Genomic DNA, 72,089 nt, shown 5'->3' on the forward strand with positions numbered 1-72,089 from the left:
GTGATACGGTCAGCCTGGTCGAATAGACCGTTGCGACCCTTATCCCCCAGCTACCATACAGACCTTTGAATGACGCCCTTCTTGCGTGTCTTTTGATGACTTCTAAGGAGAAAGAGACTGCAACCGGCAGTGAGAAAGATCACAGTTGAGGACCTTTCAATGACATTAAAATGAGTGTTGTGGGGCTTAAATGAGGGTGAAAAAGAGTTATCAGCATTGACATTTCAATGAAAACTACCAAATTGCATTTGGTTGACCAAAAGACTTGCTCTTCTTTCATGATAATTTGGACCCATGCCAGTACATATTAAAAATTGAACTATAAATAGTTCACCATTCGAGCATTTGCAAAAACCCTAAGAGAAAGAGAAAGGACAGAGAATTGAAACAATAGTTTCAAGCATTTTCCAAAACCCAATCACAAAGAGAGGGAGAGAGAAAGAGGATGTTGTTTAAGTGGGGTTTGTTGATTGCAGCACTGGCCTTTTCTCTAAGTCTTTCTCTCTTGCCTAAAGTGGACTCCAGGCTTATTTATGAACTTCATCCTGGTAAGACAATTTTCCCCTTTATATTGAATCTTGCAACATTTTAGTAAGTAAATAGATCACTTTTTTTAAGGTCTCGGACCATATGAACTTCCTCCTCATCTTGGTAAGACAACTTTGCCCTTTATATTGAATCTTGCAACATTTTAGGAAGTAGATAGGTCACCTTTTTAAGGGATTTTATACACTGTGATTCAAGGAGATCACATTTAATTACAACCGTCCAATGTGAAATTTGATAGCTTGGGTCTGTCACAATGTTTGAGAAAATTTCTTTTAAAGTTTGAGCTTGGTCCACGGAATAAATGTAGCTATTGAATTTCTTATCCAATGGTCATGATCAATTGTGCCCACTTTGTACCAAAGATAAATGATCTCATCATATACTTTTTCAATTTTTTTTGTTTCTAGTGGGCCACTCAACACTACGAATGATCTGCCTCTTATGTTTATTTTGCTTGAGATTATATTTATAGTGGAGCGCCTATAATATATACTCCCTTAGGAGCACACTGTACACTTACTCCCTCAGGAAAGAGTTCCCAAGGAGTTGTTCTATCTTGAATTTTGGTAACATACTGTCGAATCATTAGATGAGCAATTTCCAACAGAAAAAAAGGAATAAGAATCTAAGCTTATAAATAATTAGATATGGCACGCCACAAATTGCATTATCCATGTTCAATCATAAGGCCATTATTTGTTTCAAGTAAATGTAAAATACATATATTTCTCTTTTCTTTTTTTTTGAGGTCGGTTGCAAGGTTGTAAGGAATATCCCAAAAGTTGATGTCCAGGTAATACTCCTCCAAATTGGACTTTTCTTGAGGGAGTGAATAGACAACATGCTCATGTTGGAGCATATAATTATTTTGCCTTATAATTTTTTCAACCAATGCACAAGTCACTGCCAAAACTATAAATCATGTTCATATCTTACTCCTATGGTGGAGTTGTTGGGACATCCAAATAATGCCTAAAAATTTGGATGCCTTTGGAGTTCGGATTGCAAATTCCACAAGTGGAGTAAGTGCCTATAATTTTATTTGGTCTCTCTCTCTCTCACACACACACGTAGACACATAGAGAGAGAACACAAACCATATACAAGTCAAGCACAACTTTATAAACGACAAAATCTACTATACATATTCTACATTTTGTAATATAATATTTCTTTAAGTTGAGATTCCTATTGGATTGATACTAATAAAAATCTCATTTTTATACCTCCTTATGTTGTACAAGTAGTTTCAATGTCAAAATTCTTATGATTGCTTGAAAACATATTTCCATCCTTAGTTCTGAAATTTAAGACTAGTACAAATCAAGTAAATCTATAAACACTTGAAAATATTAAAAATGGATGGTCGAGATAACTTGTTGTAAGACTTGAAATTCTTTTTCTCTTCGTATCCGTACCTCTCGAGGTCGAGATGATCAATTAAAGAGCTTTCCAATATCACAAACACTCTTTTTTAGAGGATTTTTGAGCTGCCCCTTACTTTGATAGTATAAGGTTGATATAAAATCTTTCAAAGAAGAATATATTGTATATTCTTTATATTCTATATACACAAAATGGTAGGCCCAATAGGACATAGTTAAAAGTAGTGAGAAAAAAATTTGGAACATATAACTGCTAGTGGGGTCAGCTTGGCTTGGCTTATCGAATTGGGCTCATGGCGAGCTGCCCCAAGCCGGCTTGCCCTAAGATGGCTTGGCTTGTTCACACCTTGACATATTAAGGCCCCATTTCATCCTCCATATATTTTAAGACTAGTCTACTCTTTGTTAAACCCCTTATTAAAAATAAAAAACTGGTTTTTCACTGGATTCTAAATAAATAGGTAGAGTTGTTCTATCGTACAAACGGGGCCTAAGACTGAATAGCCATCTGTTCGATTAAGATTGAATAGCCATCGTTCGATATTTGCATTCATCTTTTGTCACAGCTCTATTATTATGCTTCTTACTTTGACCTATTCTTTCTTGCCGCTCAATGACAGTAAATGTACCGCATGGATATTTCACTGAGAGTAAACAGAAAAGAGATTCCCTTCTTAATCCTCCTCCTCCCCAACCGAATAGGAACCGCAGAAGGGATGTTCCTCCGCTGCCTCCACCACCACCACCTCAGTCGATCGAGCAACCTTCACCACTACCACCTCAGTCAATCATGTCGCCTTCACCACTACCACCTCAGTCAATCCCGCCGCCTTCACCACCACCACCTCAGTCAATCCCGCCGCCTTCACCATCACCACCTCAATCGAACACGTAAATGACATGACGAAGTTAGCAAGAAGTTAAACTAACTAAATCTAATGCATAATGGAAGGGAAAGTCGAGGTCATGTTAGTAAGAGGAGTAAGAAATGTCTCTTGATTTTAGGTCATTATCTAAACTGTGACAAAGCCATTATTAATAATGGATTAGGCCATCAGGTTCCATGAGTGTGGGATTGTGAAAATGTTGGCACTTGTGGGTGGTCATGGCTTCACATGTGTCATATTTTTTTTTTTTATCTTAATAATACATTTTAATATTTATCATTAAAAATGAGAGAGAATATGTCTTTATCAAATGATGATAACTACCCATCTCTTAAGAAAAGAGGACCACCTGCTAAGAGATTCTAAGAGGAAAGCTAAATATTACAGAACGGCCTCTTCACATCACTCTATAAGTAGAGTTTTCATGGCTATAAAGAGACACACATAGTTTTCAATTGTTCTAGTAAAACCTGATCTCTGTGATTCACAGTTTTATGACATTACCTTCTATTCTTGAGACTTTGGGGGTTCTTCTCTTCCCCCAAAAAGTTCAACAGAAATAAAGCTTAGTTTGAGAGGCACTTGAATGTTTTCATTCCTTTTGCCCCTTTATTGGAGACAAAAAACTTAAGGAAAAAGTTTACATAAGGATGCAACCTTATAAGGTAGAACTAGGGATGCCCCTAAAAAATCCATCAAAAAAGGTAGTTTTTATGTTGAAAAGCCTTTTAATTGATTATCTTGACATCAAGATGTACGACTATAAAAAATAAAAAGAATTTAAGTCTCAGAAATAGTGCATTTACAACATATTACCACACCATCCATTTTCAAGATTTTCATATGTTTATAGATCTACTTGATTTTAACCATTTTTGAAATTAAAATTTTTATAATTAGATATAAAAATAGATTTTAAGATAATCCTAAGAACATTTTACATCAAAATTATGTACCATAATAAAATTTGAAGATGCACCTTACCTCTACATCTACAGATGCATCCGTATGCCAGTTGCACCCTAAAATTAAATACCTAATTCCAGATAATTAGTAGTAACTTTGTAAGGGTTGTTAACTCTATCGCGCCTAAAAAAGGGAAAACTTTCTATTTGGCACTTCACTTATAAAAGATTTATGTAACTTTTGTTTCTCTTCCATCTAATATCGTCCCATCTTGATCAGGTGGTTGAGAACGTGTAAAATATTAAAGTTTTATTTTTGAGTAATGATCCTATAGGACCCTCCCCCACCCATGTACGTAGGACCCCAGAGGATCACCATTAAAGTTGGCATGGATCTCAAGAAAAGTTATCACATGGGTGTGGGACTTGACTTTTCTATAGATCCGTGCCAAAAATAATGGTGATCATTTGGGGTCCTACACATATGGGTGGGGGAGGGTCCTCTAGGATCATTTCTCTTTATTTTTTCTAGAAATCATATTAAGATGAAATTTAGGGGTGTGTAATTAGTTAGAGCTTTCATGTAAAATAAAAATAAAAATAAATAAAAATAGAATAACTAAAAGGGAAAAGTTTATATAAGGTTGCAACCTTAAAATGTAGAACTACATATGCACCTCAAAAATCCATTGAAAAATGTTATATTAATGTTGAAATCTAATTGATCTTCTTGACATCGAGATATATGAATATGAAAAAAAAAAAAAAAAAAGATTTTGAGTCCCAGATATAGTGCATCTTGTGACACATTATCTAGACCGTCTATTTTCAAGATTTTCATATGTTTATAGATCTACTTGATTTTTAATCATTTTTAGAGTTTAAAGTTTTACGATTAGATATGACAATAGATTTTCAAACAATCTTATGAATTTTTAACACAAAAAATATATGTTATGATAAAGTTCGAAGCTGTATGCATTTACAAAATACCGTCTCAATCATCCTATTTCATCAGATTCGGGATGTGATATGCAACCTTATTGAAACCACACCCTAACTAAAATACGCCAAAATATCTTGTCACCGTACCATTATAATATAATGAAACTACACTTCTTGAAAACCATGTTTTTCGTATTTGTATAACCCCAAAACATGTACAAATCTTCTCGTCATCGTAATAATCAGTTCCAAAAAAAAAAAACATCAATTTGCATTCTAGATATGGTCAAAATGGGTCCCCTTCGACAACAAATCTAGACTATTCATTTGGTGAATTCATCAAGATCTAGGCCTTTACAAACTCAAAATCTTTTTTTTTCCTTTTTTAACATAATTCATCTCATGATAATAAAGTCACCTAAAGAAATTGGAAAGGAAACAAATAATTCTAAAGCTTAAATCTAAGCATCTTATCAAAATGGATGGTCTATGTTACTAGGCTACAAAAACATTTTCTAAGTAGTGTTATCCAATTTTTCTTTTTTACCCTTTATGGAGATGACAAAAGTACCCTTTGTCTTGTACTAATATTTACAAAATTGCCTCATAAAAGTAACTTTTAAAAAAAAATAGATAACATAATTAATAAATCCACCCTTCACAACTCTCTCTATCTTGAACCTTTGTAATTTGAAGGGTTGTGAAGTTTAGATTATCCATATATATATATATATATATATATATATATATATATATATATATATATATATATATATATATATATATATATATATATATATATATATATATATATTATATGAGAAATGATCAAATGCAACGGTTGTATAGTATTATAATGTGATCATACCTCTAGAAAGCCATAGTTTTGGCATTTGTATGACCTCAAATTTTGCACACACATTCTTTTCATCCTCATAATCGAATCTTACAAAAAAAAATTCAATTTGCACCCTAGATATGATCAAAATTAGTACCCATCCATCAATGAATCTGGACCATCCATTTGGTGAATTTCAAGATCTAGGCCTTAACAAATTCAAAATCACTATTTTCTTTTTTAGCATTATTAATCTAATGATGATAATGCTATATAAAAATTTTGGGAATAAAAAAAAGCCTTTTGAGGCCTATATCTAACCATCTCAATAAAATGGGCGGCTTATATTAATTGGGCTAGAATGAAAATATTTTAGAGCATTTTTTCAAAACTTTTTTTTTTGTGATTGTTCTTCAAAATGAAAAGAGTGTACATTTAAAAATTTATGTTAAATAAATGCCTTTAACATGGCTTTTGAAGATGGTTGCATTATACTACTATACAACCTTTGCATGAAATCATTCCCCTATATATATATATATATATATATATATATATATATATATATATATATATATATATATATAGGGTAGTGATTTCATACAATGGTTGTATCATATTATAATGCAACACACTTCTAGAAAACCATGTTTGTGGTATTTATATGACCCAAAATTTTGTACACACACTCTCTTCATCTCAATAATCAAATCGCAAAAAAAAAAAAGTTTAATTTGAACTCTAGATATGGTCAAAATGAGTCCCCTCTAAAAATGAATCGAGACCTTTCATTTGGTGAATTTCAAGATCTTAGTCTTTATAAGCTCAAAATCATTTTTTCGATTTTTTAACATTGTTCATCTAATAATAATAAAGCCATCCAAAAAAATTGAAAATGAAAAAAATCCTTCTAAAGCCTAGATCTAAGCATCTCACCAAAGTGAATGGCCTATGTTAGTTGGGCTAAAAAAATACTTTCTAGGCTATGTTTTCAAAATTTTCTTTTTTGTGATTGTTCATTAGAATGAAAAGAGTGAATATTTCAAATTTTGGATCAAACGAATGGCTATAATATGGTTTTTGAAGGTTGTTGCATCATCTTACTGTACAACCGTGCATGAAATCATTGCCTATATATATATATATATATATATATATATATATATATATATATAGAGAGAGAGAAAGAGAGAGAGAGAGAGAGAGAGAGAGAGAGAGAGAGCCTAGGCTCTAAACAATCAAATTAGCTTACCTCAAAACTTTCACTAGAAGAGGTTGTTTTGATGCCCAAATATCTTGAAATTGATCATCTCGATATCAAGATGCATGGACTTGAGAAAAAAATGGATTTCAAGTTTTGGAAATAGTGCATCTTGTAACGCATTTTTTGACCGTCCATTTTTAAGTTATTCAAATTTTCATAGATCTACTTGATCTAAAAAATTTTTGAAGCTTTAAATTTTATAATTAAAGATGAAAATATATTTTAACACTAGTTAAAGATTTCTAATATTGAAACGATATTTCTTGACTGTATTTGGAGGTGAGCTCTAATTTGATTTTTTAGAGCCTCGGCTCTATACAAACCACATCCTATATATAAGCATCTGCTTGTTTTTTTCTCGATTAATATAATTTTTTTTCTCGATTAATTACGCGTGTTAAATGAATGAGGTTTCTTTCCGTAGATTATCCATTTAAGCCTACATAAAAAAATTTCATTAGAAGAGGTTGTTTTGATGGCCAAATATCTTCAAATCGATCATCTCGACATCGATATGCATAGACATGAGAAAAAATGGATTTCAAGTTTTGAAAATAGTGCATTTTGTAACACATTTTTGGACTGTCAATTTTCAAGTTTTCATAGATCTGTTGATCTATACTATTTTTAAAGCTTTAAAATTTATAAATAAAGATGAAAATATATTTTAAGACTATCACAAAGATTTCCAATATTAAACCACATTTTTCGACTCTATTTGAAGGTAGGTTCTAATTTGATTGTTTAGAGCCTAAGCTCTATACAAACCGCATTCTTTAAATAATATTCAAGAAGCCAACAAATTTATAGGGAAAATTAGTAAAATCCCCACGTTGGATATTCTAATCATATTGCCCCATGTTAAAGTATCTCTCACCCACTACTTCAAAAATTTATTCTCTCAATTCATAATTTACATTTTTAAAGTAAATCTATGATGAAAATGGCATTATTAATAACTCTTAAAAAAATCAAAATAATTTGGAAAAAATGCATGTAAGGTGTCAACCTTATAGTGTAGAAGTAATGTGTACCTCAAAACCCATTGAAAAAGGTCGTTTCGTTACTAGAAAATTTCCCAATTAATCATCTCGACCTCGATATATGTAGATATGAAAGAAGAAAAAGAATTTTAAATCTGAAATTTAGTCCATCTTATAGCACGTTATCTAGACCGTCCGTTTTCAAGATTTTCGAATGCTCATAGATTAGCTGGATTTGCACCATTTTCGAAGCTTTCAATTTCAGTATATGGGTGAAAAATAGACTTTTAAACCATGATGAGGGTTTTGGTACCGAAAATACTGATTTTGTGATGCACCTTACCGTGATTGCTTAAGGGTATGTTGGTTTTTCTCTCTAAAGCTCTCTTTTTCTCTCTAAAAATGTAAATAGTTTTGTTGCTTTCTTTTTTTGAATCTCTTTCTCTAAAATCATGAATAAATTTGTTAGTTTCTCTTTCTTATTTTCCCATGTTTTTTCTCTCCATGTAGATCCCAAACCAATTATGTCTCTAGAGAGAAAAACCGAGTAACCCATTTATATTTTTAGATAGAGATATGAATATGGATTGGGATGTGGGAGAAAGAAAACATGAGAAAAATAAGGGCATTTTTGTTATAAATAAAACCATAGAGTACCTTGAGAGGTTCATGAACAAAAAAAAATAATAATTACGATATGAGTGGAAAAGACTGTTTAACGGGCCATTACTCGGAGAACATACAATATAGGAAAATGAGGAAGGAAGCATTAGGTTAATTGTTTGTTTTAAAGGGACAACGGAATGGGAGAGGAGAAGCAAGCAAGAAAGAGAGACTCAACAAATCAACCACTATTTAACTCATTTTCCATATGTTTGAAAGTTCAAAACCTTCCCTTTTCTCCCCTCCGCGTTCTTACCAACTCTCTTTCTCTCTCTCTCTCTCTCTCTCTCTCTCATCTAATCTTTATGAGAACACATAGGCATCGCATGACCTCGTGCTTTTTTTGTGGAATAAATTTGCTCTACAATATGACTAAGCTAGAGAGTGCACCTCCTAAATATATATAAATGCATGGAAAAATCTCACACCATCATTTCCTTGAAGGTGCGTTTTTTCATCAACTTTGCCCAAATTTCGTCCACCAAATACTATATACCTTCTTTCAAACGTGAGGACTCTTACCTAACTTTTTTGAATAATTAACGTACGGACTTTGAATTTTTTAAAAATATAAAATGTTTTGTTTTTAGGTAAAAATTACAAAGAAGGTCTGTCAATCTTTTTTTTTTTTTTTTTTTTTTTTTTTTAAATTGTGTTTAAATCTAAGGATGGAATCCTCGGTCTAAATTTTATTTTATTTTATTTTTCAAAATTTTCGTTAGTAGGTCAATCCCAATCTTTAAGGAAGTGCCTATTAATGAAAAAGCTAAAAAAATAACTAAAATTCGAACCGAGAATATCTTCAAACCGAGGGAAAATTTTGAAAAAAAAAACAGGTTAACCAACCTTTTTTGTAATTTCCATCTATAAATGGAACATTTCATATTTTAGGAAAATTTTAAGATCTGTATGTAAATCGTTCCAACATTTTTTTTCCATGTTAGAGTGAGAGAGAGAGAAATTTTGGCCATGGTTCCATACATAATAGAATTATATAAATCTACAGGGGAGAAAGGGAACCTTGCACACTTGAGAGAGAGAGAGAGAGAGAGCGAGAGAGAGAGCGAGAGAGAGAGGATGCAGGTATTGTTGAAGTGTGTCATGTTTATGACGGCTCTAGGCTTGATTTTAAATGCTTTTCTCCTGCCTACAGTGGAATCAAGGCTTATTTATCGATCTTCCCCTCGAATGAGTAAATATTATTTTCCGTATTGATTACTGATATCTTTTTTTCACTTGGGGCTCTGAATTTTCTTCCTTGATACTAATATTAATGTTATATATCCATGCATAACCCTAAATCAACTAATCTCGTAACTTGTTTTGTTCATATTTCAACTATTAGTGTGTAAAGTTTTAATTTTTAATATATTTTTGGCAGGAAATGGAATTTATGAAGACTTCGGAAATTTTGGAGCTGCCATCCTTCAACAGAGTCCCCAACCAAACCCGAACCGTAGTCCTCGCAAAGGCCCGTCTCCTCCTCCATCTCCTTAAGCCTTCTCCTCGCCCAAATCCTCAAATGCTACATTTAGTGATGAAGCATTACTTTTTTTTATTTATCTTTGTCATTGGTTTGTTTACCCATTATTCCTATTATTTTTATGGTATGTGACTATTGTTTAATCATATTTATGGATCTCTAATGGAGTGCAAGAAGACATGTGCCGGTTCACCCTCTCCCTTTGATTATGGGAGATTTACTCAAATAAGAGAACTATGTGTTGGTCTAGGATTTGTAGAGAAAATAAGAAAGAAAATCATTTTTATTATGGTGTTGTTATTTCCATTTTAAGTCACTGTTATGAATTAAATCAAGCAAAAGCGATACAATTTAGATGAATATTGTTCCAAGTTTTGTTATTCTTCCAACTCACATCTCTCTCTCTCAACGGCAATGAGAAAAGGACGCGGTTAGCATGCGGCCAGCCCTCGTAGAAACGCGGGTTGGCAATAAATATTGTATTTTAATTTTTAAAACTAGAAATAATAATTATATTTAAAAAAATGGAAGCATATAATGAGACTATTTACCATTGTTTCAAGGTGGTCACAATTAAGTAAGTAATTGTGACCTCTTTATACCAAAGATAAAAGGTTTCATTGTATACAATCTCTTAAAAAAAATATTTGGACTGTTAGTTACAATTGTTTTTAGATGGATCGCCGGCTTGCATTCTTTTATACCTCTAGACAACATATTGTAAAAATGCGGTCCGGCATGAAACCATTTTTCATTAGAAAATGTCTTGGACTTTGATGCATTAACGTTTCCTAGTGCAGGCCCCAACTTTATTAAGTATTCGTGTGCTTATATGTGGAATTTTCCTATAATTGTCTTATTGCGTTTAAGTTTTTTGTGGTATCCCATATTTTAGAAATGAGAATAGTATAACATCCGAATTACATAAAGGTCTAATTGGTGTACAAGCATCCTTCAACCGTTAAGATTAGAAGTAAAAAAAATGAATGATTATACAGTTGTTTCCCATATAATAACCCTAGACACATAAAGCCCAAATACATTAAAGCTTAATATAGGCTCAACTCCTCGTTCTAACCCCAAGCAATTCAAAACATTCTACATTTTTGCAACTTAATCATGGGAAAATATTGATTATGTAGAAGACTAGAATTTACACCACAAGATAGGAAACAATAAAGTGCCACCGGCCTCAACATTTACTTTTATGCAAATAAATTTCTTTTTTTCCCTGTCCATTGTTGAAGAGACACACGGACGTCAATCCCTTGCTATTAATACAAGAAATGAAGCACGGACCAGAATACATCTCTACTATTATGTAATGGTCCAATGTTTTCATAAATTTACGCAGTGATCCCACTTATTTCGATTTTTTTTTTTTTTTTTGAATTCTAGGGATGTTCTGGAGGCATGTTTGAAAGATGGGACTGCCTAAAGTTGGGTTGTACATTGTCACTAACATCGGACCATTATCTTACCCTATTTTGGAGTAGACAATTTAAATATTGGACCGATCACTTATCTTTTATTATTATTATTATTTCATTTCAATGTGCATAGATGGTTGAACCATCGGACCAATCTAGGTTGTTTTTTTTTTTTTGGGTTCAAATAGCTGCTCGATATCCAACCGTTGTTTAGGTTTCTTTCCTTTTTGTCTCCTTCATTTTTTTTGGGCAAGCAGGAAGATCGAACTCGAGCTTGAAAGCTATAATTCAAACCTAATCTTTCATCCCCAAGATCCTCTCTCTCTCTCTTGCCGTAGTAGGCTCAAGGTTAGGTGGTCAGGGTGACCGGAACCACAACGTGACGTCTTGATTGCTATTCTATCATGAGTAGGAAATCTCTTCCACATTAATACCAAAAAAATAAAATCCTCTCTCACCAAAATCGTCATTTTCGGATGAAAGATGGATTGATTATGCTCGACACAAAACTTAAGAGACGGTCCGATATTCGAAACTGTACACTGCTTCTTAAAAAAATAAATAAATTCCCACTTAGATCAGTCCAATGTTGCAATTATTGGATGGCATTTAAAAGAAAAAAAAAAGTAAATATGAGATCAGTCTGAAGTTTGAATTGTTGGACTACCCTAAAGTTAGGTATTCTAATGTTTCAAATATGGGAACAACCCATACCTGACATCTAGCCTCCTGTGATAGCTCTAGAGTTCAAGAAAATAAAAATAGAATTAAGAATGATTTACGTATGGATCCTAAATTTTTAGGTAAAATTCAAAATGCTTCGCTTGTAAAAAAATGTAAAATAAGGTTGGTCCACTGACTTTTTTTATTTTTTTTTCAAAATTTCCACTCGATCAATTTGAATTTAAATTATTTATTTATTTATTTATTTCATTAGTAGGGAAGTGCCCAATAGTTTAAAGCACTGAACTACTAACAAAAAAACTAATTTTTTTTTTTCAAAAAATTTTGGGTTGACCAAGGGAAAATTTTGAAAAAAATAAAAAAATTGCGGTTGACTGAATTTCTTTGTAATTTTCACATATAAATGGAGCATTTCGTATTTTACCTAAAATTTTAAGGTCCGTACTTAAATCACTCTAGAATTAAAATAAAAAGGAGCTAATATTTCCATCATCAGACCAAGCAAAACTAAAAAAAGTAAGACCTTATAAATTTTTAGAAAAATTAAATCATTAAGTAATACGAAAAAAAATATTTTATCAGTACCTAGAATTTCCGAAGTCTGAAAGGAAAAATAGCCAAGCAATAAAGTGTGTGTTACCAAACCACCCAGCAGTCTGATGAAGTCGTGGGTGTCCCTATCATTTCCTTGACAAAATGGGTGGTATTGGATACACGAAACATATCCAAATAAGAGACCGGGCGAATATTTATTTGGATTCTTTTAATGGAGGCAAGGTAATGGAAGAAGTAAAACCCCTGTGCCGGTTAGGATATGGAAAAACATCATTACCGATATATATAAGTGTATCTCTTGATAAGATATCTATACCTTAATACTTTTTTTCAAACTCAAGATGTTTTGACACAAAACAGTTGGAGTTTGAACTATAAGTAGCATAAACGAATGAGTTGGATCTTTAAGTCTTCACGTGCATGGGGACCAATAAAAACAGTGTCTCCAAGCTCATATTGCTATAAGAGGAGAATTAAAGTATGTTTATCTTTATTGATATACATCGAATACCTAATGAGATGTGTATATGTATGGTATATATTTCTGAAGTGTATTATGATAAGATTAGTGAGTAGTTATCCGTAACAGTTAGTATTTATCTTTAATTGTTATTGTCCGTATTAATTATATATTCTTGATCAATCAATAAATAGATATCTTATTAAGAGATATACTTATATATATCCGTAATGACGTATATCCATATCCTAATAGTACCATGCTTCTAGGACTGGAATCTTCTTTCCCTTCCCACCTACAACACGCTTCTCCAGTAGTCTTCAGGCGCTAGTTCTTCTCCCTTAGTTGTTGCTACTCAGTTATATGTTTTGTTCTACTGTCTTCTATTCTCCACGTAGCTCTCTTAGAACGTGTTTGATAATGGGAAATTTTTGAAAGCGGAAGTGGAACATTGCACTCCCATATCTAAAAATGCCTCATGGAAATATGCGGGTGGAAGGGCGGTCTTCTACACTACATTTTCCCAACGTTAAAAGGGCCGTTTTTGGAAAGCCACCCTTCCACCAAAAAATGATGGAAGGGCGGTTTTTTTTGTAATGAATAGGAGAGTCCTTCTGCTCCCATGTGGAAGGGCGGTGCCATGGACCCCGTTTCTATCAAATAGTTGTATATTTTTGTAAAATTAAGGTCAAAATTTATTTAAAAAATAGATTATTAAGGGAATCCGCATTTCTACACAGAGTTGGGGACTCGGAACTCTGTCCATGATATAAACACCTTATATAATTTTTTTTCTCGATTAACTACCTATGATAAATGAATGACGTTTTTCTCTCTTTCTCAGTCTAAAAATATAAGTGGCCATATTTCTCTCTCTATAGCTCTCTCTCTCTCAAAATATGAATAGTTTTGTTGGCTTTTTTCTCTAAATCTCTTCCTTTATAAAAACATGAATAGATTTGGTTTTTTTTTTTTTGTCATTTTGTCTCTTCCCAAGTAGATCCCAAACCAATTATGTCCCTAGAAAGAGAAACTGAGTAGTCCATTTATATTGTTAGATAGAGATATGAATATGAATTGGGAAACTGAGTATGTTTAGCATATATTTTTAGATAGAGATATGTTTAGATAGAGAAATGAATCTAGAAAAGGTTTTAGCTAGAAAAGGTGCACGTCCCCAAACATCAAAACCAATCAGATTAAAAGAAACTAGTATAGAAAAAATCAGATTAAAAGAAGCTAGTGTAAAAAAAATTAGATTAAATGGTTTTAGCTAGTATAGAATCAGATTTTTTCTACACTTGCTAAATTTTTCTACACTAGCCAAATTTTTTTACACTAGCTATTGTAGAAAAAATCAGATTAAATGGTTTTAGCTAAATTTTTTACACTAGAATATGATTTTTTCTACACTAGAATATGATTTTTTCTACACTAGAATATAATTTTTTACACTAGAACTTTTTACACTAGATTTTTTTACACTAGAATATGATTTTTTTTACACTAGAATATGATTTTTCTACACTAGAATATGATTTTTCTAGGCTAGAATATGATTTTTCTAGGCTAGAATATGATTTTTCTACACTAGAATATGATTTTTTTACACTAGATTGGTTTACACTAGAATATGATTTTTTTAAAATAGAATATGATTTTTTTACACTAGATATTTTTACACTAGAATTTTTTTACACTAGATTTTTACACTAGATTTTTTTACACTAGAATATGATTTTTTTACACTAGAATATGATTTTTTTACACTAGATTTTTTACACTAGATTTTTTTACACTAGAATATGATTTTTTTACACTAGAATATGATTTTTTACACTACAATAGAATTTTTTACACTAGAATTTTTTACACTAGACTACGATTTTTTACAGTAGAATATGATTTTTCACACTAGTGTAGAAAAAATTAGATTAAATGGTTTTCGCTAAATTTTTTACACTAGAATATGATTTTTTCTACACTAGAATATGATTTTTTCTACACTAGAATCAGATTAAATGGATTTAGCTAAAAAATCAGATAAAATTTTTTACACTACAATATGATTTTTTCTACACTAGCTAAAATTTTCTACACTAGCTAAATATTTTCTACACTAGCTAGTGTAGAAAAAATCAGATTAAATGGTTTTAGCTAGTGTAGAAAAAATCAGACTAAATGGTTTTAGCTAGTTTAGAATCAGATTAAATTATTTTATCTAGTGTAGAATCAGATTTTTACACTAGCGGAAAAGATTTTTTTTACACTAGCTAAATCTTTTCTATACAAGCTAAATTTTTTTCTACACTAGCTGAAAAGATTTTTTCTACACTAGCTAAATTTTTTCTACACTAGCTAAATTTTTTCTACACTAGAAAAAAAAAATTTTACACTAGCTAAATTTTTTCTACACTATAAAAAAAAAATTTACACTAGCTAAATTTTTTCAACACTAGCTGAAGAGAGAGGTTTTTTTTTCGACACTATCTCTAAATTTTTTTAGAGAGAGATTTTTTCTACACTAGCTGAAGAGATTTTTTCTACACTTTCTACACTAGCTGAAAAGTATTTTTCTACACTAGCTGAAAAGATTTTAGAGAGAGATTTTTTCTACACTAGCTAAAAATCTCTACACTAGCTAGTGTAGAGATTTTTTTAGAGAGATTTTTTTCTACTCTAGCTAGTGTAGAGAGATTTTTAGAGAGAGATTTTTTTTACACTAGCTGAAAATTTTTTTTAGAGAGAGATTTTTTCTACACTAGGAGAAAAGATTTTTTTTATACTAGAAAATTTTGTTTTCTACACTAGCTAAAAAATCTCTCTCTCTAAAAATCTAGCTAGTGTAGAAAAAACCATTTAGCTACTGTAGAAAAGAAGCTAGTGTAGAAAAAACCTTTTCAGATCCAATCTAGAAAAGATTTTAGCAAGTGTAGAAAAAATCGAACCGAAATGGTTAACATGACATGGGGCGGGAAACACTTCAACCGGCCTAATCGGGAAAGTATTGGGTGGTTAAAAAAGTGTTAAAAAAATAAAAAATATATTTAAAGCATGATTAAACAGAACAGATCCATATAAAATTGAAAATTAATGAAAAAAATTAGATTTTAAAGAGTCGATTTGTATCTAAAGGTATTTTTGAAATTTTTCAAAAAAGATGTAAAATGTAAAAATAATTGGTAATTGCCAAAAAAAATTTCCAGTCTTTACCAAACTGCTGAAAAACATAAAAAATACATTACAAACAAAATCTCTTATCTTTTTAGGATTTTCTATTTTTTTCAATTTTTTTAAACACCCAACGGGTTTACCAAAACAGGTAGAAACCAAAAGTGACCGGTTCCGATTAACATGGCGGTTATAATTCTAACTACCAGATTTTATCAAAGGCAACTTTCCCTGATTTATACGACTCGAATGAGGAAGTAAGAATTAAGTTGATTGTTTGTTTTAAAGGGGCATAACGTAATGGAAGAAGCAAAGCAAGAAAGAGAGAGCCACGTATTTGAATCCTTTTCCATATGTTTGAAAGTGGAACCCCTTCCCATTTCTCCCCGCCATCGCAACTCTTATCTCTCTCTTATCTAACTTTTTTGGAAATAATTTTTTTCTACAATCATAATTACATATTATGACTAAGACAGACAGCGCACCTCCTAAGAAAAATCTCACACCATCATTTCCTAGAAGATGCGTTTTTTCATCAACTTTGGCCACCAAATACTATACTTTCTTTCAAACGTGAGATAGCGACCTATTGACGCTTGCCCAATTTTTTGAGTAATTTACGTACAGACCTTAAATTGTTTTTTTTAAATATGAATTGCTCTATCTATTGAAAGAAATTATAAAGAAAGTCGATAAACCTTTTGTTTTTTTCTAACATTGCCCCTCAGTCAAAAGGAAGGAATTCTCGATCCAAATTTGATTTTATTTTTTTCGTTAGTAAGACAATGCCCCAAGCTTAAAGGAAGTGCAAATAAAATTCGATCCGAGAATGTCCTCGGACCGAAGGACAATTTTGAAAAGAAAAAAAAAAAACAGGTTGACCAATCTTTTTTGTAATTTCTACCTATAAATAGAATATTTCATATTTTAGGAAAAATTTAGGCTCTCCAACCTTGTTTTACCATGATAGAACTATAAATCTATTGGGGAGATAGCGAACCTTGCCCACATGAGAGAGAGAGAGAGAGAGGATGCAGGCATTGTTGAAATGTGTCATGTTTATGGCGGCTCTAGGCTTGATTTAAATGCTTCTCTCATGCCTACAGTGGAATCAAGGCTTATTTATCAAACATCCCCTCGAATGGGTAAAGATTATTTTCAGTGTTGATTAGTTGCTTATATCTTTGTTTTGTTTAAATATTAACATTTTTCATCTGTGCATAGCCCAACTCCAGATAATCTCCTAAATTCACTCTTTTGAATTGGTCCATAGTTTTTACAAACAGCTAAATGAGATTCCAATCATAAATTTTCCTCCCTTCTAACGAATGCCTTCATATGGTGATGTGAAATGTATTGGCTGATAATTCAAAAGAGTGAATTCTTTTATTCTCTATTATTCTTGGAGTTTTGCTGAATTATCCTGATTTAAAATCTTTCAGGGACCTGATTTTGAAGCCAAAATCTCCAAGCTGATGGTGCTTGGTTTTGGGCGTGAAGGAGTGATACAAGCACTCACCCTCGCTGATGGTAATGAAGAGCAAGCAGCCGGATATTTATTTGGGGGCTGATATTTGTCATAAGTTATTATTTAACCATTTTTTTTAAATTTTATGAGATACATGATTTTGATTCAAGTGACTGATTTGATCATTCAGTGAAATTTTAAGGTATGAAAAAAACAGGAGGAAAAAAAGTTTGTGACTCAGTCTCCATGTTTTTTTTTCTCATGGACCTTCACTTTGTTTTTTTTTTTGTTTCGAAAATAAATCTTTCTATATCTTAGTGTTTTTTACTTTGATGAGTAGAGATTGTCTACAAAGTGACCATTTATCTTTTGTAAATGAAGGTCACAATCATTTATGTTGGTAGTTGTAAGCAATGTAGGAAAAATCAAATCCGAACGGTTATTCGGACATGGGGCAGGAAGTGGTTTAATTGGACTAAACGGTAAACTGGCCGGTTCAATCGGCTTAACCAGGCAAGTCTTGGGCAGTAAAAAACACGTTAAAAAATAAAACAGAACAAAAATTCTAATAAAATATAAATATTATATTTAAAGAATGATTAACCAAAGCACATCCAAATAAAATTGAGAATTAACAAAAAAAAAAAAGATTTTAAAGAATCGATTTCTTTCTAGGGGTATTTTTTGAAATTTTTCAAAAAAGAAGGGAAAATATGAAAACAAGTAATGACCAAAACAATTCCCAATCTTTTCCAAAATGATGAAAAACATTAAAAAGTATATTACAAATAAAATCCCTTATTTTTTTTTGGATGTTATATAATTTTTTGATATTTTTTGTAAAATATCCTGATGACTCATCAAAACCGATCGAAACTAAAATCGGTCAGGCCGGTTTTGATTGGGTGGTTAGAAATTGAACCTCCTAATTTTTCGTACATTAGTTGTGAGAGTGTTATTGAATAGCCACACAGTTCTAAAAAAGCAAAAAATAATTCTCGGATTTTGTGACTCCCCCCAAACCATTCAATTTGACATCAAATGAGTGGGATTGTGACCTTTATGTACAAAAGACAAATGGTAGATAATCCCTTGAGATTAAATGTCTGAGGAGAAAGTTTATATAAGGGTGAGGCCCTAAACAATAAAATTAAGGCGCACTTCAAAAATTCACTAGAAAATATTGTTTAGATGCTCATAAATTCTCAAATTGATCATCTCGATACATGAGAAAAAATAGATTTCAAGTCTTGGAAATAACGCATCTTGTAATACATTTTTTGGACCGTTAATATTCAAGTGTTAATAGATCTACTTGATTTACAGTATTTTTTAAGCTTTAAATTTTATAAATAGAGATGAAAATAAATTTTAAGGCCATCATAAATATTTTCAGTACTGAAACAAGATCTTTTGATACTATTTGAAGGTGCCCCTTACATTGATTGTTTAGGTTCTCAACCTTGTACACAATGAGACCATTTATCCCATTTATCTTTAGTATAAGGTAGTTACAACTAATTTTAATGGTTGGATGTAAAATTCGGTGGCTGCACTTGTTCCATTGACTGACCTCAAACTTGAAAAAGATAATTTCTCGAACTTCATGATATATCCAAACTATTAAATTTTACGTAAGATGATTATAAATAATTGTGATATTATTGTATCAAAGATAAATGATCTTAGTATATACGATCCCATAATACATGGAGTTGACATTGTTATTGGTTTGTGATTCTTTTGGAAATATATTTTAACATAATGTGTTTCTTACTTCAAAAATTATCGATATCTGCTCCTTTAAGGTAGGAAAAAGCAATAATCTTGAGTTATACATAGTTATGTCAGACTTTATTGAGATTTGATAAAATGTTTTGCTTAATTTTAAATTTGCTTATTTTTATTTCTCTAAATTGAGTTAAAAAGTTTGGACTAAATACGATGTCGTGAATGTGTAGTTACATCAACAATATACTAAGAAATTACTCATTTTCTTTTCTTTTGATTAGTTGTAAGAACGTAGAAAAACCAGACAGCAAATAAAGAATGAAATCTCTTTAAAGAACAGAAAGCTGCTCCATTTTCCTGGAGGGCTAGGTGAATGAACCACTTAAACGTTGCTTCGTACTGATTCTCATCAGTAATCTCCCTCTCTCTGTCTCAGACTACTCAGAACTTAATTATTGCTAATTTGCAAGCAAAATCTCTCTTTCTGAATAATCATGCCGCCTTAATTTACAAGCAGCATCTCGCCCTCTCAAACTCGCACAAACATAAACATATGCACCATCAAGAATCTAATTGATGCCATTAATTTTTTTTGGCCAAAAGCCATATAAATGTAAACAGTATCTAGAACCAAAGGCCACAAAATCATTACCCCTTTTAACATTTCTTTCATTCAAGAATCAAACCTGAAACTAAAACCAATGAAACAAAAAAGTACTAAACCCCATTGATCACAATTGAGCTCCTCACATGGTGGGTGCCATCGGACCAAATCAACCTTCCAAACGAATAATTGCCGAAATTTTGGCTTTTCAATGTAAACTTCAAAGCGTAGCTCTTCTCCTCTCCCTCCTTCTCAAAGCTCAAACTTTTCGGCGAAACTTCGACCGAAACACCGGGAGGCGACTGCACACGCACAGTGTAAGTTGCTGGTGGGCCGACGAGCTTCACCACACGTGTGACGGTGACAGTACTTGTGAGATTAGTGATGGAGAAAGAGGGGTAATTAAAGTCTAGTAATTTGGGTTTAGGGGTTGGGCAAGTGTAGTTTTGCTCAGTAATGGCCGAGATTGAGCTCTGGTTGTAGTCAAGGGCACAGAGGAAATTGAGGTAGTCTGTGGGGGTAAGGTCATAGACGAGGCCGGGGTCGGCTGCAGCATTGGGTCGGACATGGCCCGCCCCGTAGCTGAATGGTGTGGCCCTCTCCAAAGAGGCATCCTTGATCGCCAATTCCATGTTGTCGTGGCGGCGAGCTAGAGAGAGAAAATACATGCTGGATAATGTGTTCTAGAGAGAGAAAGACTCGTAAAAAAAGAGAGAGTATTGGAGAGAGCAGTAATTAAAAAATTGAACCGGCAAATTAGTCATTACTAAACGGTAAATGTTAAAAATAATATAAGAGATTATGAAAAATATATTTAAAGTATGATTAAACAAAGCACAACCAAATAAAATTGAAAAATTAATGAAAAGATAAATTTAAAAAATCGATCATCAAAATAAAATTGAAAAATTAGTAAAAAAAATGAAATTAAAAAAATCGATTTGTGCCAGTAGTATTTTTAACTTTTTTTTTTTTTTTTTTTACCAAAAAAAACATTAATGGAGTACCAGTGGTCATGATGGCAGACTTGATGGCGGCCTCGGACCAATGGGTGTAGCGGGCCTTGATGAGAGCAACGACACCGGCGAGGTGAGGGCAGGACATGGAGGTCCCTGAGTCAGTGTTGAATGACACCCTTCTCTTGTCAAATTCCATATGAGATGGCGGCCTTACCTCAGTGTACGCTGCCAATATGTCAACGCCTGGTCCCGTTATATCGGGCTGCAATAACGTCGAGCGAAAGAAACACATGACAAAATGGCAGCACAAAAACTCTTATATAAACTAAATTTGGGGTGTGGTTTGCTAAACGATCAATGTACCGCGCTTTACAATCAAAGTAGGGTGCACTTTAAAATAATATCAAAAAATGTTTTAAAGTATTTGTGATGGAATGAAAATTTATATTTATCTCTAATTATAGAATTTAAAGCTTAAAATATAGTAGAGATGGAGCTGATCTATGAACACTTGAAAATATTGAAAATTGACGGTTAAAAAAATGCATTACAATATCTAACTATACTAATGACTTTAAATTCATTTTTTCTCATGTCCATACCTATCTTGAGGCCGAGATAATCTATTTAAAGATGTTTGGTCATCAAAACAATATTTTCTAGTGAATTTTTGATGTGCACCTTAAAATGATTGTTTAGAACATCACCTTTATATAAACTATTTTTTAAGAGATTGTATATCTTGATATTTATCTTTATTATAAAAAAAATACAAATACTTCTAGCCATTAGATGCCAATATTTAATTATAAAAAATGATTTAACGAGTGAAATATAAACAAACTAAAAAAATAGCCTGAGAAAATTCAAAAAAATATAGAAATAATTGAAAAGTGTGTATTTTAATAAGAAAATTCACTAGCCATTGTACAAAAACTAGTATCGACGAGGCTCTCTACCAACCCATACCACCTCTCACGACGAATCCATATAACCAGTAAAAGAACCCAATCACAAATACAGGTGGGAACTGGATCGGGTAGACCCATGGTCCCGACGGGTCTACCAGAAAGGGTTTGGGTTTGGACCTTAAAGTTGACCGATGGATCGGGTTTGGGTCCACTCGACCTTGACCCGACTGGATCAAGGGTTCGGGTCGAGGACAACCCATCCCGAATATATATTAACATGAATCATATAAAAATAAAATTAATTCACTAACATAAAATCGTCATGATTGTTAAAGGTTTTTCCCAACTAATTCCCATCCGTACTCACAAACACATTTAGATCCTCATTGGAATGGTTTCGGGTGAGGCTAGGACCCGATTGGGATAGGGGTTGGGGTTGGGGTTGAAATAGTTTTTTTTATCTTTTTCAAGTTTTAGACTCGGGTGCGGGTCTAGTCAGAGTTCAAAGACTTGGAACCAATCCTAGGTAGGGTCATCTAGTGGGGACCCGACCCTATGTGGGGTCACCTAGATCCGAGTCGACCATCACATCTCTCTCTTAGTTGCAAACCTTGAGTATTTCGGGAGTGATAACGTTTGGACCCTGTGAAGAGAAAGCTGCCATTACAGGAGCCGGGGTGGAACCCAGGAACGTTTTTGGACGCGTGATATACGCCATAGGATTCCTGCAATAAATAGATCAAAATTTCTATTCCCCATTAACAGTAAAAAGTTTTTTGGGAAATTGTGACTATACAGTATAGACCTTAGCTTTTAGAAAACACCATAAACTATTATTTTATTTAAACGAACACACTACAAAGCACCAATTTCGCAAAAATCAAACAATGAAAAATGTACTATAACATACCGCACTAAATACCAATAATTTTGTGTTATTTTGTACAAAAGAGCACACTACAAGATACCCAATTTCACCAAATCAATAAGGGAAAATACTCATGCTATTTGTCACAAAAACACATAAACATTTTAATAATTCAAATAATCAATTTTAAAACAAATTTACCAAAATGAAGAAAGAAGCGGATTTTTTCTTGATATTTACTTGGTAGATTTTATGTAGCTGAAAACTTCTGCGCCATCAGATAGAGTGAGGTGGGCTGCAGGGAGCACATGTGGGTCAGCTATAACTTCGTTTCCAGAGTTCGGATCATTGCATAGGATCATCCCGACGCCTCCAGCTTGCTTCACTGCCTCCCCTTTCTCGACCCTGTCATTCTCACCCCGAAGGCAAGCAACAATTTTACCCTTTGTCTTTGTTGGATCAAGCGAGCCAATTAAGCAGTTCCGCCTGTAAAATTCCATGTATCATGCATTAATAAGGCCCAGACACTATATTGACATGGTGAGAGATATATATGAAAGAGACTAAAGGCCAAAAGAAAAAAAATAAAGATTTTAAAAACTTAAAAAACTAAAATTTATGCAAGAATTTGAGAAACGGAATACGGAATACAAGTTGTTCTTCTATACTCACGCATTCAGAAGACTAAAATTTGATTGGGGATTTAAGATATCAGCACCGGAAACCAGAGGATAAAACTTCTCCTGTGGCAATGCACTTGAAAGGCTTTCGCCCTGTACAAAATTTCAAATCAGAAATTTAGGCAACCAAAAATTGCATGTAGAGATTATATGAATTCGATTGAAATCTAAGATTTTAATTTTAGAGAAGAGGGAAATGTTTCACTATGGAAGCCATTCTCATATGGTAGATATCTGTGGCTCGGGTTGGGATTCGCTATGCTCTTAAGCCGTTTGTCTGACAAACTCAATGGATTCTGTCAAAGGTTCGCCGGAGTTCGAAAAGAAAAAGACTAAAATATTGTTTCTAACTTCCAGATTTTCGATATATTGGGTCCCCAACTCAAAGAAAAAAAATATCTTGTAGAAGTAATATAGAGCTGATCTACACTAAGTTTCCTTGATCTTGGGTAATGGCATAATCAAGACCATGCCAATGCGGATGGACGGTGTAATTCACATTTCTTAAGATTAAATTTTTATATAAGAATATTTTTCATGGGATTGTCTAGAAAGAAACCATTTATCTTTTGTTATCTTTTATGTGTAGAGGTCACAATCATTTCTACTTATTAGATATTAAATTTGATGGCTTGAGATGAGTCATAAAGTTTGAACATTTTTTTTTTTTGAGTTTTGTATCTATTCAATGATACCCTTACAACCAACCATTTTAAAATTTAAGTGACAAGAATGACAGTGACCTCTATGTTTTTTATGGCTAACGTCCATCAACAGCAGGAAGAAAGGAACCCTTTGCAGCCTATACTATTCATACTCTGTTGTGAATCACGATTAATAACTGAGAAAGAATGATATGATCCATGTGCACGCAACATACATGAAGACTTCACATATGTGGTCACAAGGATCAACATTGTCAATCCAATCAATGGGATGAAGGTTGTGACCATCTATTTTGAATAAAACCTAGATCTAGGATAGAGAATATCAGTTAAATGTGAGAAATTTTGTGAATTGCTAGCGAAAATTTGACATATCTAAGTGGAGAACGAACCTTTAAATGCTTGCCACCAATGGAAACATAAGTCGGAAATTCGCGATCGAGGGTGCTCGCACCAACAGTGAGAATCCAAGGTGCGATGTTGGTCACAGAGCCAGGTTTGGGACCCGAGTTCCCAGCCGAGCAAATGACAGAAATGCCTTTCCAAACAGCATGGAAGGCTGCGATGGCGATACCATCCTCAAGAAATGGATAGGGGCGGTCGTCCCCAAGAGAGACAGAGAGCACGTCGACACCATCATGGATGGCAGCTTCAACGGCGGCAAGGATGTCTGAGTCGAAGCACCCACCAATGCTTCGTTCGGTTGTGGGCCAACAAACCTGTCTAAAACCAAAGAAGATATATCATCAAATTTGCAACAGACGCTCTATTTTTTTATATGATATGATATGATGATTTATCATCAATAGAAGCACACTGGATGCACATAAGAGAAGGGAGTGACAGAAAACTATTGTTTTATCATAGTCCTAAGGGCTATGGAAAACAAAGGCTCTTGGTGTCATTACCATCCATGAATGGGGTCATGCACTGTTTGATCTCAATGTCTTTCCATCATTGTCCATGTGAAAGGTAATTGTTGGTATCGATTGGTGAAAAAAACAACATGAGTTTATCACATGGACAACTATTGTGAATTCAAATCAACATAAACAAATAATAAAAATAACATGACATCAAAAGAACATCATGAAATGAAAAGTACAGTAACATATATTTAAATAGTACAAATATTTAATGTGGTTCGATCACAAAATGTGTCTTTTAGTTTTAACTCTCTTTGAACATAGCCTAAAACAGGATCCAAACACACTACAAAAGTATATTTTCTCTCTTTAAAACAGAGTTAACAACCGGGTCCCAAAACACCCAAGTGTATGCCCAAAAATCTATACTTTCTCTCTCTAAAAAGTGGGGAAAACCAGGGCCACCAATATCCACCAAGTGTGTGCTCTCATTTTCTTTATTTTCTCACACTTCCTTTTTCTAAACAAAAACGTTTTAACCTCTTTGAGGTAAAGTTCCTACAACATTACCATGGATTCGAAGCAATCCAATGGCTCAAAATGATAGGTAGAGCGTAAAAAGAGTCACTTAGGTGATTTGGCTTCATACATATAACGACCTTAATTTTACTATGTTTTTGGGTATTATATGATAATTTCCATTAAGATAAACATATAAAGAAAACTACCCCTAAAATAAAAAATAGAAAAGAGTTGTTTCTCTGGCAATCAAGTAAACCCCATAAGATACTATAATCTAGTGAAATGGAGCGCCCTCAAATTAATAAGAAAAACATCGAACCAGTTGCTATATTTTCTAGGCAGCTAAGCACTGGGATTTGAACCCGGGACTTAATGCTTTACAAGAAATGTGTGGGTCATGATCACCACATAATGGGTGGGTTCGATGGTGATGTAAAGCCGATGGGGGCGGCTGAATGCGATATCACTCATTTCATCTCCATCAGTATCCAACCCATTGAGCAGAAGGTGATATTTTGTACAGGTGGTTAGGTCTAAGATTATGGGGACAAAATAAACTAAATCTCCTTGTTTAGTTAATCTCCTTGTTCTAGATTTGAGAGAGAGAGGAAGAAGAAGCAAACCTTGTAAGCAGCAACACGAGCACCGGGGGCGCCGCCCTTAGCGGTGCCGGAGGCATAACCAAAAATGCTGGCATTGGGGACGAAGGACCCTGCTGCAGTTGAGAGGGTGTGTGTCCCGTGGCCCTCGAAATCGCGAGGGGAGTTGGGAGCAAGGGGAGCACTGTCATTCACTATCCCAAAGAATGCCTTGTACCCTTTGTTGAAGTACCGGGCCCCAATCAACTTCCTAAGGAAAACATCAATTAACCTTTTTCATTGAAGAAAGTTACATATGGAATTTCAAAATTCTTAAAACTAAAAAAATTGTCAAAAATTTCCTTTATGTTTTAACGAGTTTAAAACGAAAAATTTCAAATTGGTGCTATTTGTGTATTACTACATATTCCCAAATACAAAGATATAAAAAATGGAAAATAATGAACGACAAATTATTTAGAAAACCCTCAAGGTAATTGAAAATAGCAAAATAGTACACCCCCAAATAGATTTTCCAGGTCCACCTTAATATTTTTAATGAAATAAAAGTGCCCTTCAAAAAAGTAATTGATTTTTAATATAAAAACAAAAGAAAAAGAAAGAAGGCAAAGCATTTGTCTTATTTGTAAGGGAAAAAGTAGAAGCATCAAAACTGACCTGTTACATTTCACTGGGAGAATTTGGGGGTCATCATTTATGCAGATTCCCTTCCACTTTGAGGGCACTGGTCCCATCCCTTCATCTCTAAAACTCTCGGACTCAGGCCACACACCTGCAAAAATTTGTTTAAAAATCAGATGAAATTTCACGAAATCAAGGACAAATCTCGGAGACTTCCACGACTTGAGCGATTCGGGTATTTAGGCCCGGAATTGCCAGCCTCCCCTTCCAGTCCAACTTGGGACCGACCCGGGTCGGGCAGACAATGTTGTTTTTAAACACTACTACCAAGATAAGCGTCCTATTTTTTTTAGCCCGTAAAGAATGCTTTTTAGTGGAATAGATCAAATTTTAACGTCAAATTTGCGGGAAAGTCGGCCATTCTTTTCAACAAACTTCTAGACTAAAACGAATTCCTTAGCATTGCAAAATTTCTTAGCACTGCAATTTAGAAAATTCGTATAAAACGATGACTTTCGATATAAATTATTGTTTCAAATCAAGGTTAGAAAGATAGAAAAAAAGGAAATTGTTGTGAAAGATTTAAATGTATCTTTTATATTATTAACCCAGAACAAATGCCACTCGACACCACCTCCCAATCTACCCAACTTATCATCTCATACCCCCTCTCTCTTTCACACACACACTCACATACATATACATGCACACTGTACCCATGTTATCATCTCGTCCCCCTTCTTACACACACGTACTGCCACCCATGTGTCTGTATCCAAATTATTATCTCATGCTTTCTCTCTCTATAATCAATTATAGAATGTGGCACATTATTGAGGAATAGATAGGAGGAGCCCATTTCCCCTCATTCTCTCTCTCCTTCGTACTCTCGATACAAATGATACTGTTTTAATTAGGATCTTTTAAAAATTATAAATTATAATTACTTATATTGGACCGTAGACTTCAAGATATTGAATTTAGAGAAAATTACATATATATTCATTATATTTTACGTTATTACGGATGTATCGAATAATTTCATTATTACATGTATGTCCATTTTTCACCTTTCATAACGTAAATTTTTTAAAAATACGACTTTACCCTTTTTCGAGTGTTGAACAACCAAATTGAAGGATTTTTCGAATGTTCAAAATCCGAATTCAATATATTTTTGGTTGTTCAACATTCAAAAATGTGATATTTTCGGATGTTCAACATCCTAAAATATGACTGCAAAATTCCAGAAACCATTTTCACAGTATTTCACTGTCATATTTTCGGATGTTGGACATCCGCAATTCTAGAGATTCTGAAAGTGGGAATGTGAACGTTAAACTTTTGGGTTATTTTCGGATGTTGAACATCCGAAAAACCATTCAATTCGATTGTTCAACACCCAAAAAAGGGTAAACACAGACAAGCAAGTAATAGCATACATGTAATAACATAAATTATTTGGTAAATCCATAATAACGTAAAGTATAACGGACATGTATGCAATTTTCCCTTGAAGTTATAAACAAAGTATTATAATGAAAATCATATGGATATGATTAATGGAGCCACAAGGATAGGCAAGTATCATAGAATAAGAATTTTCATTAGAAAGTAATTTAATTTTAGAAACCAGTTAGTTTTTGCGCGTGTCTTGCATGAATATCTATAAAAAAGGAGCAAAAATAGAAATTCGATGAAAACAGTCGAATGTCACTGTTGAAAGAAGGTTTCTAAATGTGCATTCCTTTTTTTATATATAAATTAATCCAATGATTTTATAAACTTTTAGGTTAAAAAATTAATACAAAATGCAAAAAACAAATAAACACGTACATTTGATATAATTGAGTTTACATGAGATTAAAGTTTAGAATACTTAAACATGATGAAAATACATGAAATTAAAAAGAAAATCTGAGGGAAACAATATCTTAATAGTTCTTAAAAAGATTGAAAAGTTAGTGTGCACAGTGTTACTTTCTGAATTCTGAGAAACATACCCGAGTCTAAGTTTGCAACTATGACATCTCTGCCAAAATTGCTTTGGTGCCATAACGATTTCATGGGAATACGGCCGTCGCGTTCCAATCGCATAAAGTTCCAAGAATGAGTCGTATGTAACTCCCGGAGTTTATCCGGAAACACCGATACGACACCAGGATGTTCTAAAAAAGAACAACAAAAAAAAGAAAAATATATTCAAATGAACACAATCTATTTGATTGAAACCGAAAAGCCAATGAAAAATAATAAGAATGAAATGAAGGAATTATAATTACTTGATATTTCCAAAGCTTCTTCCTCTTCAAGATTAGCAGCAAAACCATTCACATTAAGAGTATAGGAATAGAAGATGGCATCCTTTGCCTTCTCCTTACTTCAAAGAGAAACCAATGCACTTTGTTAGTTAAATTTGTATAGAAAAATTGATAGATGGAATATTAAAAACTAATGAAAATAAACAGTGAACCAATATTGTTATATCAGTAATTCTTGTTTTAAAAAATTGATGGAACAGTGAAAAACAATGAGAATGAAAAGAGAAAACCAGAAAAATGCAAAGATAAAAAGAAAAGTTTCGATTTCTGTATAAATTCATTACCTTCCCATAAAAGTCGCCAATAACTCATGATGTGATTCAGTCACACGTGCATGATCAATCTGGTCTAAAGAAGCGTGTGAATGCTGCCCCATGTACACCACATAGGGCTACAACAAAAATAAAATATGAAAAAATCAGAATATTATCAGATTATAAAGTGAAAAAAATAAGAATTACCCACTATAGATCCATATAAGAAACACTGAGAAATGTTAACAGAAGTGGTAGAAATGGCCACGAAAGTACTGCAACAGAGGTGAAGAAATAAAAACCCAATGCAATAACATTCAAAATGATTGAATAGAAAAACAAAGATAAAATGAAAAACCCAATACAATGCTCACCTTTTTAAGGGCAAATCCAGAGTAAAAGAGTGAGAAAAACAACCCCAAAAGGCAGAGAGATGCTTTGTTTCCTGCCATTGCTACAGCTCAAGGATCTGCAGAGAAACCCAAGGGCCACTCTGTTATATATAATATATATTGTGTCTCTCTCTGAAAGAGATTTCTTTTTGTTTTGTGAGTGCACTCCATTTTATAAATGGAAAGGAGTTGAGCATTTCTTTGACAGATTCATTCATGCACAGCGACGATAGGCATAAAATAGTAAACTTGCTGTTTAAATAAATGGCAGTTTAATGTCAATGCATCAGTTACTACTTTTCGGCTTCCTCTAGGTTCAAAAACGATTATTTTAACAAAAAACTACGATGTTTTATATTATATTCTATGAAATTCGAAAAATAATTTTTAACTTTCTATCAAAGTTGAAAATGTATCACTTGGAAGTTCTATCCTCCCCTTATGATCCAGCCGTCCAATTTTGATCGAGAGAGCCACTTACCATTTAATCTTAGATCCGACGTCTCAAATTATGTTACTTTTAGTTTTTTTTATACAACTTGTATGAATATGAAATTTAGTTCGTGCCATCTTCTCATTGGGGTGCACGTATAAAAAATATTAGAAATAATTTTTCGATAAAATGTAATGATCAAAATACCCCTTAGAAATTTTAAGGAGTATTTTGATTATTTTATTTTATTGAAAATATTTTTTTTTATATATGTTTTGCTAGTGCGAGTTTAATAGAAGAATAGACGTCCAAAATTTGGTGTCAAAATAATTTATAGAAAAACAATTAAAAATAAAATAATATAGAGACGTGAAATTGTGATTAGGGCAATCTTAGCCCTCCATTCAGAATGGACAGTTGGATAACGAGAAAGATAAAACTCCTATGCTACAAGCGAAACATAAAAAGCTTGCCCATTAATTATTGCAACTGTGGTGGTCTTTTGATTATAAATTGGGCTTTGGATTTTTGAGTTATTCCAATACCGCCCCTAGTAGTTGGCGGTTAATTAGATCTATTTGAATCCTAGAAAAACTTCTTTCCAATTTTTTGTTGGGGTTCTACTTAATTGTCTGAGTATTTTTTGGGAACTTAGTATTTTTTAATAGAAAAAAACCTTAATTCTCTTTCTCTATATTTTGGAAAAAAAAATTACCCTATGGCCATGAGGTAGACCGGTCCCATTGGATGGAGATAACAAATGGCCACGTTTCACTTAGGGTTTTCGAAAACATCAATCCGGATCAGAATTGCCTGATATAGATTGGGAATCAGTAAGACGGGTATGGTTCCCACCATATTTCATGAATAAAGCCGGTTTATATTAGGAACCAAGCATAGAACCAGCCGGACAGAATTGGTTGGTCTAGTTAGATCACCAATCCATACCAATTTGCCAATTTAATTCGGTTTTCCATATGAGCGATCTCGGTTAAGTTCTTTTAAAATACTTCCACATTAATTGTATTTGGTAAAGCCACACCTTAAAATCCCACTAGAAAATGTAGCACGAACAAATTTGAAACATAGATGGTCCAAAATAATTGTTTTGATATAATTTCTGAGGCATTTAGTTCATTTTTCCGGTCCATAATTGTTGAGGTCAAAATTATTGTTTCACAATTTTTCTATTTTCACCGTATGAGATTTAAGCATGCACTTACCCCGTATTCCACTATCATGTTTATTCGTGTTTTAAATATTATCTTTTAAGAGTACCAGATATCCACAATTGTGTTTTAATACTAAACATTATATTTTATAAGAATTTAGTTTAACATTAATGAGATTTGTCCAACCACGATAACACATTAAGCAAATCAAAAGTTAGTTGATTTTGCAAATCAAAATAGTAATGAGATTTACTATTTCGAGAACTTCTTTAACGCTTTTTTCACAAAAAGTTTCTTATGTAGACAATAAAATCCCTCTTATATAGTGATATCCCACAAAAAATGCATACAAAAATCACGATAAAAGAGGAAGATAAGATAACAAAATATACTTACTAATTTATTCTCGCTGAATTCAACGTTTCTATTCAACTCGGCTCACAAACCTTTAGGCCGAGTCTTTCGAGCTTTGACCTTTGAAAAATCCAGAAAAAGTTAATAAAGATTCAAGAGTAAGCCTTTAACCTGTCAGAATGGGCCGCGTTCTTTGAAAGGAGTTTTGCTCTATCAAGTATATGAAAATTACGCCCATCCAGTGATACTTTTGGGGTGTTAAGTTAATGGTCCAATTTTTCTTATATTTTATGGGAAGGTCCTTATCTTTTATATTTTTATTTTATTTTTCTAATATTGTGCTTCATGGGAAGGTACCTATCTTTTATATTTTTATTTTATTTTTCCAATTTTGTGCCACAGATGTTTGTAATATCGGCTTTTTTTTTTTTTTATTATTATTTTAATCTTTTTTATTTGGCATGTAAGGCTATCCATGATATTCCAAATATCAACTAATCCTATAGTTAGCATCGTGATATTTGGAACATTGAGCTGCATGATATGTGAAAGTTTTAAGTAAGCGTAACAATTTGATATTCCAAACATCAGACAGCTCACTGGACAAGTGGTTTGATGTTATATAAATTGGATCTTGGGTGTGTCATGAATAACAGATAGATCATGACTGAAAAATTTTGAAGTATGAAAATGACTGATATTAGTGAATTGTGTTGGGTTTATGTGGCCTTTAAAGGCCTTATGAGAGCTTGTATGAGCATTTTATATAGTGGAACATAAACTCAGTGGGAGTGTAGTCAATTTGTGAACTGTACTAATCAAATGTTATTTGCTGATACTCGGACTAGGCTCGACGAGCTAAGCTAGCTGAGGTTTGTAAAAAGCCAAGATACTTGGGCATAGTGATCTATCGAGAAGGGTTTAGTGGGTTATCCCTTGATGAGGTCGGAGTATGCCTAGATGAGAGCCAAGAGACTGTTAGTCCTTGTGTGTGATGAATAGACTTTAGAGACATGGTTAAAACCTCATTATTATATCATCACATGGCATGTACATAGATAGCCATTTTGAGATTCATCAATGAGGGTGAATTGTGTACATGTACAAGAGATTACCCTTATGCACCATAGAGTTACGGTTGCATCATGGTCTGAAGGACCATGATTTTTGTTTCTAGGGGAGAACCTGAAATCCATAAACTGAGATTGAGTTCCCTAGTTTATTGACTGACTTTGGTGATCTCATCATGAGCCCCCGCAATGGACTGTGGGTCATGAAAACTGCTAGGTTAGTTTGAGAAAGCTAGGCAGATTGTGATTCGCAGTTAAAGGTGGAGTGCTCCCATGTATTGATAATTTCCTAGATCTAACGGATCCGATTCCTATCAAAATTAATTAATTTAATGTTATGCGATTTTTAGAATGTTTATTTGATTTTTTGTGAATCTTGTGATATTTTATTTTTGTCATTTGGATTTATAAATTAAGAGAAATTAAATTTTCAATGTTTTAAATAAATTATAAGATTTAAAATTTTAAATAAAATAGTTTCTAAAAATATATGGGACCTCCATAAAATGTGAGGTCCAAAATTTAAAAAGATGTGGATTAGGTGGGGGCACGCCCCACCCATTCACGTAAAATTCTTGGAAATAAGACTTATCTTTTTAGATATAATCAACATATGTGATAAGGTTAAATATTTAAGATATTTACTAAATCTTTGAATCAATATTGGTTGATCTAATAATTAAGGATTGGATATATTAAAATACAAGTTTTCTTTATTTGATGGGAATATATTTAAGAAATGGAGAATAATGCTCTAGCTCATCTCTTTGAATCTGGATGATGGTGGATCAAAGAGATGAATAACTCAAATCTCTCACCCTATAAGTCTCTTTAAATCGAGATTTGACCATACGAATTGAAAAAAATTTAATGGCATAGAAAATTTATAAAAGAAGGTTTTCCCTCATAAAAAAAGATACGTATTTCTCTTCTCTCTCTTTAAGAATTCTCTCTCCATACCCCAAACTGTAGCTCTCTAGAAAGGCCTTTGGATTACCAAAGCGAGACATGTCCCAATTTTTTTCTCTCTCCAAGTTGCACCATGTTTTGGTGGCATGCATCACCTCTGTCCTTTATGGGTGGTAAAGGGGTGGAACCCCTTGCTAGTAGATTTCTCCATCTCTGTTCACATTCATCTCTTATCTTTCTAAAATCAAGCTAAAATGCTTAATCAAGATTAAGCTATTGAGTGAATTTTTGCTACAGTAGGGAAATCAACAAACCGATCATAGATCCTAAGCACCAACGAAAGGAGGAGACTCGTCTTAGGTTATATTAAGCCCGATTGAGGTAATTTCCGACAATTTTACTTTTTTAAATGTTTACTTTTCTTCCTATAAAGCAATAAAGTCTAGTTTTGTTTATTGAATAAAGACTTATATTTAAAGATATAGCAATTGAGAACTGATTTTATTTTTAATTTATTTATTTCAAGAGTGGTTCGATTATAATTGGATATTGTAAGTGATCTTGCCGGTGTAGGGGCAAAAGATTTTTTTTTATATATACACCGTGGTTTTTCATATCTACATCGTGCTTTTTCATAAAGTACTTTAATTGGTATCAGAGCAAAATTGATATTTGAAGCCATTAGATGTTTTTTCCCTTTATTGAGCTGAGATCAAGCTTGGGAACGAGATGTAAGAAAGCTATTAATCTTTGTGGTCAAGTAATACACCCCGGTTTAGAATGATTGAAATATTCAAAACATCGATGAGTATTCCGTGCTATTTTGGAGTAGTTATATGAAAACGATAATGATATATTTCTCTATTATATACTTAAGTGATTTTGTGTGTTTTTTAGAGTATGATATATTTACAAAATTTCAATAACAGATCCTAAGGGAATTAAGAGTTATGGACTCATGATTGAAAGGTGTCAGCTTTGACCCTGCAAAATTTAGGAACTGTCTATTGAGTTCCGTGATTTTTCCTACCAATGATATAATTTTATTTCTTGCTGAAATTTTACTGCGACTCAAAAAATTGATTCTACTTTCAAACGAAAAAAAAAATTCATCAAGAAATTATATGTGGTTTGAAAGATATGATCGATTTATTGAAGGGTGTGCAAGTATTGTTTTCAGCAACCAAAATTATTTCCATGACTTGAAAGTTAAGATTTTATTTATATTCTTAGCATAATATTTTATGGCTCACACTAAGTTTTTAGTCTTCAATTTTGAGTCTAGTTTCTAATGAAATTTATTTGAAAGAGAAATATCTATGGGAAAAGAGGAATAAAAAATTTGGATTGAAGAGATATCATCCTGAAGTTTCTACACAATTATGATGTGCTCTTCATTAAGACTTAAAAAACTATAATTATCAAACACACGTAACAGAGTGATATGAGGCTTGTGGAAATATATGTGCCACCATTATGTGTCTACTTTTAAACAAAATTAGTTTGAAAGAAAAACTCCATAAGGATAGAGATGAAATACAATTTTACTAGACAATGTTCATCCAGGAATTCTGCAGTATGAGTTTTGTTGTAAAGTGTATGTCACGTTATTTATTTCTCTGAAGAAATATATTATTCGGGACTTACACCATGGTGTTATGATTTGGTTTTGATTCTAGTTTTCAATACAAGAGATTTCAAGAATAAATTCTTTAAGGTTTCAAATAAACAATTTTTTATTGAGAGATACTCAACCAGATTTTCTGTTGAGGAAATTGCATTGTGATGTAAAGAGTCACTAAGAGGTAGACTCAATAAATGGTGTGATTTAGGGATGAAACTAAGCACTATTTTATATTTTTAGTCTATTTCGGTACTTAAAAAGATTTAGAGAGAAGCTCTTTATGAGTTGAGAGATATCATATTTTTATCATGCGATGCTCATGTTCTATTCTGCAGTAAATTAAAAGATGTGGCATGTTAATGCACATCTTTGGATTCCTAGTAATGGAGATTTTTTTAGGGCTCATTTAAAAGGGGTTTTATAGTGTGTCATGCATATGATTTATTATAATAAAACTTCAAAAATAGGTAATACAGCGCTGGCAAGGTACGACACTATATGAAGAATATTCGACCTGGGAACAACAAAAAGAAGAAGAAACACAATACCTATAACAACATCTTAGTTTCTTCGAAATGAAGGGATACATATAGAAGCCTGAATGTAACAAAAAAAAGTTAAAGATCAGTGAGAGAATCAAATTTGTGATATTTGAAATGATGAGATGAAGAAGATTTTTCTTCACGGTGTGAGATAATCCAAGTGCCGAAGAGATGGACACAACGTGATATGTGAAATCGAAGACCAATATATTTTTCATCAATTATGTGCTTTTTTAACATCGCCAAACGATTTTAAAAGCAATGAATAAAAAAAGCCCAAGTACCACACTACATGGTTTTGAGGTATTAAATATATCCCACATTACATGATAAGGTCATATAGGGAAAGATGATTCAATTACTTTTTATATGTTTTTGTCATATTTTGGCTAATTTTTTTATGAATATGTATGAGGTATATAGACATTAAGTGATATGTGCTAACAAATTTGATAGAGCTTATTTATGAATACCATGTGTTATGGTGCCTCCTTATGCTAAGAGTACAAACTACTTAAGGTAGTGATACACATAAAGATGTGATTTGATCAAGGGCTTTGAGTCATAAGTATGAAACACGAGAGATGTGTATGGCTTATTCAAATATGAAAGCACGGAAGAAATGTTCTGATGGAACTCGGTTTTAGTGACCATCCTCCCGATAATGTCCAGTAATATGATGTGTTGCATGTGATGATGATCTCTTCATAAAGTTTCTATATTTGCCAAAAAGAAATTATTGTCAAGATTTTGATAATCATTATTTAGTCATGTTTTATTTTAGATAAAATTGTAATATGGACTTTATGACTTGTTTTTGTAGCTGTAAACATGACTTGGTAGGTGAATGCGGTAAAATAATTATTGAATACTAAACATATATTATAATATTAAATTGGATATTTTGAGAAAACTCTATAATCATGTTAGATCCACTAATTTTTTATGAAAAATTATTTTATACTGTCATACTACTATCTAACCATTGCTTGTGTATACCAAGTTAATTTTTTTCTAAGGGGAGAAAACCATTATGCCTTCATGATATTTATAAAATTGAGAGAAAAACTGTCATGCATAGGTTTTTAAATACCCATATGCCTTGACTCATGTTTGTAGTTATTTAAAATCCTCAATTAGCTAAGTCCTTGAACCACATGGAATGTTGTAGGAAAGCTATCTTGTTAGGCTTCATTGACACATGTTATATTGATTAGATAACTTGGTTTGTATAGATTTAGTACCAAGATGACGAGTGTGATTGAACCTTTGTGGTTTATAAAGGTTTTGCATATTGTGAAGCCAATGTGCATTGAATTACTTATTGCATGAGACTTGCTATGCTACCTCGTGATATAGACATACATGAGAATGTTGAGAATTTATATATTGTTTGTACAATAATTGAGTGGGAGTTGCTACAGTCCCACATTTTTTTTTAGCTGCTTGGATATTCAGATATACAGATACAAGCTATCTCAAGGATTCAGATGATGTGAAGTCTACATCTAGATACATGTTCATGCTTGGAGGGAGAACAACTTCTTGAAAATCAAAGAAACAAGATGCAGTGGCATTGTTCATCTTAGAGGCAGAATACGTGGCGTGCTATTTGGCGGCCAAGGAGGCCGTATGGATTAAGAAATTTCTTAATTGACTTGACTTTCAACCCGTACGTTGTGATGCCGTGAGGATTTTCTGCGACAACATGACGGCTATATGCATGTAAAAGGGAGCCACAATTCCATAATAACTCCAAGCATATAAAACTAAATATTCCAGTGGGAGCATCTAGTATTTGACAGGCCAGCTGGAACAACAGACAATGGTGTTGTTAACTCATGGAACCCAGATGTGTGGCGCTGGTTGTATGGCTACAGAAAGAAACGGCTTGTTTGAAGAACTCCTTTAAGCTAATGAAGATACATCCCATGCGATGAGTATATGTGATAATTTTCTGTTTGAAGAACTCCTTTAAGCCAATGAAGATACATCACATGTGATGAGTATACGTGATGATTTTCTGTGACAGCAGCTCCATAATTCGAAATGCGCTATGAAAGATGAACTACGACCACTTTCGGGATGAGATCCGAGCAACAAAGAGAAAGAATTGTTGCCTCTATGAGTTCTTTTATGAAATGATTGATGGCGAAAGTCATGATTAATGTATTGAGAGATATTGTTATTAAGAGAGATTGATAGGGATGAGAGAAAATGAGGAAGAGAGAATGTAAGGCCTTCAAAAGCCAAGTAGGAGATATTGGGTTTATGTGGCCTTTAAAGGCCTTATAAGAGCTTGTATGAGCATTTTATATAGTGGAACATAAACTCAGTGGGAGTGTAGTCCTTTTGTGGACCATAGGCAAATGTTATTTGCTGATATTCGGACTAGGCTCGACGAGCTAGGCCAGCCGAGGTTTGGAAAAACCCAAGATACTTAGGCATAGGGATCTACCGAGAAGGGTTTAGTAGATTATCCCTTGATGAGGTCGGAGTATGCCCAGATGAGAGCCAATGTACTGTGTGGCCCTTGCATGTGATGAATAGCCTTTAGAGATAGAGCTAAAACCTCATGGTTAGGAGGCTTTCTTATCTTTTCTTTTCCCTTTTAATTGGTTTAAAGGAAGTGGCATTTTGGTAATATTAGGTGAACTGAGAAATGCTCAAATGCAAAGCTGCTTCCCAATTTCCATTTGATAACAACACAACGATATGGAATTGTTAATAATTCAATGTAGCAGAAATGCAATTGTTAATAATTGGAGTGAAGGGACTGCACCCTTCTATTATCCACATCGCATGGAAACTATTCTCAAATTGTCTGCTCTGAAAAATACTCAAATGCCAAGCTTCTTCCCTATTTCCATTTGATATCAATACAACGATATGGAATTGTTAATAATTGGAATGTAAGGGACTGGTCTCTTTCTTTCTCTTAATAATGCAATTTTTAAAAATTCAAATGTACCACAAATGCAACAGTCTCTATGGATGTCCATTTTCCCTTTCAAAGACTTTTTTAGATTGTAGTGTGCATATTTTGAGGACATTCTTTGATTCCCAAATGAAAAAAAACTGGGCCAACACAACCATATAGATCTAACACACTATAAATTATTCTCATTGCAAACTAACCACAAGCACTTGAGAGTCTGGTTTTGAGGAGCAAAGGGATGGCAGAGGCTCTTGTAACATTTCTCTTGGAGAGATTGAATGATTTTATCACAAAGGAAGGTCAGCTCCTCTTCAGAACTTGATCGAATGGCGCATAGTTTTTTGTTTTTAATTTTTATTCTAAAAATCGTTTTGAAACAAAATTTGAGGCATGCATAGATTTGACAAGGGTCACATGATAAAATAATATACAAATATTTCGCTTGATAAACACTTACCATAATATCCCTAAAATATATCAAGGGAATTTTGGTCATTTATATTTATGGGAAATATTTATTTTTTACGTTTCCCAAGTTTTCCCTAGATGGGATGCCGAAAATTTTATCCTAAACTATTTTGTAGAAAATAAATAAAAAATAAAATAATATTTGGCATGAAATTGTGGCATGAACAATCATAGCCATCGATTTTGAACCAATCGGTTAAGAACTAGGGTTACATATAATTTATATGTTGTTGAGGCCTTACTAAAAACTTTCCCTGGCATATAAGCCTAATGTGGGCTTTACTCCTCGTTCTATCCCCAAGCAACTCACAATATCCTACACTTTTGTAACTTAATTATGGGAAAATATTGATTATCTAGAATTTACACCACAAGATAGGAAACAATATCAAATAAACATATATATTCTTGATTCCTTCAAACTTCATTTGGGAAAGAGCTTTTCATCGGGATCACCAACCTCAACATTTACTCATAAAAGTTCTTTTTTTCTCTGTCCATTGTTGGAGAGACATACAGACGTAAATCCCTTATTATTAGCGAATTGTCTCCAAAGAGATCATTTAGCTTTTGTATAATATGGTCATAACTATTCTCACTCATTACATATCAAATTGGATAGCTTGGGGTAAGTCACAACGTCTGATAATACTTTTTTTGGAACTTTGCGTACAACGACCCATTTTGAAATCTAAGAGAAAAGAACGATTGTGACTTCCCTGTATAAAAAATAAATGGTCTATGTAGACAATCCCTATTATTAATACATAATGTCAAAGGAAAAATGACATACGGACCAAAGAAAAGGTTTCCACTATTTCGTAAAGGTCCAATTTTTTTCAAAAATTTATGCAGTGATATTTTCTTTTTTTTCAGATTTATCTTCAATTTGATATTTGCAACATCGAATTTATTTTTTTTTATTTTTTTTTTTTTTTAACACTAGGGATTTCCTGGAGGCCAGAGGTCAGTTTGATGAAACTTGGGATTGCCCTAAAGTTGGGTTGCACATTACCAAAAACATCACTTCACTCCAAAGTAATCTTCTTGCCTTGTTTTAGAGTAGATGATTCAAATATTGGACCAATCCCTTATCTTTTTACTTCTTCTCTTCTTCTTCTTCTTCTTTTTTTTTTAAATTCATTTTTCTTTTCGAAGTACTCTAAAGATTGCAACATCGGACTAATCTAAGTTGTTTTCTCTTTTTTTTCTCTGTTTTTTTTGGTGGGGACAGGTGGGGGTTCTCCTTTTTTTTGGGTTTAGAGATTGAATTCGGGCTTGAAACCCATAATTGAAACCTAAACTTTCATCCCCCATATTCTCTCTATCTCTCTCTCTCTCTCCAAACTTCACATTGTGATGAGGCGCCACAATGTGAGGATTTCCAGACGTCGCATTGTGACGGGGTACCACAATGTGAGGCCTTCTATTCCTACTACGGGATTCATACTACAGGTACAGGACCCCTTCCCCACTGAACTACCCAAAAAAAAATCCTCTCTTTTACCAAAACCTCATTTTGGGATGAAAAGATGAAGTTGATTTTAGGGCTTTTAAGCCCTAATTTGATCATGCTTGACACAAAACCTTAAGGGAGGACCGATATTGTAAATATTAGACAACTTCTTCAACCAAAAAAACAAAAAAAGTGCACCTTATGTCAGTTCAATATTGCAATTATTGGACCACATTTAAATCCAAAAGCACGGATTGGTCCAAAGTTTAAATCATCATATTGCCCTAAAGTTGGGTATTTCGATGTTTCAAACATGGGATCAGCAGGTAGTGGCAAGAAAAAAAAAAAAAAATTAAGAAAATAGATGGAATATTTGCAACACTAGACCAAGGAAGACTAAATAAAAAATATAAAAGGCGAAAAAGTAGGGCCTTACAGATTTTTAGAAAAGTTAGATCATTATGTAATGGATGTGGTTAGCATGCGACCAGCCTGCATATTGTAGAAATGCTGGCTTGGCAATAGATTTATTTTTCAAATACAATTTGATCTTCTTTATTGTATTTTTTTCTCGATAAATGCACTTTTATGAGCGTCCATAAAATGCATTTTTTCTACAATGAAAGTACCCCCTTAAGAGATGGAAGAGTAATCTTTGAATCACGTCCCAACAATATCCACCTATGGTATTTATAGCAAATATTAGTCTTAACCCCACAAATTTTATATATCATTGTTGCCCCAAATTTTTCCACTCAAAAGAATATGGGTTTTATTAAGAGAGATTGATAGGGATGAGAGAAAATGAGGAAGAGAGAATGTAAGGCCTTCAAAGGCCAAGTGAGAGATATTGGGTTTATGTTGCCTTTAAAGGCCTTATAAGAGCTTGTATAAGCATTTTATATAGTGAAACATAAACTCAATGGGAGTGTAGTCCTTTTGTAGACCATAGGCAAATGTTATTTGCTGATATTCGGACTAGGCTCGACGAGCTAGGCCAGCCGAGGTTTGGAAAAACCCAAGATACTTAGGCATAGGGATCTACCGAGAAGGGTTTCGTAGATTATCTCTTGATGAAGTCGGAGTATGCCCAGATGAGAGCCAATGTACTGTGTGGCCCTTGCATGTGATGAATAGCCTTTAGAGATAGGGCTAAAACCTCATGGTTATGAAGCTTTCTTATTTTTTCTTTTCCCTTTTTAATTGGTTTAAAGCAAGTGGCATTTTGGTAATATTAGGTGAACTGAAAAATGCTCAAATGCAAAGCTTCTTCCCAATTTCCATTTGATAACAACACAACGATATGGAATTGTTAATAATTCAATGTAGCAGAAATGCAATTGTTAATAATTGGCGTGAAGGGACTGCACCCTTCTATTATCCACATCGCATGGAAACTATTCTCAAATTGTCTGCTTTGAAATATACTCAAATGCCAAGCTTCTTCCCTATTTCCATTTGATATCAATACAACGATATGGAATTGTTAATAATTGGAATGTAAGGGACTGGCCTCTTTCTTTCTCTCAATAATGCAATTTTTAAAATCAAATGTACCACAAATGCAACAGTCTCTATGGATGTCCATTTTCCCTTTCAAAGACTTTTTTAGATTGTAGTGTGCATATTTTGAGGACATTCTTTGATTCCCAAATGAAAAAAAACTGGGCCAACACAACCATATAGATCTAACACACTATAAATTATTCTCATTGCAAACTAACCACAAGCACTTGAGAGTCTGGTTTTGAGGAGCAAAGGGATGGCAGAGGCTCTTGTAACATTTCTCTTGGAGAGATTGAATGATTTTATCACAAAGGAAGGTCAGCTCCTCTTCGGAGTTCCCAGAGACTATGTTTGGATAAGAGACGAGCTCAGGAGAATGAAAGTGTTCCTGCAAAGTGCTGATAAAAGAAAAGCGAGAGATGATGAACTCAAAGATTGGGTGAGACGTGTCAGAAGATGATATCCTCGATGAGTACATCATTCAGATGAAGAATTTCCAGCGATGTGGTGGGAAAAATCGTTTTTTGAATTTTGCCAAGAAATTGAAAGTCCATCATAAGTTCGCGACTAAGATACAGAGCATTAGGAGGAGGGTTCAGGAAATTTCTGATGGGAGGTTGAGGTACCAATTGGAAGTGGAACAAGATGAAGGAACATCCTCAAATGATTCAATCGAACATTGGCAAGATCCACGTCTCACATTTTCTTCTACGGAGGAAGATGATATCACGGCTATCGACGAGCCGGTAAGGAAATTAAAATCTTGGTTACTGAATCAAAAAATTTCCAGTCTTTATCAAGCTGCTGAAAAACATAAAAAATGCATTACAAACAAAATCTCTTACTTTTTAAAGATTTTCTAATTTTTTCAATTTTTTTTAAATACCCAACGGGTTTACCAAAACAGGTAGAAACCTAAAAATGGCCAGTTCCGATTAACATGGCGGTTATAACTCTAACTACCAGATTTTATCAAAGGCAATTTTCCCTGATTTATACGATTCGAATGGGGAAGTAAGAATTAAGTTGATTGTTTGTTTTAAAGGTAATGGAAGAAGCAAGCAAGAAAGAGAGAGCCACGTATTTGAATCCTTTTCCATATGTTTGAAAGTGGAACCCCTTCCCATTTCTCCCCGCCATCGCAACTCTTATCTCTCTCTTATCTAACTTTTTTGGAAATAATTTTTCTCTACAATCATAATTATTATGACTAAGACAGACAGCGCACCTCCTAAGAAAAATCTCACACCATCATTTCCTAGAAGATGCGTTTTTTAATCAACTTTGGCCACCAAATACTATACTTTCTTTCAAACGTGAGATAGCGACCTATTGACGCTTGCCCAACTTTTCGAGTAATTTACGTACACAACTTAAATTGTTTTTTTTAAAATATGAATTGCTCTATCTATCTATAGAAATTATAAAGAAAGTCAGTCAACCTTTGTTTTTTTTCTAACATCGCCCCTCAGTCAAAAAAGGAAGGAATTCTCGATCCAAATTTGATTTTATTTTTTTTGTTAGTACGACAATGCCCCAAGCTTAAAGGAAGTGCAAATAAAATTGGGTCTGAGAATGTCCTCGAATCGAAAGACAATTTTGAAAAGAAAAAAAAAAAAAAAAAAAAGTTAACCGACCTTCTTTGTAATTTCTACCTATAAATAGAATATTTCATATTTTAGGAAAAATTTAGGCTCCCCAACTTTTTTTTTTCCATGATAGAACTATAAATCTATTGGGGAGATAGGGAACCTTGCCCACATGAGAGAGAGAGAGAGGATGCAGGCATTGTTGAAGTGTGTCATGTTTATGGCGGCTCTAGGCTTGATTTTAAATGCTTCTCTCATGCCTACAGTGGAATCAAGGCTTATTTATCAAACATCCCCTCGGATGGGTAAAGATTATTTTCAGTGTTGATTAGTTGTTTATATCTTTGTTTTGATTAAATATTAACATTTTTCATCTGTGCATAGCCCAACTCAACATAATCTCCTAAATCCAACGCTCTTATTTAAGCTACATCTTAGAAACCATAAAGTTAACAGTATGAAAGTACTGTTTAGCTGCTGATATATCAATTTCGTTACTTAGTTTTGTTCATATTTCAACAATTAGAGTGTCCAGTTTTAATTTTATTTATTTCTTTCTTTTGGCAGGAAATGGAATTTATGAAGACTTTGGAAATTTTGGAGCTGCCATCCTTCAAAAGAGTCCTCAACCAAACCCGAACCATAGTCCTCAACCAAACCCGAACCATATTCCTCGCAACCGCCCATCTACTCCTCCATCTCCTTAAGCCTTCTCCTCACCCAAATCATCTGATGCTCCATTTGGTGACGAAGCAATAAATTTTTATTTTTGTCTACCTATTATTCCTAATATCTCTATGGCATGCGATTATTATTTATTCTAGTTGTTTTTGTTTTTAGGTTTAGGAGAATAACCCTCTTTTCAATTCTATCTTACTTGCACCTTGCCGTTTTTTCTTTTTTTTTTTTTTTTTTTTTTGGGTCTTTTCTAACCATCTTACTTGTGCTTGTCACCTAACATGGAGCTTTAATGGATTGCAACAAGACATTTGCCCATAAAACCTCTCAATTTGATAATGGGAAATTTACTTAAATAAGAGAATTATGGGTTGGTCAAGAATTTGTAGAGAAAATAAGAAAGAAAATCATTTTTATTATGGTGTTGTTATTTTCATTTTAAGACATTGTTATGAATTAATTCAAGCAAAAATGATAAAAGTCATCCAACGTCAATAGGTTCCAAAAGGGAAATAGATATATGAGAGTTGTTTTATGGATCCGAAAAAGAGTACTTGGCTTCTCCAAATAACTAAAAACTGTATCATGCCTGAATCTAACTGGGGTTTGCGGTGGTGGATCAAAAGAAAAGGAAAAAAGAGATATTCTTTAGATGAACATTGTTCCAAGTTTTGTTATTTCTTCTAATACCCATCTCTCTCTCTCAATGGTAATTAGAAAATGTCTTGGACTTTGATGCATTAACGTTTCGACTGTAGGCCCCAACTTTATAAGTGTTTGTGTTTATATGTAGAATTTTCCTATAATTGTCTTATCAAGTTCAAGTATTTTGTGGTGTCCCATATTTTTCAACACCTTGTTCCATTCTTTTCGCCCACAATCATTTTGGATTAGTGTAAAAGAAATGAGATGGTATAGCCTCCGAATTATATGGATACTCAATTTGTGCACAAGCATCCTCCAACAGTTAATATTAGAAGTGAATAAAATGAATGATTACAAATTTATTTTGTATTTTAAATTTACTTTTTCAGAAATTGGATTGCATAAAATTTCGGGAGTCTACACTTTTCAATCAGATGCACCTAAAATAAATACAAAAGATAATATGTGAAAGAGATCGTCACGATTGCCATTACCTTTTGGGTCCATAATCCAAAGGAGTTGTTCAGAATATCTACCGGTGAGTTCATCCAAATTTGAGGCATTATTGTTAGGGTGACATTGAGGATTGTGTCAACCTCTTCATTTGGAATCATTGAGTTCAATTTTAATGGTTGTTCTTTGGGAGATTCATGTGTAATAGTCATTGGTGTTATCCATCAATTAGTGCAGGCATTTTACTACTCTCTCTTTCAAGATCCATGAACCCAACAAATTCCAGGAAGCAATGATCCTTAGATGCGGAAATAGAAACTTCAAATATTGGATCCCATTATGATTCTATACTTAACTGGCTAGAAACAATTTCAGCTAGAGTGTGAACTGTAATATTAGTATAAAAAATAATCGAAAATACACATGCCATAAAAATACAAAAATATACGTGGTTCACCTCAAAGGCCTAGATCCAAAGGCAATGAGAAAAAAAAAATTTATCTAAAAAATAAAGATTACACAATTCAATGGAAATATTTCTCACAAAACCACACCAATATATTGACATTACTGGTCTCTTTCTCACCGAAAAGTTATCTTACTTGTTTGGCGTATTCTCCGTCTTGCCTGCCTTAGTAAACTTACTCGTTCCGAGTTCTCTCACCCTTGCCTTCTTCATGTAAAGGGATCTCTCTATTTGTTTCCTTTTCCAAGAAGCTTTTCATTTTTTGGACACGGTTAGCATGCGGCCCAAGCCCGCACATGTTGAAATGTGAGCCCTTTAATAAATTTATTTTTAGATGGATTTTTAGACTTAATTTTTAAAGATATGTAATCTTGAACGTGAATATCATGAATATGAAAAAATAAACAAATTTTAAAAATTAAAAATAATAATTCTATTAAGAAAACATTTGGACTATTAGTTTCAACTGATTTTAGATATACCACATATTTGCATTCATCTTTAAGATGGATGATTTATACTTCTAGACCGCACATACATAAATGCGGTCCTGCACGCATGAAACAATTTTCCTTATTTTCTTGGCTTCTCACCTTTAAGAGGCACTTTCTTGGCTTCTTCTCTCTTTTGGCTTCTCACCTCGAGGACTTGTTTTCTCTCCTTTGACTAGGATGTAGGTTCCTTTTCAATCTGTCCACACAAGACTTCCAAATTTCCCGACCCAATTGGGCAAGCAAACCTCCATTACATAAAATACAGGAAAAGCTTTATATGTAACCCCATGCTTTCTATGGAACCCCATCCATATATATATATATATATATATATATATATATATATATATATATATATATATATATATATATATATATATATATATATATATATATATATATATATGTGACCCGGGACTTAGCCGTCAGATCTGAGTAGGTGGCAGAGATGACTTGCGTCACAATGTCAGAAGTTGGCTTTTAACTATCAGAACTTGATCGAATGGCGCATAGTTTTTTGTTTTTAATTTTTATTCCAAAAATCGTTTTGAAACAAAATTTGAGGCATGCATAGATTTGACAAGGGTCACATGATAAAATAATATACAAATATTTCGCTTGATAAACACTTACCATAATATCCCTAAAATATATCAGGGGAATTTTGGTCATTTATATTTATGGGAAATATTTATTTTTTACGTTTCCCAAGTTTTCCCTAGATGGGATGCCGAAAATTTTATCCTAAACTATTTTGTAGAAAATAAATAAAAAATAAAATAATATTTGGCATGAAATTGTGGCATGAACAATCATAGCCATCGATTTTGAACCAATCGGTTAAGAAGTAGGGTTACATATAATTTATATGTTGTTGAGGCCTTACTAAAAACTTTCCCTGGCATATAAGCCTAATGTGGGCTTTCCTCCTCGTTCTATCCCCAAGCAACTCACAATATCCTACACTTTTGTAACTTAATTATGGGAAAATATTGATTATCTAGAATTTACACCACAAGATAGGAAACAATATCAAATAAACATATATATTCTTGTTTCCTTCAAACTTCATTTGGGAAAGACCTTTTCATCGGGATCACCAACCTCAACATTTACTAATAAAACTTCTTTTTTTCTCTGTCCATTGTTGGCGAGACATACAGACGTAAATCCCTTATTATTAGCGAATTGTCTCTAAAGACATCATTTAGCTTTTGTATAATAAGGTCGTAACTATTCTCACTCATTACATATCAAATTGGATAGCTTGGGGTAAGTCACGACATCTGATAATATTTTTTTTGGAACTTTGCGTCAATCAATAATACTCTTACAACGACCCATTTTGAAATCTAAGAGAAAAGAATGATTGTGACCTCCCTGTATAAAAAATAAATGGTCTATATGTAGACAATCCCTATTATTAATACATAAAGTCAAAGGAAAAATGACATACGGACCAAAGAAAAGGTTTCCACTATTTCGTAAAGGTCCAATTTTTTTCAAAAATTTATGCAGTGATATTTTCTTTTTTTTCAGATTTATCTTCAATTTGATATTTGCAACATCGAATTTAATTTAATTTTTTTTTTTTTTTTAACACTAGGGATTTCCTGGAGGCCAGAGGTCAGTTTGATGAAGCTTGGGATTGCCCTAAAGTTGGGTTGCACATTACCAAAAACATCACTTCACTCCAAAGTAATCTTCTTGCCTTGTTTTAGAGTAGATGATTCAAATATTGGACCAATCCCTTATCTTTTTACTTTCTCTCTTCTTCTTCTTTTTTTTTTTTTTTTAAATTCATTTTTCGTTTCGAAGTACTCTAAAGATTACAACATCGGACCAATCTAAGTTGTTTTCTTCTTTTTTTTCTCTGTTTTTTTTGGTGGGGACAGGTGGGGGTTCTCCTTTTTTTTGGGTTTAGAGATTGAATTCGGGCTTGAAACCCATAATTGAAACCTAAACTTTCATCCCCCATATTCTCTCTATCTCTCTCTCTCTCTCCAAACTTCACATTGTGATGAGGCGCCACAATGTGAGGATTTCCAGACGTCGCATTGTGACGGGGTACCACAATGTGAGGCGTTCTATTCCTACTACGGGATTCATATACTACAGGTACAAGACCCCTTCCCCACTGAACTATCCAAAAAAAAAATCCTCTCTTTTACCAAAACCTCATTTTGGGATGAAAAGATGAAGTTGATTTTAGGGCTTTTAAGCCCTAATTTGATCATGCTTGACACAAAACCTTAAGGGGGGACCGATATTCCAAATATTAGACAACTTCTTTAACCAAAAAAACAAAAAAAGTGCACCTTAGGTCAGTTCAATATTGCAATTATTGGACCACATTTAAATCCAAAAACATAAAAAAGCACGGATTGGTCCAAACTTTAAATCATCATATTGCCCTAAAGTTGGGTATTTCGATGTTTCAAACATGGGATCAGCAGGTAGTGGCAAGAAAAAAAAAAAAAATTAAGAAAATAGATGGAATATTTGCAACACTAGACCAAAGAAGACTAAATAAAAAATATAAAAGGCGAAAAAGTAGGGCCTTACAGATTTTTAGAAAAGTTAGATCATTATGTAATGGATGTGGTTAGCATGCGACCAGCCTGGATATTGTAGAAATGCTGGCTTGGCAATAGATTTATTTTTCAAATACAATTTGATCTTTTTTATTGTATTTTTTTTCTCTACAAATGCACTTTTATGAGCGTCCATAAAATACATTTTTTCTACAATGAAAGTACCCCTTTAAGAGATGGAAGAGTAATCTTTGAATCACGTCCCAACAATATCCACCTATGGTATTTATAGCAAACATTAGTCTTAACCCCCACAAATTATATATATCATTGTTGCCCCAAATTTTTCCACTCAAAAGAATATGGGTCTTATGACATTCGCACTTGTTCTTTGATGAATACCAAACTTCACCGCGGTGGAGCACTGAGTGTCTAGAAGATTTTATGCGAGACAAACACGAGAGAGAATGAGTGGGGTTGTTAAGAATAATGCAAAGCATCCAATAATATAAGATGCCCTTGGATAAAGATTCTGTGAACCGGAGAGTACATGTTGTAGTACCAGTCCAATAACCCAGATTAAAAGAAAGGGCAATCTGGACAGGTGAGATTGGCTCTCATAATTTTCCTGACATTTTTCAAGTGTATCTGTTTTGTATTTTTATTTGAAGCATCTTCATGAGCACACACACAGTTTCGTGTCCTTTAGACACTGGCTTTCTCAAAAAAATAAAACAAAAATAAATAAAGATATTCTAACATGCAATGATGGCGGTTCATTTCTAAGCTTTCCATCAGGGCTTCCTCTTGCTTTCTGATGCCACGAACATTTCTCATCAAAATTTCTCCCTTTGTACTCAATGTATCATATTTTTTCTTTTAATAAAAGGAGTAGGGGCCTGGCTTTTCCTGCCGATATACCCCCCAAAAAAAAACAAAAAAATTGAAAGAAATTATGTCATTTGGCCTTTAAGAAAGAGAAATAAGACCGGCAATCACCCATAATGCGAAGTTAATTATGGTGAAAGATGAAGACACTCCCACTAAGTGTTTCCTCTAGGATTTTCAAATTAGGACACCTATAGCATAATTCTGTGGGAGCAAATTGTACATTTGAACAAAATACCCAATTAGGAAGACTACTTTCATTTTAGCATTTGTCAAATAAGATATAAATATTTTTTAAAAAAAATTATTTTGAGACCCATAATATCTAGATTGACCATCAAGAAAAGGGATAGCTCTTGAGATGGGATTTGTCCAAAGCAATTCTAGAGTTTGATTTCCACCCTTTTTTTAGGAACGAAAAATGGTCTTTGGAATTACTGAAGTGAAGGATAGTGATTTCATGCGACGGTTGTATAATAATATAATGAAACGATCTCTAAAAACTATGTTTTTCATTCCAATGAACAATAATAAAAAAGTAAAATTTGAAAACACACCCTAGAAAGGATTTTTTAAGACCAATTAATATAAACCGACTATTTTAATGAGATGATTAGATCTAGAGGATTTTTTTCCTTTCTAAATCTTTTCGATAATTTCTTATAATTAGATTAACAATAATAAAAAAAGAAAAATTGATTCTGAATTTAGAAAGACCTGGATCTTGAAATTCATCAAATGGATGGCCTAGATTCATTATTGAAGGGAACTCGTTTTGACCATATTTAAGGTGCAAATTGAAATTTCTTTTTCTTGAGATTGGTTATTAAGATGAAGAGAGTGTGTGCAAAATTTAGGGTCAAATAAATGCCAAAACCATGATTTTAAAAAAGTACGGTTTTATTATATTATAGTGACATGGTGACATTGTATCATTCCCCATTAGGGAAGGGTATCACATCACCAAAAATTTAGATTCAATAGGGTACAACTTAAGAGTTAATGTTGGCGGAGTAAGTGACCAATTTGCTCCTGCGGGAACATATAATATTTTCTCTCAATTGCATGAGCAACAAAAGACCAATCTGAAAGTAATGCGCTGGAAAACGATACTTACCCGTTGACCACACTCACACTTTCTATAGCCTTCATAGACTATTAATCTTTCGACCAGACACAACCCATTCTTTATTGATAAATAATTCACTCCACATTCTTAATCTTCACTTAAAGCAAAATGTGCTTCTTTGTTTTAAGAAACTCCATTCAAATTATAGACAGAGTCAAATTTAAAACAGTTACTTCTTTCAATTCAATGCCAAATGAATGGCCATTTAATTTATTGGCCCCTCTTTTGTACACACATATATACCCCTCAAGAAAATCAAAGTTTGCATAGAGAAGAAAGAGAAGATGGCAAAGTTTGCATAGAGAAGAAAGAGACAAGATGGCAAGGGTTGCGAAAAGAAGTTCATGTTTTGCCTTCCTCAGGAGTTTATGTTTCGCTTTACTTTTCCTATTGTGCACCACTGGTTCTCTTGTTGAATCAAGAAGTCATGGTAACTTTTTCACTTGATTTCACTTCTTTTTTTTTTTTCTTTCACTTTTGTTCATTGCATACAATGAGACTATTTATCTTTAATACAAGAACGTCACAATTATTTATAACTATCCGAAGTGAAATCTGATTGCTTCGGTGTGTCACAAAATTCGATAAAATTTCTTTTGAAGTTTTAGCTTAATCAATGGAATAAATGCAGCCACCCAATTTTGTATCCAATGGTTAAAATTAGTTGTGATCATCTTATACCAAAAGTAAATAGTTTTATGGTATATTTTTCCTAAAATAAAACATTGACCTAGTGTTCAATGCTAAACATGTACAACAGCGCCTTCGAGTAAAAGACATATTTGGGAGTTTGGGATCCACTTTAAATTCACTGCATGAGTATTTTTAGAAGAAAAAAAAAGATTTCAGCCTCTAAACACTTAGATCTAGATATTAAAAAATTAGACAGGCTTTTTTCAATTTTAAGATGCTATTTTTTGTAGCACATGTAGAATACGTATGATTATACTTATATATCTTTATATCTTTGGGTCTGGTTTTGATGAGTTCACTTACTCATCTATAGATATGCATCCGCTCTCCTCGATCAGTTTTTGACATAGATTTTGAAGCAAAAATTTTAAGGATTTACGATATCATGGAGATCATTAATTTGAAACTAAATAAAGTTTATAGTTTAAATTTATAATTTTTAAAAAAACTTAGACCGTTGATTTATTTTTATTTATTTATTGGTTGAATCCCCTTTTTTGCGGTTCCACCCCATCTTAGAGATGGACGTTTGGTTACCTGACGCATCAAACACTGTCCCTTTATATTTTTTGTTTGAGGTTGGTGGAGGAGGTGGCATCCATGAAATTTTAGGGTTTTACCTGAGGGAGCATACAACCTCTTGGTTTTATTCTCTCTTGGATTTGCAGGAAATGAGTTAGTCATGATCCACCGAAGGGTAATGAGAGATGGTTATAAGCCTCCTTCTCCCCAACCAAATGGTCCAGCTAGAGGGTCACCGGATAATCAATTTGATGGCTGATGTCACTTCAAACCAGAGAGACAATCCATCTCAGTTCTATGCTACTATTTTTACATGAGATAGCTTGATTTTGGATGAAATTTTTCTTGGAATATGTTCAGTAGGGAATGTTACATGCACCTCAGGCCAACAATAATATAAGGTTTCTTTTGTTGTGCACCAATCGGGAGGAGAGAAAAGGTTGAAATAAAAAGTTTTTTACATGGAATTCTATGCATTAATTCCTTTCATCTACTATTTTTGGTAATAATATGCATCAATAAATTGGTTCCTTTGTTTATTTATGGATCCATTCTTCTTATTGCCTTTTTTTTTTTGCCTTTGTAAACCCTTTTACTCCGGTGTCCGATTTTGTATCCGGATGTGAGACATTTTTTTACAAGTTTGTAAAACTGCTCTTGTGACCTTGTCTAGTTGATATAGGGAACTGAATGACGATAATATTGAGTAGGTCCTTAAATTTCAAAATGGGTGGTTGTAATAGTATTTTGAATGGATACAAAGTTTTGAGAGCTTTGGTTGCCATTAGGTCTCTAGGTCACAACATGTAATCTATAGACTGGAATTTTAGCCCCTCACCTATTGACTGGCTTTGGTGGCCTAATTATAAACCTTTGTTATGGTCTGTAGGTCGTAGGAATTGCTAGGTTACTTTGAGAAAGTATGTGTGGATTATAGTCCGGTAGAAGATGGAGTGCTTTCAACATGTTTATAATTTATTGACTTAGTTGGAACTGAATCTCATCAAAATTATTTAAAATAAATTATATTTTGATGTTAAATATTTTTTAGATTTGATGGTTTGAATTTTTAAAAGTCTCTGAATATTTTATTTTCTCAAACTGGATTTATAAATATAGAGTAACTACATTTTTAGTATTTTATTTACAGAAAAATAAAAAAAATCAATTCTTCTTTCCTTAAAATTCAATTTAGGCCATTATGAAGTTGGTGTGGGTGGTGCTTGGGGCCCTCTAGAGGCACCATTTGTGGCACGCCCCACTTTATGGAAGTTTCCTTCCTATTTTGTGAAGGGTCTATGAAGCTTCTCAATCAATATATAAGTTATGGAAAGTGTTTTGCAGAGATTTTGATTGAAACATGATAAGAAGGTTTTGAAAATTAAAGAGATTTGATTTTTTAGGTTTAAATATGTGTAAGAGAGAAAATGAAAATAAAAGGTATATATTATATATTTTTCATATCTTTTATTTGATGGGATTAAGTTACGGAAGCTGAAAGATAAGATTCTAGCACCTTTTTTTGAATCATGATGACTGATCTCAAGATTGTAAGGCTTAGATCTTGAACCCCAGAGATCTCTTATGATTAATGGTCTATATCTAATTTCCATAATGATCGTTAACCCTAAGAAACACCAATCCCATATAAAGTATATAAATAGGGGGCATATCTCTATACCTCTCATGTCTCTAAGATCTCTATCTTCACTCCCTTATAAAAATATTGAGGAAGAAATAGAGGGCATGCCCAAGCCTATGGCTCCAAGAGGTGACATGCCCATGCACAAGGTAATGAGATCTTGTAGTGTGCACATTGCTCTATTGCTCTCTTGTTTGTTTAAGGGTTGTAACCTATGGTTTTCCATGCTTCAAAGGTTTGAGATAGACAATTGATCACGTTTTCTATTGGAGGAGGAGAACCAGAGTGGAGTGTGCAAAGTATAGTTGAAGTAATCTTCAGGCAATCTTATTTATGGTTTTCAATATTATATTTTCTTATTCCCATGAGTATTATGTGTTTCATGATTTCAAAATAAAGTTTATACAATAAATAGTTGTTAAAATGACAGCATCTGAGAGCCCTTGAGACTCTTTATATTTTTTATTATGTATTTGAGTATATGTAAGTAATCTGAGTGGTAAAAATAAATAAAAAATAAAAAATAAAACATTTTCATCGATATACACTTGTCCTGGTTACATAGTCCAACTATCACTTCCTAGTGTTTCAGTGAACTAGGCGAACCTGTCAGGCACCAAGAGGCTTGGATCTACCTAATCTCATAGTTTCCATCCTTTCACTATTATTTTTCCATATTTTTAATTCTAAATATTAAAAATAATAATATCTTCTTTTCTTTTTTTTTTTTTTTTTTTTTTTTAGTGTTTTAAGACAATTCAAAGAACGGGTTATCGGTCTAGCCAATGGATGATTGGGCAACCCGATCTGGGCTTTAAGACACTGATTCAAATAGAACCTCAATAGGCTAAATTTAGCACTTAGAAAATTTAAGATGCGGGGCAGCTATATATGACACATGGATCGAGTTTGATTCCTCCAACGAATTATCAAAAAATATATGGAAGTTTTATTTACCCAAAAAAAGGCATAAAATACCACGGTCTCTTCCAAATCTTTATTAGCACTCACTCCCTCTCTCTCTCTCTCTCTCTCTCTCCCTCAACTAGGACAAGTAGAGATTGAGATTTGAAGAAAGGGTAGAGAGAGAGGGTGAGAGAGGGAGTTCAATAGGGTATGGGTGTGAGATACTTTTCTGAAAAAAATAGTCAAATGTAGGGAATAAAAATTATAATAAGGTTAAAACAATAATATGAATAGTGAAAAATGTGAGGAGGTTTTGCCTGCTATCATTAAAAATTTGTGAGATGTCCACGTATTTTCAACGGACCAACCAAGGGTGCAATCCCCCAAAGTGTGGTGAACATCCTTTTTTTTCTTTTACAATAAAAAGGGCCTATTTGGTCGTACCAACACCATATAGACACATTTTCCATTTACTTCCCTTGAATAAAACCCAATCTAGGGTAAATTTAGGTTCTTATGTTTTCGGGATGAAACCTACTCAACACAGATAAATCTCAAAAAAATTTCAAATCACTCTCTATGCACTTAAAATTCAAAATTTCCTATTTAAAATAACCATTTAGTGATTTGTAGGTGGCTCTCAAATTTTCATATTATAAAATGGCACTAAAATTGCAAGTTTACTCACTCAATAAGAAGAGGAATTTCAACACGTAAAACATAGAACAAGGGGTAGTTTTTTAAAACGAATTGCACCCAATATTAAATGGGTGAGTTTTCAATGCATAAAACTTATGTTTTTCTCCTTATCCAACCGTTCATTTCGAATGGACGACGGTGAAGATGAACTAATCTGGGAAATTAAAAGTAATGGCCTATTCTCAGTGAAATTTTGTTATAATTTATTTTTCCATGATCGATGGAGATGGTCGAATAGTAATATTGCACAGATGTGGAAATGGCCAATTCCCCATAAGGTACAGATTTTTATTTGGTTGGCAGCAAGGGATAAAATTCTAACTGTGGACAACTTGATTAAGATAGAAAAAATTCTACCTAATGTGTGTCTCTTATGTAAACAAGATGCTGAAAATGGAGCACATCTTTTAATTCATTACTCCTTTACTGCGAGGTTGCGGTATTGGTTGCTTGGGATGGTGGGTGTTCTAATGTCATTACCACAATCAGTAGGGGGTATTGTATCCTTTTTGAAAGTGTCACTTCTTTACAAAAACGAGGCAACAAATTTGGAAAATTTGTGTTGGTACGATCCTTTGGGAAGTGTGGAGGGAGAGGAATCGAAGGACCTTTGAAGGAGTTGTTTGCTCCTTTGATCGTTTGCTCCATATTTGTAAGACTACGATTTGGGCGTGGTTGTCGGTTCAAAGGAAGGATGGGGTATTAGTAAGGTGGATGTTATGGTCAATTTGCATAATCTATTCTCTTTGGGACATAGTACTACTGCTCATCCTAAAAGTATCTGGATTGCTTCATGCCTTGGTAGCAACCCAGGGCTGGCTAGAATTGGTGGTGTTTTGAGGAATTCCTATGGAAGTGTTGTTTTCTCCTTTGCTTGGCCCATAGGTGTCAAAACTGCTATTTTTGTTGAATTAAACGCTTTATTGTGTGGCTTGAAGATCTTTTTAGAAAAGAATCTACAGTCAAGCTGCGTTATTGAAAGTGATTCTCTAAATGTGATTAAGTAGTGTAGATTGGAGCAAAACATTACCTGGGAACTTCGGTCTCCATGTCATGGATTTAGCGACAAGTTTAACAATATCCTTCTTGCATGTTTATAGCGAGGCCAATTTTCTAGCTGACCTTCTTGCCAACGGGGGTACTTCTTTAGTTGTTTTTGATGATGTTATTTCCTTTGGTTAAAGTCTAAAAAAATTATTGATCTTGCTCAAAAAAAAAAAAAAAAAACAAGTAATAAAACACAATCAAACCAGCTCCTTTCCAAGGCCATTTTGGACCTTACTAAACCTTGGTAGTATGTTCAAGTTTTTTCATTGTGTTCCATGTTTTGGTAATTTGAACACCTATAATCCTATCCTATAGTGCCATTTTGCGTCAGTATACACATAAAATTCCAAATTAAGCGATTTTTTTTTTTTTTTTTTTTAAGTTTAAATGTGGGAATGAAGGGTGGAACGTCAACTTCAGGCATCCCGCATTAAGCTCAAATAATAACTTACAACTAATATTGTTGCCAAAGCGGGATAACTCAAATCCCTAATTGATCTTATGAGCTCCGCTCCCCCCAACAATGAATTCAACACCTGAATAAATTACCTAAGAACAATAATATGTACAATATATTATATTTGAAAAAAATATAACAATAAGAAAATAAGTAAAATGGGAAATCACCAAACCTCATAACATAAGTAAAAGTATAAAGCACATATAAATTTACGTGGTTCACCGAAAATGGACTACATCCACGAGCAATGGGTAATGATATATTAACTATCAATAGAAGAAATTTATTAATTTGGGTTTTATAGATATTACCTCACATAATGGAAAAATAACCTTAAATAGATTTTTTTTTCTGCCACAATACCACCATCAATCTCTTTTTTTTAACATTAACATGACCTTTCTGTTAAATAAAAAAAGAGATATAAGATACAAGATATACAGGAAATAAAAAAGAGGAAGCATTAGAAAAAATTGACAAGCTGAGAGGTGGAGTTAGCTCTTCCTTTGGCTAAAGCATTTGCCTCTTCATTCATCTCACGATAGCAATGATGCAAATTAGCATTGAAAGAAGAAATGATGTTGAATTCTTCACGGATCTAAAGCTATGACATTTGCCGAACATTGAATTCTTCGTGAAACAATACTCTAAAGCTCCATGAAACATTGAATTCTTCGTGGCTCCAAGCTATAACATTTACTGAATCTCCTTCAACAATCGTATGCCCTTCTCACCATGAAAGAAGTTTTAAACCCTCCAGGAGACCTCTACCCTCTGCTTCATTAGCAGTAGCAATACCACAGGCACCTAAATATGAGCACTATACTTTTTTATGTATAATCAACCCACCATAGAGAACTGCTCCTGGATTGCCAAAGCTGCTGCCATCAAAGTTCAATTTGATTGAGTATAAAGGAGAAGGAGAGCAAACAACATCTCTTCCGGTGGATCTCATGTTGCCCAAGGTTGCGACTACTTAGGGGTTGTGAATGATAAAGACTATTCGGTGTAGAGCCACTATCTTTGTTAGATGAAAACCAATCTACAACTAAGGCTAAACTGTTAGATTTTAGCATCAAAATCAGTAGAGATTCCTTCAAACACTTTTCATTTTCTCTCCTTTCACACACCCCAAAAGACACTTACCCATAAAGAACACCAAAATATATTGCCCACCTTTGGTATATCAGTGGACAACCATTTAGAGATAAGCAATCTACAAAATTTTGGAATTAGAATGGATAAGTTGAAATATTGGCAAACCCAATTCCAAAGATAAAAAATGAAAGGGTAGAAGCGGAATAAATGTTAAGCCATCTAATCACTAGCTTTGCATAAAATGCAGACATTGGGTATAATGAACACTCGCTTCCTTAAGTTATCCACAGTGGCTAGCTTGTCTTGATAAAGTATCCATAGAAACAACTAAACTTTAAGTGGAACATGGAGTTTTTTTATCTAAGAAAGTCCTGAATCCAGTTGTCTATATCGATCGCAAAAGATAAGAGCATATGTTGACTTAACCATAAGAAATACTAATAAAAAAAATCGACCCCTCTCTCCGTCACCATTGCTGTGAATAAATGCTAATAAAAAACCAGCCCAATAAGAGGCCATAATAGTGCTAGGATTTGTAGAAAAACCCTAATTTCTATCTCACAAACTTATCTATATGTTTTTTTATATATTTTCTCTCTCTAGAAATGTATTTTTATAAGGACTCCATAAAACGCCAATGAAAATACCCCTTGAGAGAGAGCGAGTATCACATGTGAGTGATCTTTACATCACATCCCAACAATATTTACATGTGTTCTTTATAGCAAATATTAGTCTTAACCCCCACAAATTATATAAATCATTGTTGTCCAAAATGTTCCACTCATAAGAATATGGGTCTTATGACATTCGCACTTCTTAGCTGAATGGCAAACTTCACTGTGATGGAGCGTAAGTGTCTAGGAAATTTTATGCCAGAGAAAGAGGGTAGAGAGTGAGTGGGGTTGTTAAGAATGACAAAGCATCCAATAATATAAGATGCCCTTGGATAAAGAATATGTGAGCCGGATAGTATATGTTGCAGTATAAATCCAACAACCTAGATTGAAAAAAAGGACAATCCGGACAATTGACAATGGCTAACATAATTTTCCTAACATTTTTTAAGTGTATTTATGTTGTATTTTTATTTGAAGCACTTAGATGAGAACACATGTGCGCAAAACTTGGAGTCCTTTAAACACTGACCTTTTTCAAAAATAAATAAATAAATAAATAAAAATAATTCTAACATGCAATGATGACGGTTCATTTCTAAAACATTCAATCAGGGCCATTTAACTTCTACTATTCCTTTTGCTTTCTAATGCCCTGAACATTTCTCATCAAAAGTTCTCCCTTTGTACTTAATGTATCTTATTTTTTCTATTAATAAAATGAGTAGGGGACTGACTTTTCCTGCCGATTTAACCCGAAAAAGAAAATTAAAGAAATTATCACGTTATAAACAGCAGAGTCATTTGGACCTTAAGAAAGAGAAATATGCCCAGCGGTCAACCATAATGCAAGGTAAAAGATAGGGGAAAGTTGACGAGACCCATTCAATAAAACTGAAGCTCATGAATAGGACACTTCCACTTTAATCGTTTCCTCTCGGATTTTCAAATTAGGACACCAATAGCATAGTCCTCTGGGAGCAAATTGTACACTTCCTCTCTCGAGTAAAATGCCAAGTTAGGAAGACTTGTTTCATTTTGGTATTTTGACAAATAACGTATAGATATTTTTTTAAAAAAAAAATGATTTTCAGATCCTGTAGAACTAAATTGACCATCAAAAAAAGGATAGCTCTTGTCTGAGCAATTCTAGAGTTTGATTTCCACCCTTTTCTTAGGTAAGAAAAATGGTCTATAGAATTACTAAATTAGTGAACCACATCACCAAAAAATTAGATTTCATAGTATACTGCTAAAGTCCCTGGGAGAAAGTGACCAATTTGCTCCCGAGAGAACATGTAATCTTTTCTCTCAATTTGATGAGAAAGAAAGACCAATCCAAAAATACATTTTATATAGTCTTCATAGACTATTTCATGTTGGAAAATTGTCATGCGGGCTGCACCGCATTTTTACAACATGCGGTCCAGAGTTATAAAGTATCCATCTTGAAAACGGATGCAAATAGGTGGTCCATCTAAAAGCAATAGTAACTAATGGTCAAAATATTTTATTTAATATAATCATTATTTATGGTTTTTATTTTTATTTTATTTTTCATATACACAATCTACATGTTAAAAATTATATATTCTCTAAAAATTAGGATCAAATTATTTTTATAAAACATATTTATTGTCAAGCCGGCTTTTCTACAATATGCGAGCTGGCTGCATGGAAACCGTGTCCTCTCATCTTTTGACCAGGCCCAACCCATTCTTTATTGGGAAAAATAATACACACCACATTCTCAATCTTCACTTAAAACAAAATGTGCTTCTTTGCTTTAAGAAACTCCATTCAAGTTTGAATCTCTCTCTCTCTTTCTCCATTCAAATTATAAACATAGTCAAATCTAAAATTGTTACTTCTTTCAATTCAACGCTCACTTTTTTCAATTCATACTTAATGAATGGCCATTTAATGTATTGGCCCCTCTTTTGAGCGTACACATATATAGACCTTCAAAAAGTTCAAAGTTTGCATAGAGAAGATGGCAAGGGTTGTGAAAAGAAGTTCATGTTTTGCTTTCCTCATGAGTTTATGTTTCGCTTTATTCTTCCTTTTGTGCGCCACAGGTTCTCTTGTTGAATCAAAAAGTCATGGTAACTTTTTCACCTGATTTCATTTTTTTATTATTCTTTTTATTTTCTCTTCACTTTTATCAAATAAAATGAAACAATTGTTGGAGTTTTAACCTAGTTTTCAAAACGGCGCCTTCGAGTAAAAGACCTATTAGGGAGTTTGGGATCCACTTTAAAATCACTACACGAGTATTGTTAAAAAAAAAAAAAAGGTTTCACGCCTCAAAACACTTAATCTAGGCATCCAAGAATTAGACAGCCTTTGATCAATTTTAATATGCTATATTTTCAAGCACATGTAGAGTATATACCTATATTTCTTTGTTCCTGGTTTTAATGAGTCCACTTACTCATCTATAGAAATGCATCCTCTCTCCTTAATAAGTTTTTGACATAGATTTTGAAGCAAATACTTTAAGGATCTACAATATCTATCTTGGAGATTATTCATTTGGAAACTAAATAAATTTTATAGTTTAGAATTAGTATTTTTTAAGAAAAACTTCGAACTATTTTTTTTTTTTTTTTTTTTTGTTGAATTCCCTTTTTTGCGGTTACATGCATTTGGTCCCCTCTGCCACATCAAACAATGGCCCTTTATCTTTTTTTCTTTGTGGTTGGTCGAGGAGGTTACAACCCTGAAATTTTAGGGTTTTTACCCTCGGGAGCATACAACCTTTTTGGCTTGATTCTCTCTTGGGTTACTTGGATTTGCAGGAAATGTGCAAACCATGATGCACCGAAGGGTAATGAGAGATGGTTATAAGCCTCCTTCTCCCCGACCAAATGGTCCAGCTAGAGGGCATATCGGATAGTTAGCCATAGATCCTTCATTTTGATGGCTGATGTGCACTTGAAACAAGGGACGCAATCCATCTCAGTTCTATACTACTATTCTTACATAATAAAGCTTGTATGAGAAATATGTTTACCAGGGAATGTTATTGCACATAAGACCAACAATAATTTAAGGTTTCCTTTCTTGTGCCACGGCTGAGAGGAGATAAAATGGGAATAAATAGTTTTTAAGATGGTAATCTATGTATTAATGCCTTTTATCTGCTATATTTGGTAATAATTTGCAACAATAAATTGTTCCTTGCTTTGTTTCTGGATCCATTTTTTCCTATTGGCTTATTTCTTTGGGAAAGGTTTCTATTTTTTTCCTACAGCATAGAAGATCTATACTTCCCCTACCATCCAACCATCCAATTTTGATCAAGAGAGCCACTCACCGTTTGATCTTAGATCCGTCATCTCAAAGTATTTTATTTTTAGTTTTTTTTTTATATAAATTGTATGAATATGAAATTTGGTACGTGCTATTTTCTCATTGGAGAGCACCTATAAAAAAATATTAAAAATAATTTTTAGATAAAATATAATAACCAACCCCTTAAAACTTTCAGGGGTATTTTGGTTATTTTATTTTATTGGAAATCTTGTTTTTATATTTTTCGCTACTGTGAGTTTAATAGAGGATTGGACATACAGAATTTGGTGTCAAAATAGTTTATAGAAAAAAAAAATTAAAAATAAAACAGTGTAGAGATGTGACATTACGATTGGGGCAATCTTAACCCTCCATTTAAGATGGACGGTAGGATAAGGAGAAGTATATAAGTTTTATATTGTGTGGAAAGCTATTTGCTTTCGTAAATACTTGTACCGACATTTCAAGCCCTAGCTCTATTTTGCCTAGGCCAACCCTTAGGGAAGCATGGCCGGGTCGGGCCTGGCCCTGCCCAGGTGAGGCGTGACCCTGTTGCCAGCCTACTGAGTACTTATTCCAACTTATTCCAATAATAAAAGAGAGAGTTGTTGGATTTTTGGCTCAAGCGAAGAACGATGATGACCGGGTCATAAAAGTACAAAGGTGGCTCTTGGATAGAGAGAGAGAGAGAGAGAGAGGATGTTTGGGTCAAGAGGACAACAACTTTGAATTTTGGGTCAGTGCGGTCCTTTTCATTATGGAATCGTGTATGGATTAGGAAAAGAAACTTCGAAGCTGCAACAAGAAGGTTGCAACAACTGCTTTCTTTAGTTGATCATTTGGACTTTTGAAAATGAGGGCTCACGAAAAGTAGAAATTGATTTACGCCCCAAAAATAAATCTTTTATGTACAACGATTGAAAACTTGGCTTGATTCCTTGGCGAAGCCCAGAACTCGAGAAAATTATCCACAAAAAATCCTAAATTTTTTTATTATTTGTAAAATTAATGTACATAGGATTGTGATGCTTTTACAATGATTTGTTTGTTTTTCTCCTCATATGCGTTATTTTTATATCACCCGATTTTTTTAAAATGTCTTCAACTATCAATTATTTTTTAAATTCATATTTTTTATCTTATTGACTTTTAATTTTGTTTTTAGTTCAGTATGCTTTTTAATGTTTTATTTTTAATTTTTTAAGCTTTGTTTTGGCCCCATACAATACTATACTGGCAGTCCATCCGTACATGCCAGAGTTACGTGGCTCAGGCAAGGCCCGGAACCAAGCTCAAGGCAAGTTTTGAACATTAATTGTGTTGCATATTTTCTATAACCTATATATTTCAGGCATGCAATTATCTACTAGTGTGGATCCAAATTTCATATTCGGGGCCACAAACAAACAAAAAAAGATTTCAAACCACAAAGGGGTTCAAACCACAGTTATCAAGATATGACCCGTCATCAAACTGATGTGGGTTCTAGTCCAAGTAAATTTGGTACGACCGCCCGTCGAAACGATATGATTGGATTTTTAAAATAGTAACAAAATAAAAAAAAATAACAGTTTGAAAATATGTTATATATTAAAAAAAATAAAATGTTGCCCACTTGGTTTCGATGATTAAACTGCAGGATCTGTCAAAAATCGACCGAGCATTAATTTTGATCAATTTTTTATTAAATTTATTTTTAATATTTATCAGACCAATCAAAGCATCCGTCAACGGTCCATCCAGCTGCACCAACAAGCATTGATCTGATGAAGACGGCTATGGTTAAATTTGAGCAAGTACTAAAGATTTTCGTGAACGCAGAAGTTTCTTAGGATGAAAATTTCGAGGAAGGAAGTGTAGGTGACTTTCTCTCGAGACTTTTGGGCCAACAAGGATGAAAATTTCGAGAAAAATTTGGAGGGAAGTATAGGTGATTTTCTCTCAAGACTTTTGGGTCAATGAAAATTTCGAGAAGAGAACGATAGGTGATTTTCTCTTAAGACTTTTGGGTCAACAAACCACTACTTTTTGGCCACTAAAGCTGCCTAACTGGTCCGTCATTCTAGACCAACCTTTTTGGTTCTTTATTCAGGAAATTACACAGCATGGTTCCAACCCAAATTTAAGTTGGAAGTAAATGCGCAAGTTATATATTTGAGTATGAAAGGCAAAGAGAGAGAGAAAGAGAGATACACATTGAGATAAAAGTAGGGCGAGGCGAGAGAGTGCGTGTTATATTGAGAGAAATAAGGTTTCTTCTGAACTGCCAAACCCACAAACAATGCAGGGTTTGTTGAATGCTATTTTAGCCTTCCTTCTGTGTGCTTTACTACTTCCTGTTATGGCGTCAAGGCATATTTATGAGCAAGCTCCTCCACAATTTGGTAAGAATACTTTCTATTAAATGTTGTAATACCATTCATGATCTTGATTTACAAATTTTTAATTTTTGTTAGTGAAAATTTTCTCTCTTCTAAACAGTGTTTTAAACGAGGAACTCACTTCCCAACCTGCATCTTGAGAAAAAAATAAACAAGGAAAAAACTTGGGAACCGGCGAGATTTGACGAGTTCCCAAGGTCTTTCCTCCCGAGTCGATAATCTGCTCTGTGATAGGGCTCACTAACTTGGGTAGAGTCTGAGTTGGATCGATGAATTTTAAATCACTGCTTTTAACTATTGCAGGAGATCAAATTCAAAATGAATACAATACACGTGAGGTGGTTATCCTTCAGCGTGCTCGTAGCCCTCCAAGAAGCCGTCCGAGTTCCCAATCTAGCCGTCCGAGTCCCCAATCTAACCCACCGAGAACTGTCATTACACCGCCTCAATTTCGTTTACGGCCACCTCCACCTCCTCGCCGAACCCCATCACCTAAATTCTAGATTAAGCCATTTTTACAATGTAGAAAATATTTTTTTCTGGGGTTGGTCCCCTTAGCTCTTTGATCTTAAGGGAATCTCTATTATGTTCATGGGGTTATTTCTCATTTTAATCACTTTGTGGAATTGAGGATTTTTGCATCTTTTGCAATCGTTTATGGGATGCAATTTTCTTTTTTCTTTTTATTGTTTATTTTTTATTGGTATTTTATCAGTTGCATGTATTCATGGCACTTATGACTGGGGTCAAAGAAGCCGCTACTCCGGATCAAAATCGGTTAGATCGTTTCAATTCCTTTTATGAAATTCAAAATCGGACCAACTTCTACAAAATCTCTAGACTCTATCAGAAAAACCAGTCGATTCTCCCTAAATAACGAGGAATCGCGAAAACCATAAGAAAGAAACGAAGAAAAACCAAGGATCTACTTGAATCCTCACGTGTAGGTCCTGAACCACCACCACACCTTGGCCTACTCGGGCTTCTCTAGCAGCCATCATATAAAGTTGCAGCATCTGGGTTGCTTTAAGAACGAGATTGCTTTGATACCAAATAACGTAGAGGCATAAATCATAGATATGAAAAAAAAATCAAATCACTCTAACAATCCTTATTTATAGCCGAGCTTATACCCTAAAACTTAGGATCTGGGTTGCTCTAACTCATGGGGGATAAATTATTTTCAAAGGATCTGCATTATATATCGTGCCTCAAACATCGTAAAATATTAGAAAATGGTTCTTCATCTTCATCTCGACAATCCTGGATATGAAAGAAATAATATTTAAATCATAAAATTATCTATTTTATAACATATTTTTGTACTGCATTTCAAGTATTCATAGATTTATCAAATTGATAAGAATACTAAAGCTTTAAATTCTACCATCAAAGTCATAAATAGAGCTGCAAGAGATTACACACGATTCTAATGGTAGAATTGCATTTTTAAGTGGAAGTGGGTGGCGGGGCTTTAAAAAACTTCATAAAGCTGCGGCCCCTAGAAAACCATGGCCTTTGACAATGAGATGTGATACTTATTTATACGGAAAATGGTGCCCTATCAAAACAAGTAAAGCCTCATTTCATAATTCATCGAAAATTACAATTCAAGCATCAAAAAACCTTTATGTTGATCATCTCATCTAGAACATATTAGTTGTGAAAAAAATTAGAATTTTACGCTCTAAAAATTGTGTATATTGTAATGAATTATTTAGACCGTTTATTAGTTTTCCTAGATTTATACCATTTTTTTAGTTTCAAATTTTACAGCTAGTATTGGAAATTGATTTAGATTCATCATGGAAATTATAAAACCTTGTAAGCAGCAAAGACACGAGGATGTTTTGAGAATGAATTAACCGATTGGGGAATTAAACATGATATTAAAAAAAAATAGAAGTGTAACAAAGACAAAGGGTAACATCATGGAAATTTAGATCCATCATTGGATTCCATTAATTCATAAAATTATATCTTTTGATGAATAAGGGAGTATGCGTTTTTTCTATTTTTTATTGTCTTCTTTTTTTAATGTAATGTTATATATTTTTTCTAAAAATAAACTTATTTTGCTTAATAAAATTTGTTATTTCTTTTTTTCTTTTAATGTTTTATATTTATTTTTAATGGATGCACCGAAGGGTAATGAGAGATGGTTATAAGCCTCCTTCTCCCCGACCAAATGGTCCAGCTAGAGGGGATATCGGATAGTTAGCCATAGATCCTTCATTTTGATGGCTGATGTGCACTTGAAACAAGAGACGCAATTCATCTCAGTTCTATACTACTATTCTTACATAATAAAGCTTGATTTTGGATGAAATTTTTATGAGAAATATGTTTACCAGGGAATGTTATTGCACTTAAGACCAACAATAATTTAAGGTTTCCTTTCTTGTGCCACAGCTGAGAGGAGATAAAATGGGAATAAATAGTTTTTAAGATGGTAATCTATGTGTTAATGCCTTTTATCTGCTATATTTGGTAATAATTTGCAACAATAAATTGTTCCTTGCTTTGTTTCTAGATCCATTTTTTCCTATTGGCTTATTTCTTTGGGAAAGGTTTCTATATTTCTCCTACAGCATAGAAGATCTATACTACCCCTACCATCCAGCCATCCAATTTTGATCAAGAGAGCCACTCACCGTTTGATCTTAGATCCGTCATCTCAAAGTATTTTATTTTTAGTTTTTTTTTTATATAAATTGTATGAATATGAAATTTGGTACGTGCTATTTTCTCATTGGAGAGCACCTATAAAAAAATATTAAAAATAATTTTTAGATAAAATATAATAACCAACCCCTTAAAACTTTCAGGGGTATTTTGGTCATTTTATTTTATTAGAAATCTTGTTTTTATATTTTTCGCTACTGTGAGTTTAATAGAGGATTGGACATACAGAATTTGGTGTCAAAATAGTTTATAGAAAAAAAAAATTTAAAATAAAATAGTGTAGAGATGTGACATTACGATTGGGGCAATCTTAACCATCCATTTAAAATGGACGGTAGGATAAGGAGAAATATATAAGTTTTATATTGTATGGGAAGCTTTTTGCTTTTGTAAATACTTGTACCGACATTTGAAGCCCTAGCTCTATTTTGCCTAGGCCAACCCTTAGGGAAGCAAGGCCGGGTCGGGCCTGGCCCTGCCCAGGTGAGGCGTGACCCTGTTGCCAGCCTACTGAGTACTTATTCCAACTTATTCCAATAATAAAAGAGAGAGTTGTTGGATTTTTGCTTCAAGCGAAGAACGACGATGACCGGGTCATAAAAGTACAACGGTGGCTCTTGGATAGAGAGAGAGAGAGAGAGAGAGAGGATGTTTGGGTCAAGAGGACAACTTTGAAACTTCGAAGCTGCCACAAGAAGGTTACAACAACTGCTTTTTATTCCATTATGCCGTTGCTTTAGTTGATCATTTCAACTTTTAAAAATGAGGGCTCACGAAAAGTAGAAATTGATTTACGCCCTAAAAATAATCTTTTATGTACAACGATTGAAAACTTGGCTTGATTCCTTGGCGAAGCCCAGCACTCGAGAAAATTATCCACAAAAAATCCTAAATTTTTTTATTATTTGTAAAATTAATGTACATAGGATTGTGATGCTTTTACAATGATTTGTTTGTTTTTCTCCTCATATGCGTTATTTTTATATCACCCGATTTCTCTAAAATGTCTTCAACTATCAATTATTTTTTAAATTCATATTTTTTATCTTATTGACTTTTAATTTTGTTTTTAGTTCAGTACGCTTTTTAATGTTTTATTTTTAATTTTTTAAGCTTTGTTTTGGCCCCATACAATACTGGCAGTCCATCCGTACATGCCAGACTTACGTGGCTCAGGCAAGGCCCGGAACCAAGTCAAGGCAAGTTTTGAACATTAATTGTGTTACATATTTTCTGTAACCTATATATTTCAAGCATGCAAATTATCTACTAGTGTGGATCCAAATTTCATATTCGGGGGCACAAACAAGCAAAAAAAGATTTCAAACCACAAAGGGTTCAAACCACGGTTATCAAGATATGACCCGTCATCAAACTGATGTGGGTTCTAGTCCAAATAAATTTGGTACGACCGCCGGTCGAAACGATATAATTGGATTTTAAAAATAGTAACAAAACAAAAAAGAGTAATAGTTTGAAAATATGTTATATACCAAAAAAAATAAGATGTTACCCATTTTGTTTCGATGATTAAACTGTATAATCTGTCAAAATCGAAAGCACTGATTTTGATCAATTTTTTATTAAATTTATTTTTAATATTTATCAAACCAATCAAGGCATCGGTCAACTGATTTTGACCAATTTTTTATTAAATTGATTTTTAATGTTTATCAGACCAATCAATGCATCGGGTCACGGTCCATCCAGCTGCACCAACCATAAATTTGAGCAAGTACTAAAGATTTTGGTGAACGCAAAAGTTTGTTAGGATGAAAATTTCGAGGAGAAAAGTGTAGGTGATTTTCTCTCGAGACTTTTGGGCCAACGAGATTGAAAATTTCGAGAAAAATTTAGAGGGAACTGTAGGTGATTTTCTCTCAAGACTTTTGGGTCAATGAAAATTTCGAGAAGAGAAGTATAGGTGATTTTCTCTTAAGACTTTTGGGTCAACAAACCGCTACTCTTTGGCCACTAAAGCTGCCTAACTTGTCTGTCATTCTAGACCAACCTTTTTGGTTCTTTATTCAGGAAATTACACACCATGGTTCCAACCCAAATTTAAGTTGGAAGTAAATGCGCAAGTTATATATTTGAGTATGAAAGGCATAGAAAGAGAGAAAGAGAGATACACATTGAGATAAAACAAGGGCGAGGCGAGAGTGAGAGAAATAAGGTTTCTTCTGAACTGCCAAACCCACGAACAATGCAGGGTTTGTTGAATGCTATTTTAGCCTTCCTTCTGTGTGCTTTACTACTTCCTGTTATGGGGTCAAGGCATATTTATGAGCAAGCTCCTCCACAATTTGGTAAGAATACTTTCTATTAAATGTAGTAATACCATTCATGATCTTGATTTACAAATTTTTAATTTTTGTTAGTGAAAATTTACTCTCTTCTAAACAGTGTTTTAAACGAGGAACTCACTTCCCAACCTGCATCTTGAGAAAAAAATAAACAAGGAAAAAACTTGGGAACCGGCGAGACTTGACGAGTTCCCAAGGTCTTTCCTCCCGAGTCGATAATCTGCTCTATGATAGGGTTCACTAACTTGGGTAGAGTCTGAGTTGGATCGATGAATTTTAAATCACTGCTTTTAACTATTGCAGGAGATCAAATTCAAAATGAATACAATACACGTGAGGTGGTTATCCTTCAGCGTGCTCGTAGCCCTCCAAGAAGCCGTCCGAGTTCCCAATCTAGCCGTCCGAGTCCCCAATCTAACCCACCGAGAACTGTCATTACACCGCCTCAATTTCGTTTACGTCCACCTCCACCTCCTCGCCGAACCCCCATCACCTAAATTCTAGATTAAGCCATTTTTACAATGTAGAAAATATTTTTTTCTGGGGTTGGTCCCCTTAGCTCTTTGATCTTAAGGGAATCTCTATTATGTTCATGGGGTTATTTCTCATTTTAATCACTTTGTGGAATTGAGGATTTTTGCATCTTTTGCAATCGTTTATGGGATGCAATTTTCTTTTTCCTTTTTATTGTTTATTTTTTATTGGTATTTTATCAGTTGCATGTATTCATGGCACTTATGACTGGGGTCAAAGAAGCCGCTACTCCGGATCAAAATCGGTTAGATCGTTTCAATTCCTTTTATGAAATTCAAAATCGGACCAACTTCTACAAAATCTCTAGACTCTATCAAAAAAACAAGTCGATTCTCCCTAAATAACGAGGAATCGCGAAAACCATAAGAAAGAAACGAAGAAAAACCAAGGATCTACTTGAATCCTCACGTGTAGGTCCTGAACCACCACCACACCTTGGCCTACTCGGGCTTCTCTAGCAGCCATCATATAAAGTTGCAGCATCTGGGTTGCTTTAAGAACGAGATTGCTTTGATACCAGATAACGTAGAGGCATAAATCATAGATATGAAAAAAAAAAAATTCCGATCAAATCACTCTAACAATCCTTATTTATAGCCGAGCTTATACCCTAAAACTTAGTTTCAAAAAATCATCACATCATTATTAGAACTTTTTTTCAACTAATTGAAGTCCGTTACATATTGATCCGTCATTTTCCTCTTTTAAAGGACGTACCGTTAGTGAGACCGTAAGTCATCGTCCGTGGAACTAGACATGGAGTTTATTTTGCTCTATTAAAACACGTACCCTTAGTGACACAATAAGTTATTGTCCGTGTCAAAAAATCAAAACGAAACAATTAACTAGACGTGGAGTTGAAAGCAGTTAGATCGGAACTTGGCTAACTGGCCGGTTAGGTCTGGCATAAACTTTTTATGAAAAAACAAAAGTTCAAAAACCCAAAAACAAACATTCAAAAAATGAAAAAATATAGATTAAAGTCTATATTATATTATTACTTAGATTTATCTTAAAAAAAAAAAAAAACAACTTCTTATATAAATTAATATACTATATAGATATGCAAGACAATTTAGAATTTGACATTAATTCAACAAAAGGAGTTTTTATTTTCAAAAATTATTTCAATGATTAAAATCACACAAGGTACAAGGGAATGTTTTTTTTTTAATCAGTACAAAAGGTAAATATTATATAGTTATCAAAATGTCCTATTTGCATTATTCTATGATTTTCTATTTTTATCTAAGCCACCCATCAAAAAGATATATTACAAAAATAGTAGAAAACCTTAACTATAATTAAATAGGCTAAAATAGAGGAAGATCAAGATAAACAAACCATAGCATTCATCACGAAAAAAAAAAAAAAGGGAACATGTTGGATTATTACAAGTAAATAAAAATAATAAGAAAATTTTTTTACGCATGTCTAAATGTTATAATCACACAATTTAAAAAGAGATAAAAGATACTACAATTTTAAAAATAAAAATAAAACATTAAAAGAAAAAAAATAAATAACAAATTTTATTAAGCAAAATAAGTTTATTTTTAGAAAAAAGATATAACATTACATTAAAACAAGAAGACAATAAAAAATAGAAAAAACACATACTCCCTTATTCATCAAAAGATATAATTTTATTAAGAAAAATAAATTTTTTAAAGAAAAAATTATCTCTCAAAAGTCTTAAAATCGTGCAACGTTTTGAGCGAAAAACAACCTTCAATATTCTAATAATTGAACAAATCAACACACATGTATTGTGAGGCTTCAATCATCTTTCAAACGAATCAAATTTCATAAAAAATGATTCGGTATTGAATATTTAATTCAAAAAATAGTTGAAATTTTAGATGTTGAAAATTTTCATTGCATCGAGCAAGAAAAAATTCATGTAAACAAAATTACTCAATCGTAAATAAACATAGATATTTTATTTGAGAGATGAAGCCTTGATGATAAAAAACCACAACTTAATTTGATCCAAAACAAACAATAAATTGATAAAAAAAATTTCGATTTTGGATCGAACTTAGGTTTTTTCAGCAACAGCTTTTCAAGCCAAAATCGACCCACAATCTTATGTAGGTCGAACAAATTGAAATACAGATATAATAGAGGGTTAGATTTATATCAAACGCTCCAAATTTCATAAAAAATGACTTGGTAGTAAATATTTAAT

The 72,089-nt window shown here is 33.3% G+C and overlaps 1 protein-coding gene and 7 long non-coding RNA genes across 13 annotated transcripts; 7 read left to right on the forward strand and 1 right to left on the reverse strand.

The window, feature by feature from the left end:
• Positions 1 to 353: 353 nt before the first annotated feature.
• On the forward strand, positions 354 to 3,107 carry LOC105421691 (uncharacterized). Its single transcript, XR_016042304.1, has 2 exons — positions 354 to 548; positions 2,555 to 3,107. It is a non-coding gene; the product is annotated as an uncharacterized LOC105421691 (long non-coding RNA).
• Positions 3,108 to 9,206: 6,099 nt separating this feature from the next.
• Positions 9,207 to 10,191, forward strand: LOC148780271 (uncharacterized). The gene is made up of 2 exons (XR_016042305.1): positions 9,207 to 9,611; positions 9,801 to 10,191. It is a non-coding gene; the product is annotated as an uncharacterized LOC148780271 (long non-coding RNA).
• Positions 10,192 to 17,211: 7,020 nt separating this feature from the next.
• On the forward strand, positions 17,212 to 18,318 carry LOC148780272 (uncharacterized). Its single transcript, XR_016042306.1, has 2 exons — positions 17,212 to 17,347; positions 17,645 to 18,318. It is a non-coding gene; the product is annotated as an uncharacterized LOC148780272 (long non-coding RNA).
• A 1,638-nt stretch (positions 18,319 to 19,956) lies between these two features.
• Positions 19,957 to 29,809, reverse strand: LOC18447463 (subtilisin-like protease SBT5.3). Of its 6 annotated transcripts, XM_088849275.1 has the most exons (12): positions 29,646 to 29,809; positions 29,302 to 29,408; positions 28,979 to 29,076; positions 28,700 to 28,864; positions 26,733 to 26,847; positions 26,100 to 26,325; positions 24,481 to 24,807; positions 23,416 to 23,516; positions 22,984 to 23,229; positions 22,486 to 22,600; positions 21,013 to 21,226; positions 19,957 to 20,654 (listed from the first exon to the last, which is right to left on the reverse strand). In XM_088849275.1, the coding sequence occupies exons 1-12, from the start codon at positions 29,721 to 29,723 to the stop codon at positions 20,119 to 20,121; spliced, it is 2,328 nt and encodes a 775-aa protein (XP_088705401.1). In that variant the 5' UTR covers positions 29,724 to 29,809; the 3' UTR covers positions 19,957 to 20,118. The 6 variants fall into 6 exon arrangements, 5 of the variants coding, with proteins under 5 accessions (XP_088705401.1, XP_088705402.1, XP_088705403.1 ...); XR_016042308.1 differs by lacking the exon at positions 22,486 to 22,600; XM_088849276.1 differs by lacking the exon at positions 21,013 to 21,226.
• Positions 29,810 to 39,942: 10,133 nt separating this feature from the next.
• LOC148780273 (uncharacterized) lies at positions 39,943 to 51,655 on the forward strand. Its single transcript, XR_016042310.1, has 2 exons — positions 39,943 to 40,211; positions 48,067 to 51,655. It is a non-coding gene; the product is annotated as an uncharacterized LOC148780273 (long non-coding RNA).
• Positions 43,896 to 44,781, forward strand: LOC18447462 (uncharacterized). Its single transcript, XR_967102.3, has 2 exons — positions 43,896 to 44,029; positions 44,292 to 44,781. It is a non-coding gene; the product is annotated as an uncharacterized LOC18447462 (long non-coding RNA).
• An 8,980-nt stretch (positions 51,656 to 60,635) lies between the features above and the next one.
• LOC110008413 (uncharacterized) lies at positions 60,636 to 65,024 on the forward strand. The gene is made up of 3 exons (XR_016042311.1): positions 60,636 to 60,800; positions 61,497 to 64,376; positions 64,677 to 65,024. It is a non-coding gene; the product is annotated as an uncharacterized LOC110008413 (long non-coding RNA).
• Positions 65,025 to 69,063: 4,039 nt separating this feature from the next.
• On the forward strand, positions 69,064 to 70,008 carry LOC148780274 (uncharacterized). The gene is made up of 2 exons (XR_016042312.1): positions 69,064 to 69,367; positions 69,668 to 70,008. It is a non-coding gene; the product is annotated as an uncharacterized LOC148780274 (long non-coding RNA).
• The last annotated feature ends 2,081 nt before the right edge of the window (positions 70,009 to 72,089 follow it).

Source organism: Amborella trichopoda, chromosome 10 (assembly GCF_054954075.1).
Source record: "Amborella trichopoda isolate Santa Cruz 75 chromosome 10, AtrichopodaSantaCruz75HAP2 v2.0, whole genome shotgun sequence".
NCBI classification, from domain to species: domain Eukaryota; kingdom Viridiplantae; phylum Streptophyta; class Magnoliopsida; order Amborellales; family Amborellaceae; genus Amborella; species Amborella trichopoda.

What these genes read in the sequence shown, in the direction of transcription:
- LOC18447463 (XM_088849275.1), bottom strand. Translation starts at nt 29,723, where the DNA reads ATGGCAGGAAACAAAGCATCTCTCTGCCTTTTGGGGTTGTTTTTCTCA. An exon ending in TTGGCGACTTTTATGGGAAG is followed by an intron (nt 29,077 to 29,301) that starts GTAATGAATTTA and finishes TTCTCTTTGAAG; the next exon opens with TAAGGAGAAGGCAAAGGATG. An exon ending in AGCTACATAAAATCTACCAA is followed by an intron (nt 22,601 to 22,983) that starts GTAAATATCAAG and finishes TATTTATTGCAG; the next exon opens with GAATCCTATGGCGTATATCA.